We start from the raw sequence: 72089 nt of genomic DNA on the forward strand, positions 1-72089 counted from the left end.
TGAAAAACCAAGTCTGAAATAATAATATTATTATTGTATCAAGACTTATTAATACAACAATAATATAATCTATTTATTGTTATTATTCTTGGTTTTAGACATGTTATTGAGCCTCTCATATTTAAATTTCCTCCTGTGTAAACGTGGAAACTTCTCTCTCCCTACCCTCCATCCGCTCTGTACCCTCCCCTTCCTCCTTCCCTACCCCCCACCCCAACTGCCTGTTTTTATGTGGGTGTGAATTGGGGGCTTGGCACTCAATTAGAGAAGCTGGCCAGGTCAGTGCTTTGGTGTGTAGTGCGACCGTAGCCAAATCACTTGCTGACGTGTCTATCACTAATGCCTATGACTACAGGGTGAAAAAAATGTTTTCCGAATCTGGCTGATCAGTGGGGCAAGAGAAATGGTATTTTTCCATTTCCCTCATGGGACTAGACCACTGAAGGATTTTGTAAGCACTTGTTGGCAGACTGGAAAACACAGCCAGGTAACTTCCAGAAGGGACAGGCACTTCGTAGGGGACACAGTGGAAAGTAGAAGCTGAAGGGGAGGGAGTGGAAGAGGAACAGGCTGGAACATCGAGCTGGACCCGGGGAGGGGACAAGGGGCCTGGTCAGTGGGAAGATTCCACAGAGGGATGGGATGGCAGTGGGAAGGCCTGGGGCATTACTGGAAAGGGTGAAACTGCAAGGGGATACAGGACAAATAAACACCCAAGGAAGAGAAGCTTCCAAAACCTTTGTAATCCCTTGCTAACTGCCAGGCAACAGGGCGGGTAACTGTCAGAGACTTATGGCTAAAAAACTCCAAGCCACCCACCCTATTTGTGTAAGAAGAGCCTGCACTGGCCAATCACGGTGACTGGAATTTCCACAGTTAATCAAGCCATTTGATTAAGGCAAGATTTCTCAACCTGAACCCAAGGTCCAAGGACCTTGAATGCAGGGGGGTGTCCATGAACTTGCACGAAGAAAACAATTTTATCTTTATGTCCATTCTCATCGAACTGAAAGTTTAATTATGAATGTAGTCAACAAACCTTAGCACTACCTAAGACTTTGTCACTAATAGAAATCATAGATATTTTCAAGTTGCTATGAATATTTCAAAATATCATTTATACTCCCTATATTTTAAAATTAAGAAAACACCTAAGCATGCCTCTAGATCTTGTTTTCTAGTATATTAATAAAGAAGAACACATTACCATTGCACCTTTTAGAACATATTTGAGAGCAGTATTTCAATATAATTGGTTTCCTTTTTATTTTATGAATTTAAAATCATTATTCTGAAAAGGGATCCATGGAAGAAAAAAAATATAATAATGAAGGCATTGAAAGTCACAGATAAAAGCTCCCATGAATAATTGTTACCGGTTTCCTCTTAACGCTCTTCAGAAGAGCTTCATTCCCCCTCGCCACCCCACCCCCCACCCCGCCAAGAAAGGATACAACAGAAAAGGTGAATATTAATGAGGGGAAAAAGAAGAGAAATATCTGCTTCAGAGGACAGAGCTGGATGTTGGCACCACACCTGGGGAATCTTCAACACGCTGGGAGGACGTGCTTCAGAAAACAGAAAGCCAAAGGATCTGTTACAACAAACAAACAAAAAAACAACCTTCTTTGCAAAGTGATGTGGATTGAAGGATGAGTCAGCCAAAATGTGGGTGTTTGTTAAAAATACAGATTCCTATGCTCTACCCAAGGCCTGAAAATCTGTATTTTTAACAAGCACCCCAGGTGATTTGGGGATAAAACCTAAGCAGGGAGTCTTGACTATATAAGAATGTTGGGGTAGAAGAGAATCCCTTTCCAGGGAACAACTCGGCTATCCTTGACATGCTAATTTATACCTGACTTCCCAAGAAATGGAAATTGCATCCCTGTGTGTTATAATCCAGCCCCCTACCGGGGCAGGTGGACCTTCTCCCTCCAGGAATTTATTTAAATCCTGTGTCATTCATGAATGCGTGGTGCCGTATTTTTCAAAGCACCAGATCGATCGGGGCTTTGCTTGGACCAAATGGATCTTTTTAAGTAGCTCTAAATTCTAACTATGCTTCCTATCTCCGTTTTTATAAAGGGTGAAATATTTACTTATTATCAAATACTTATTATGTAAATCATAATGTCTTAAGCTTAGTTTGATTGAATGCAGCTTGGGATTTTGGGGGAAGTTCTGAGTAAATCCACAGTATGTTTCAAAGAGAGATTTAAATTGCTAATTTCCTTCCTAGAGTTGGAATGTGAGTAAGGACTGTCACAGATTTGGCATGCAAACCACGTAGTTTACATCACTATGTAGTAATGGTCTCTTAAGTTGTGTTTTGGTTTGAGAAACAGCAAGAATAAATATAGCACGAGAAGGGGAACTTTGTTGTTTATTTTAAAGGGGATAAAAATTTATGAGGAGCTTTTGCCCACCAGAAAAGAGCTTTCTCTTTAGTCTCCCACATGATTTTATTCCTCTAATCACCTTGGAAAGAACTTTTTCCCTAATACTATCTGAGTTCCACATTTTGGTGCCTAGAACAAGGAAGTGAAGAGCTATGTCACATGCACACATAATAGAAACATAGAGAACAAGCACATCACCAGACAATATATGTCATTTGGAACAAAGACATAATTATTTGCCTAAGACTCAAAAAGTTGTGCTGGGGACGCTGAGGAACCAGAACCGGGTCTCTCCCTTCCCAAGCCCAACGGTAATCTTAGGCACTTCTTCCACATTCATTCTGTTTTGAGTAGACAAGACATGGCATTTTGACCGGTAGCAAGAGCTCATTGCGACATTTCAATGGCGTAATTAGTGACAATTCAGCCGATTTGTATTGGGCCCCTTCCACATATTCCAGGGTCTGGGCTCAGTCTCGTATATACACTGGCTCATGGACTCCGCATAGTAACTCCATTAGGTAGGTTTTATCATCCACATTTTATAAGTGGCTGGCACAGAGTAAGCACTCATTGAAGACTACTTATTGTTTTAAATCATCATTATTACTTTTATGAATAACTTCCATATGAGGTAATCAGAACACTTTCAGACTCTTACTTGGGCCTTGGAAAATAGGTTCAGTTTTGCTAGCTGGAGACCAGGAGGAGGCAAAGGGTAGTCTAGTGTAAACCCAAGGCTGAAGGAAGGAAACTATAAGGAGTATGTGAAAAATGAGGAGTAAATTTGCTTGTCCTTGAAGAGTTTGGAGAGAGGCATGTTTGGAGCCATGCCTGGAAAGATAACTGTGGGTCTCCTTTTAGAACCTTGCTAGGCCTGGGAGTTTGGACATGAATTTATTTATTTATTTATTTATTTATTTATTTATTTTTTTAAAGATTTTATTTATTTATTTGAGAGAGAGAGAATGAGAGAGAGCACATGAGAGGGGGGAGGGTCAGAGGGAGAAGCAGACTCCCTGCCGAGCAGGGAGCCCGATGCAGGACTCGATCCAGGGACTCCAGGATCATGACCTGAGCCGAAGGCAGTCGCCCAACCAACTGAGCCACCCAGGCGCCCTGGACATGAATTTAAAAGCAGTGGGAACTCACCGAAGGTGTCTGACTTGGGGAGCTGTTTTGGAGTATGCAGGAAGGACTGGGGGCAAGGCAGGGGGAAGGCACAGAGAGGAATGCATTTTAGAGATACTGCAGTATTCCAGGTCTGAAGTGATAAAGTCAGAGCCTGAACCAGGGTAGTGGCTGTAAGAACAGAAGGAAGGGGTATGTATAAGAGAAATTATGCAAGAGGGCTTGTTGGGTCTTGGAGCCAGGTGAAAATTGTGGGGGGAAGATGGAGAAATCAAAGAGGATCATAATCAAGATCTTAATCTTGAAAAAATTACAGTATCATTTCCAGATAAAGGAGATGGTGTTCAGATATAAATTGGTAGGTCTGACTTTGAACACACTGATTTTGATTAGAGTGCAATATTTAGGTGAAATTGTCTGCTAAGCAGTCACAAACTCTAGTAGAATGGAAGAAATGGAGAACGGAGAGTCCATTTTTTAGAAAGACTCATTTTTTTTTTTTAAAGATTTTATTTATTTATTTGAGAGAGAGAGAGAGAGAGAGAGTGCATGCATGAGCAGGCCTGAGCAGTGGGGAGAGGCAGAGAAGCAGACTCCCCGCTGAGCAGAGACCTTGACGAGGGGCTCAATCCCAGGACCCCGAGATCATGACCTGAGCTGAAGGCAGCTGCCTAACCGACTGAGCCACCCAGGCGCCCCTAGAAAGACTCCTGTTTTGTGGGTAGTGGAGGAAGGGAGCCATTGAAGGAGAGGGAGAACACTTTTGACACGTAAGGAAGAAAAGTGATAAAGTAAACAAGTGTCAGGTAAGCCAAGAGGAGACAGATTCAAGCTGGGAGGGGGTGGCCAAAGAGGACAGTGGTGGCCACTAGACATTTGTGGGAGCCACTCACCTTCTCCTGACCTTCTTGCATCTGAAAGGCATACGAGGAGGTTATAGGGGCTTAGGAGAAAGAGGGTAGCTCTGTGGAGTAAAGATTATAGGTCTTACATTGATGTTTTTATTCCCAGCCCCTTGTGAATATGGCAAGTCTATCATTTTATTTTTCCAGTCATCGTCAACATCATCTTGAACCATCAGGACGCAGTGGCTGCAAATACAGAAACACAGACTCAAACTGGTGTTAACAATGAATTGGAAGTGCTGAGGTAGAGTAGACATTGCCTTTGGTTGATTTGAGGCTCAACAAAGTAATTAAGGACCCAAGTATTTCCCATTTCTCCTCTCTGCTGTCCCCGGTGGAAACTTCTTCCTTAGAGAAGTAGCAAGATGGCTACTGCAGTTCCAGATATCACAGAATTATAGCTATTTTGGAGGAAAGAGACCACCTTTTCCTGTACCTCTCTTGGACGAGGCAGGAAACTTCGCCGAAGCATCCCAGCAGACTTCCCCTCGTGCCTCATTGGCCAGAAATAGGTCACATGCAAATACCTGACACAATCTTGGTAGGGGTAATGGCATTACCTTCAGAGGAATCAGATCTATTCCTGACAATTTCTTCTGAAATCTTGGCTATACGGATGGGTCCCTGGACAAAACTGGGATTCTGTTAGAAAAGAAGGAGGAGTGAATGGACCCCGAGTGGGCAACTCTTATATGGAGGTTACATTATCAGTCTCTAGGAGTACAAAGAAATGTTTGCTTAGGGTCCTTATCTGAAAGGGCCTTTTAATGTAGTTGGTGGTAGACACTCCAAAAATGACAACAGATTTTTTTAGTACAGTTTTGATACTCAGTAGGCACATATGAATATTTGTTGGATGCACGAATACATACTAGTACACCCTAAATGCTAAATGAATTATACAACCATGTGCAGAGATTCACATCTATTATTGGACCAGTTCTAGTGCAAAGATTTATCAAATTCAGTGAAGTTCTATTAAAATACACCTACCCAAGGGGCACCTGGGTGGCTCAGTCGGTTAAGCATCCGACTCTTGGTTTCCAGTCAGGTCATGATCTCAGGGTCTCTGCACCCAGTATGGAGTCTCCTTGAGATTCTCTCTCTCCCTCTGCCTCTACCCCTCCCCCTGCTCACGCTCACTCTCTCTCTCTCAAAATAAATCAATAAAATCTTAAAAAATAAAATGCAGACCCCGAAGCCACAATTCCCCAGAATTCAAAGTCAGTTTTTTTCATGGCTCCAGTTGCCTGCATTTTTAACAAGAAGCCTAGGGGGTTCTAGTATAAGTCCCATGGGTGTTAGGGAGGGTAGCTGTATGGGTGTGGTTGGGGTAGGTAGGCATAATTTCTTAAAAAAGCATTTAATGAATCATCAAATTAAACAACTAGTGATTTAACTTCTGATATTTGTAAAGTGGTTGCTAGGATTTACAAAATAGTATTTTATAGTTCTTATCAAAGGACCGTATGTACAAAGGAGATTTATTGTGCAACTCTTCCCTTCTGGGCCCAAACTTATTGGCTGCTGAGGAAGAGGTGAATTAAACAGTGTTTCCAAATTCCAAATTTGAAGGTATTTGTTTTATTTTAGAATACAATCACATACAATTATCAGGCTGCTTTTTAATAATGGATTGAAAATATTCGCTCAGATTTATCCATTCCCAACACCAGTTGACCAACCCCTCCCTACCCCGAATTCTTTATAATTTATCATACCCAGAAACTTAACAGATGGAAGGAGAGACTATTCTTTCCTTCTGGATTGCAAAATTTACATTTATTGGAAGAAAACCTTAGTTTGTCACAGCTCTTATTTAACAGTCTAAAGTGAAGAAATAGAGTCTAAATCCAACCAGCAGGTTCACTCCTGCTTGCTTTCATGATGCTGATGTCATTTTCATTTATATCCGGTTAGTATTTACCTCCTTTTCTTAATTCACCCTTTTACTTCTGCATTGTACTCACTCCCTTTGCTGGCGTGTGTGTGTAAAGCCTGGTTGGAGAATGTATATAATAATCATAACTATAACGCAAATTATACAGCAAGCATGATTTCAAAGCACTCTCACTTCCATTATCTCAAACTTCAAAACTTATGAGGTGCTAATATTCATATTATTTAACAGGTTCGGAATTTGATATTTGTCCAGGATCATACAGCTAGTAAATAATGCTGTCAGGAAAAAAAAAAATTATATGCTATGGTGGATTTGGTAGTGTTATATAAGCTGGATTTAATTTTATAGGATTATTTTTTTAAACCCAGAAGATCATCTTATCTGCTTTTACACAACAATAGCCATATTTGGATGCTCCTGCCACATGGTGGGAGGGGGCAGAGCTAGACCACCTTTCCTGCTGCATCGAGTCCCTGCCTAACACCCAATCTGTCTAAGATCGTGCTTTACAGCCCCCCCTTCCCTTTATCCAGCCCATGCTCACTCTTGATAATCACAAAACTCTCATGTCCCCAGAGAATCGGTTGTGCCAAGAATACTTTGTCAGATGTTAATTTGTGTTCAACATACAGTTTCCCTCCCCTACAAACAAAGTGCTATTAACTGTACTTTTTAAAGTCCATCCTCACCCTGTTTGAGGATCGCTACTTTGGAATCCAGGTCCCACATCTAGCGTGCCTTTTCCTGCTGTGCAGTTCAGGACCACAGTCCTGTTGCTGAACTTCAGGCCAGAGGCTCATGGACCTCCCTGAATGTCTGCTGGGACTGCCTGTCACTGGGCAGCATGGGGATGACTTCCTGTGTACTCCAGCCCTCTTACTTGTCCAACTTCCCCAACGTTCCACTGTCTCTTACCTTTAATCTGTGATTCTTTTACTCCCATGGGCCTGTATAGGGTGTCCCATTCCCCTTCAACTGGTAGGCAAAGATTGATCGATAGGACCAAGCTCTGTGCAGGTACCAGCCTGAACTTTAACCTCAAATTCATTCTACACAATTGTTAAATTATTAGCTCATTTTAGGTCAGTTCAGTATCTGTTTATTGAACAGGAACTTGTTCCATGCCTTTAAGGAGTTGAGTTGGTGGAGGAAGGGAGGGGTTGTCAAAACATGTGCAGGGTGGGATTTTACCTTGCTTACAAGCTAACGAGTGAGTCCACCATGTTTTAATGGATGCTGGTATAAGGCACAAATCTCTGGGGTCAGAGAAAAAGGACTTTATATATATATTTTTTCAATTTTAATCAAATTATTGTTATTATTATTATTTATTTTTTTAAGTAAGCTCTACACCCAACATGGGGCTTGAACTCATGACCCTGAGATCAAGAGTCACATGCTCCACTGACTGAGCCAGCCAGGAGCCCCAAAAAGGACTTTATTTGAAACTCACCACATGGTAAGCAGCATAATTATAAGTATATTTATGTTTGCTACCCTTGCCTCTGAGTCCCACATGGGTGATGTGGACAGACCAGGTGGGTGTCTGGACACACAGTGGCTTGCATTATAGGAGAGGACCCTGAGCTTAAGAAACCCAAATCTTTCAGACTGGATGCCATAAAAGCTTACTTAGACAAATGTTCTATACCAATATAGGATGATAGTAGTACAAACTGAGTGGAGGGTTCATGAAAACTCTATCTTTTTTTCTTTAAAAATCTGAAGCTATTTCTATAAATCTGAAGCTATTCTATAATAATAAATTTCTATAAATTTGAAGCTTTCTATAAATCTGAAGCTACTCTAAAATAAATATTTTAAAATTGCTTACCAAGGGACTTCTGGGGAGCTCAGTCGGTTAAGCACCCAACTCTTGGTTTCAGCTCAGGTCATAATCTCAGGGTCATGAGATCGAGCCCTGTGTGAGGCTCTGTGCTCAGTATAGGGTCTGCTTGAAATTCTCTCTCTCTCTTCCTCTCCCTCCCCCTGTACCCCTCCCTCTGCTCACATGTGCTCTCTCTCTAAAATTAATAAATAAATAAAATCTTAAAAAAATGTTTACCAGAACTTTGCTCTAGAGATAATATTTCTATCTTCCAATACTGTTTGTTACACAAACATCCTTAATAAGAGAGTCCAAGCAGGACAGTGGCCATGTAGGTCAGAATCTGCTAAGAAGTGTGTAACAACTTACCTGCTGAATCAACTGGCCCTGAAAATAGAGGGGAGGGGAGGAGAGCCCAGAACAACAGCAAGAAATACAAGAAACCCATGAAGAATTATCTCCCGGCGATATCTACCCCTCCTTTCTACATCGTCTTGATTTCTTGTGAATTTTTTCATAAATATGTCTGCCATTCCCTTGGCCACTTTGATTAACCTAACTGACAGAGGCTGGGGCCAAATATGTTCAATATGTCTCATATAGCATCCTTTTAAAGCCACTGTGAACAGGAATCCCAGCAGGAGGAGGCGGCCATCCTACAGCAATGGCCTCAGCTTTGTATCCCAGGATCTTAGAATCAACCCATTGAATAGATCCCATAAACCACCAGGGTCTAACTTAAGAGAAGTCAGGGGACTCTCCCAAGTTTCTCTGCTGGTCTTTCCCCTTGGCCCAAGGCATTACTGTAGGTACAGCAGGATGTATTTACAATCGTATAGACTCTGCCTTGGCCCATGAGGAAGAAGTTTAAAGCAATTCTACCATCGATAATATCCCTGGCCAGTTAGTTGAGGCTGACCTGAATGCTTTCCAGGGCCAAGGTGGTGTCACTGGTCACTTCAGTTCAACTCAGGGACAAATTTTGTACTGTATTTTCTGATTGGATGGCTTTCATTGTAGCAGTAACTAAACACCAACTGCCCATAAAAAAAATGAGCCAGTTATCCCTTTGGGAAACTCTTCCAGGTAATCAAAGTCTTGATTTTGAACTTCATTTTGGGTTCACAGTCATTTGACGGTTATGTGATCTACTAATAGTGTTTCCTTAAACCCTTGATGGTCTCATGATCATTCCTAAGGTGCAAATCACCATGTTTCTGGAAGTAAGTCAAAATAATGCCTGGATGCCATGCAAGCAATACAGTCCTGGAGGTGTACGTGATAGCCCTGGAAAGAAAGTGTTGTTTACAATTGTTGGTGCCCCCGCCCCAAGTTAAACCCACATCATTCAATGGGCATAGCTCAATAGTACCTTTAACATGGTCGCCCACCAGCTGTTAAATCTTAGAGTTCTGAGGTCACTTTGAATAATTGAGTCTAGTTCTGTTTAAGGAGGGGCTGCCTGAGGGAAATCAGACTAAAATTGTCTGTCCATGTCACTAGGCAGGTGGCATTTATCCACCCCTTGGAATGACTGAGCAATGATTATAGGAATAGGGTTGGGGAAGACATCTAGAGCTGTTGACAGGTGTTTTGTGTGGGACATGCAGGAGCTGGGACCATTCATTGCTATTTCAGATAAACATGTTGGTAAGGTTAAGGGAAATGATGATCAAACCTCAAGCTGTTCTCAGAGCCATCTGGCAGGGGAAAGCAGTGAATTAAATTGAAAGTGCTTACAACAGTTTAGGAGAATCACAATAACATGTTCTCCTGCCTGAAGAAGGCTCCAGGGATGATCTAAAGGACAAAGATCCTCAAGGTCCTTCCTCCTCTGCACCTGCTGAGGTCTAGGGTGTTACTTGCCCAGGCGCTGGTTGTTCTTCTTCCTCCATCACAAAATCAGCATGTCCCATTCCAGTGGCTACCGCTTCACTTTCCCCAGTCATTCCTTACTCTCACCCAGACTTTCATCTGCAAGAACCATGCAAGAAGGACAAGGCATTTTTATAAACTTACAGTGATTTATTATGCCCCCACTCTAGGGAGACTTGGCGAGTGGTGTATTCAACCTAGCAGTCACTATCCTTATGATCTTTGTAACTGTTCTTTGATTGGTGGGGTGGTGACCTTCTGCTCACCCGGGACAAATATGAGTACTAGTCATTATAAAGAGAGGACCTGAGGTTGATTGCCAGAATGGTGAGGAAGTGCCTCTGCCTGGAGGAGAGTTAGCGGCATAGCAACCATGGCCCTATCTAGTCTTTGAGACTGCATGGCCTGCAGCCACCTCCACAACCACCCCTTGGAATGTTACTACAGCCTATAAAGCAGAAGGCCATTTATTGCTCAGCAGACATACAATTTAGCCTACAACTGATTCCTCGGGACCATACAGTTTGGCTTATTATCTATTTTCATGGCCATCTTGCAAATTCCATTAATCAGCCCATGAGATCCTCATCCTTCCTCTTCCAGAAAGCTGTGTCTCTGATGTATTATTTCCTGTCACAAACACTATGGAGAACCGGGAAGGGTCTGAGATTTAACCCTACAAGGTAGCCGGGCCTGTCAGAGTTTCAAGGATGCTAGCTGCAGACACAAGACCCCTGGGTGAGAGACAGAGGACTTTTACTCACAGCACAGTATGTGAGCATCAGCATATTCGTATCAGTTCCTGCACGCCAATTCCCACGGCGGGGACATGGATGGGCCCGGATGGATGTGGGGACACACAGTCTATTTCATTACAGGAAAGTAACACTGAGCTCAGGGAACCCAGATCTTTCATACTCTACAGTGAGTATGGCTGTCCCGCACTTTAGAAGGAGACGTGATCTCTATGTTCCAACGCTGGGGGCCATACAAACATCCTTGCAAAGACAGTCCGAGCAGAAGGCAGTTAGTGCCTCTACTAACAGGGCATGCAGAAATGTGAGAGATCCATCGAGAATCATTTGCCTACAGGAGTCACATAAATCAATACATTTAATAAAATAGTGAGGGCTGAGATGAAAGTATTGAGAGGGTACTTAAAGTGAGTGTTCATTATTTCTGTTGGTAATTTTTATTTATTTATTTATTATTTCTTTTAAAGATTTTATTTATTTATCTGAGATAGAGAGTGAGAGAGCAGGAGCAGGGGAGCAGAGGGAGAGGGAGAAGCAGGCTCCCCGCTGAGCAGGGAGCCGGATGCGATATGGGGCTCGATCTCACAACCCGAGCCGAAGGCAGACGCTCAACAGTCTGAGCCACCCAGGCGCCCCTCTGTTGGTAATTTTTTAAACACATTCTCCCTTCAGTAAATCAATTGTATTATTGACTGGGTTTTTTTTGGTTTTTTTTTAATTTATTTATTTGACAGAGAGAGAGCGAGAGAGGGAACACAAGCCGGGGGAGTGGGAGAGGGAGAAGCAGGCTTCCCGCGGAGCAGGGAGCCCGATGTGGGGCTCGATCCCAGGACCCCGGGATCATGACCTGAGCCGAAGGCAGACGCTTAACGACTGAGCCACCCAGGCGCCCTGTATTATTGACTGTTTTGAACGATGTATGTTTGTAAATTGAGGAATTAGATGTAACAATAAGTGGGCGACTAAAGAAAACATGTTTATAATTATTATCAGTTGTTTTTTGCATGTTTTTTCCTTTTTTTTTTTTTTTTTTTCCTTTAACTGATTGGTTCCTTATAACTACTGAATGCTAACTTCTTGTGCTAACACTTTTAGGCTATTGTTGTAAATAAGATGAAAATTGAATAGATTTAGTCTGTAGCCAGCCACTTCCTAGTACAGAACAGTAGTTGTTCAAAATCTTTCCTAATATGTTATTTAAAGCTGGAATGAGCAAATTAGAAAGTAATAATAAAGTGAACAAAATCTTGAAATACAGGTGAAAGGACAGAACTGCTTTTTAAAGAAACATATTTTATCTTCCTACTCCTATGAACATTTGCTGCTCCGTAACATTTCCAAGGAGATAATGACGAAGATATAATTTCTATTAGTTCAGGGACCAATAATGTAGGGAACAGAAGAAAGGAACTGACAGGTTTAATTACTCAGTGACCTCTTCCCTGCCCCTCTGTCATTAAGTGTTTGAAAATCCGACTTTTCCTTTAATTGTAAAATCTATTTAATCATCTATTGGATGCTTACCGTGTACAATGCACATTCAAGACTGAGTAAAAGGTGGTCTTGGTAAGATTGATAAATTGTAATGCAAGTGAAACTAGCTAAATGCCATAAGAATGCCATGAGAATTCAGAGTATAAAAGAAGTATGTCTAAGAGATAGTGCAAGAAGATTTATGCTGCAGAGGTTAAGAGCATGGACTCAGGAGCCAGACAACTTGGGTTCAGAACTCAGATCTGCCCCTTACTAATTAGTAAAATTACATTATCACTCCATGCCTCAGTTTCCTCATATGCAAAATGGGGATAATAATAATACTTGTATCAAAGGGTTGTTTTGAGGGTTAAATGAATTAATCTATTCAAAGCACACAGAACAGTGCTGGGCACAAAACTAAGGGCTTTAGAAGTCCAGCTCTAATTGGCTGTTGTTATATGTATGATTATGGGGCTCAGAAAAAAACTTTATGAATGAGGAAGCATTACAGGTAACCCTGGTTAACAGCAGGGGATGGAATGGAGACAACGTTAGACATCCCTCAGCTGACAGCCCAGCTGAGGCACCAGGAAGATGGATGTCCTAGACTCTTGCTCTGGGGAAGATCAGACACAGACGTTCCCCACCCACTGCTCTGAACCTACGGCAAAGGTTACATATGTGCATGCATCTGAATTGAAATATTCTCGAAGGATGTACCAAATTGATTTTCCCTGCCTTGTGGAATGATGGGTGATGTTCATTTTCTTCTTTTTGCTTATCTATACTTTCTAATTATGAAATAATTAATATATATTGTTATAATAGGAATAAATGAAAACCTATTTTAAAAAGCCATTATTCATTAAATAGTTGGCATTTATTGATAAAAAATTTCTGTGTCTATTCTTCTCAAGCAAGGGGTATGATATGTAGAAATTTGTGACTCTGACAAATCCAGAATTCACTATGAGGCTGGCATATGGGAACCAATTTCTTAGCTGGTGAGTGAGCCTGGTTGACAAGCCAAAGTGGCAATGTGACTATAATTTATTACATGATTCCATTTAATTCTTACAACAACAATAGAGGTAGATATTATTGTCTCAATTTTACAGATAAAAAACTGAGAGTATTATATATCATGTTGGTAGTCAAGAATTTGGGAATCTAATGGAATACCTGGCTGGCTCAGTCAGTAGAGCATATGACTCTTGATCTTGAGGTCATGACTTTGAGGCCCACATTGAGCATAGAGATTACTTAAAAAAATAAAAGTTAAACAAACTTTGGGGGCCCTTGGGTGGTGCTGTTGGTTAAGCGTCCAGCTCTTGGTTTTGGCTCAGGTTGTGATCTCAGAGTCGTGGCATTGAGCACGGTGCAGGGCTCCACACTCAGCTGGGAGTCTGCTAAAGTTTCTCTCTCCCTCTCTCTTTGCCCCTCCCCCCATGCTCTCTATCTTTTTCTCTCTAAAATCAATCAATCAATTAATCTTTAAAAAAAGACCTTTGGAATCTGAGAATATCATGGGTCTAGTACTAGAGTTCTCTTAGCACTATTGACATTTTGGATCAGATAATTCTTTGTTGTGGGGGTTTGTCCTGTGCATTGTAGGATGTTTAGCAGCATCCCTAGTTTCTACTCACTAAACACCTGTAATATCCCTCTCCTCACAGGTTGTGACAAGCAAAAACATCTCCAGGCATTGCCAAATATCCTCTGATTGAGAACCACTGGTTTAGTGTATTCTATTCATTAATTATGAGTATTAAACTCCAAACATTCAAGATATAAACTCAAACCATTTTCTTTTTTTTTTTTTTTTTTAAGATTTTATTTATTTATTTGACAAAGAGAGGCAGAGCGAGAGAGGGAACACAAGCAGGGAGAGTGGGAGAGACAGAAGCAGGCTTCCCGCCGAGCAGGGAGCCCAATGCCGGCTCGATCCCAGGACCCTGGGATCATGACCTGAGCCGAAGGCAGACACTTCATGACTGAGCCACCCAGGCGCCCCTCAAACCATTTTCAACACTTCACCTTCATAGGGGGCTTAGTTCTTTGGCTAAATCTTTAATTGATGTTGTTGTTGATAAAAACAGACTTTATGATATAATGGACATATTTTGCATAAATATTTTCCTATCTTGTGAATTATTTCCACCCTAATGTAGAGCAAATAAATGAACAATTTTAAGCCTTCACTTTCATAAGTCAAATTGGTGACGGTAAAAGTTGTACCAGTTTACATTTCCGCTAGCAGGATAAGGAAGTCTATCTTACCACATTCTCACCAGCATTGGCTGTTATGTACATATTTCTATCTTTGCTAATATAAGTTCTCACTTATATTTATATATTATTTTTATAGATATTTATATTGTCTTATTTCTATATATATATTAAAGGTTTATCTATTTATTTGAGAGAGAGAGAGAGAGAGAGTGCACATGCAGGGGAGGGGGCAGAAGGTGAGGGAGAGACAAACTCTGAGCAGATTCCACGCTGAGCGTGGAGCAGATGTAAGGCATGATCCCACCACCCGGAGATCATGACCTGAGCTGAAACCAGGAGTAGGTCGCTCAACCAACTGCACCCAGGCGCCCTTGTCTTATTTATATTTTTGAACACTAGTAAGGGTGAATATTTTCTCATATGTTTTAGCAGTGGTATTTCTTCTTCTCCTAATTGTTTGTGTCTTTTCTTCATTTGTGTGTTGGGGTCTTACTGATTGTTCTTATCCATTTGTTTGAGCTCTTTATGTAATGTAACCTGAAAGCAGAAATTTCTACAAAATAAAAGCTTGTATGAAGCATCTGAACTTAGACTTTATTAAAAACTTGGGCAGATGGCAAAAGATTTACATCACAGCAATCTCAAATGGACTTCTAAGCACTCCTGTTTTTGTAAGCTCTTTATCATGTTGCTTCCTTTCTCTTCTCTCTTCCCTTCACTTCCCTATGCTTTCCTCCCACCTCTTCACCCCAATTCTGTTTCTGTCCAATCTGGAAACTAGTTTAGTTATGCTTGGTTTGTCTCCATTTACCCAAGCTCAGTTTATCTTTGATTTTTGCTAGTTTATCAAGACATTTTCCTAAGCAAGGACAATTCCTTTTCTCGGGGGAATGCCAGTACCAACTTTCAAGATATTTTAAATATTATAGGAGGGTGAAGTGATTTTGATTTCTATTGTGCTATTAGCTTCAAATACTTCCCCCACTTTGTTTAATTAAAACATTTATCTTTTTCCCTTAAAAAATATGAGGAAAAAAAAGATATTCTCTATGCATTTTTTCAGTGCCTTTAAGCTTAAAACGTACTTCCTGGTGGGGAGTATGTAGGTATTTGGAAATGGAGGGAAAAGTGTGGCATGCCTGCTGGGCATCCTGACATATTAGCACGCTCCTACGTGTAGTATAGAAAAGTGAGCTTCCTCTCTTTTTGTAAAGCATATTCTCTTACTATTAGAAGCATTAGGAAGCAATCATGCCCTGCTTATATTAAATATGCTTGCTAGATTTTTGAATGAGATATGCTAGACCTAGTAATAGAGCTAACATTTATTGGGCACTACATTACACTGCCTCTCAAGTATAACATGGTGTTTAAAACATTGGAAAGTGTCAGGAGGACAGAAGTGGATGCACTTGAGTTTAAAATTTAAGAAACTGAGAGGAGAATTCTGCTTCAGGGCCACATACAAACAAAAAACCCCAAAAGATTTCAAATGCAGACCCTAAAATTGCACTGTCCAAACCAGTTGCTACTAACCTCCTGTGTGTATTTAAATTTTAATTAAAGTGAAATAAAATTTAAAATTCAGTTTTGGTCACACTGCCCCATTTCAAGTGCTCAGTAGCCACATAAGGCTAGTGCGTACCATATCAACAGGACAGAATAACATTTCCATCATTGAAGAAAGTTTTATTGGACGGTACAGAGCCAACAAAATACTGCTTTTAGGCCCATTTTTGTGAAGCCAGATCAAACTTTTGAAATTCCTGATAAGTTTCCAAAGCTGTGTTATAGAACTGGTTGTTGGAATTGCCTGAACTTCATTCAGAATTGGTGAAAAATATCAGGTTGGGGATAGTTTGGTTGGTTGTTACTCTCTGTCCAGTTTAATACTGAGGCTTTAAGAAATTTTGTGGTGAATTTCTACAGGGACCCAAGAGCAGAAAAGGCATGGGATAGCTCAGAAAACCTGGGTCCTGTAATGTACAGTAATCCTGGTGATCATTTGCTGGGTGTTTTCTATGTGCCAGCCACTGTGCTAAATGCATACTTCCTTCAATCCTCACAATACCTCTAAAAGGTGTGTATCATTACCACCATTTCACAGGTGAAGAAGCTGAACTTTAGAGGCCTAAGGTCACACAGATAGTAGTAGAATGAGGATTTAAAACGAGATATGTTTATGCTCTTGTGCTAAACAGCTCTGTTGACCTCTGGTTCTTCACTTTCCTCATCTGTAAATCTAAAAGGACTACATTAGAAAATCCCAAAGTTCTCTACCGTTTCTAAAACTATACTCTAAATTAGAACCCCCCTTATTTTCCCAAGCCAATGGAATATGCAGGGTTCAGAAGAGCGGCTTGCTACCTTCTTCCTCTCAAAGGATATGCTTTTTCCCGTCCATAGCTTTGTTCTGAAACCTTTCATGGTTTCTCATTATGTAATGTGGTTTCAACTATTGTGATGTTTATCACACGCCACACATACTCCTAAACTAGATAACGTCCCCTCTCATGGCAAGGAGTGATTCGCTCTGGTAGATAAACCCTGAAAAAAAATTAGCAGAATGCCTAGTGCACAGTAAATGTTCCAGGAACACTTACGGAATTAACTGGAAGTGGACTAGAAGGAAAATGTGAATCAGCCGAAGTAAACTATTAAGGATGTTACTCAGAAAACGGGGCTGTCTGAAAAAAACCCCGAGTGGAGTAGCCTGTGTAGGGGGCTGGAGACAGTCTGACCCACAGAAATCTGAAAAAGCGGGATAACGTTAGGGATGATGGTGATGACGTTCACAGGGGGCGGACCAGACGGCGCCAGGACACTGGGAGAGGCGGCAAACCCCACCCACCACGGAACGGCGGCCGCCAGCCCTCCCGGGTCTCCCGGGCGCCCCGGAGAGCCTGCCAGCCCCGCCCCTCCGCGGAGGTCGCGGCTGCGACGGCAGCTGCGGCTGCGCAGTGGCGCGCGCGTAAGCGAAGTCAGCTGACTGCTCCGGCTGGCACGTGACTTGCTCCGTAGGCGCTGGGGTCGAGAAAGCCGTGAGGCCGGAGCTTAGGTCCGGGAGGGATGGAGCGCTGAGCCGTTAACGTCTGCAAGGCTGTCCGCCTCCGTACCTGTTAGTGCAGCCACTTCGTCGTTTGACACCTTCCTGGGTCAGTGAGCGATGGTTACCCCGGATGGGGAGTCCTGGCCAGGCCGAACCTTGCGGTGCGGTCGCCGTCTGGGAGGGATGGGGGTGGGCGCAGGGGCCGAGGCTGTGGCGTTGGAGCTGGCTGGGTGGTTGTGTTTGGTTTCTCTGCGTCGGTTCGTTGAAACCTTGGGCGTGGGTTGTTTCTAAGGAAGAGGAAGAAGGGAAAAAGAAATGGCCCTAGGGGGTACTGAATAGCCGAGACAGGAAGGAGAAACACTGCGGGTCTGGGACATTTCTCCTTGCAAGGGGGGCGGGGAGCGAATCCACGCCCCTTGATTTAGAGGGATGAAATGTGATAGAGTGGCCCAGATGAGGATCTGGGGTGGTGTGTGTGAGGTCACAGCGAGCTCAGGAGCCTTCACTGGGCTTACGCGCTTGTGAGTAGGGCGGGGATGGCAGTTTAAAGGGTCTAGGAGCCCCTCACTACATGCAGGGTACTCTCACAGAGGATGCAGGGTCTTTGTAGGCAGGGGAAAGAACAAGAATCCAGAGAACTCAAACCATTTTTTATTAGAATGGGGGAAGGGTAGGCAAGAAATCCCCGAAAAGGAACTTGAGGGGAGAGTCACATACGGCAAATTGAATCACTTGAGAAAACGAGTAAAGAGAAGCTGATACTCTTTTCAGAGGAAAAATCTGGTATGTTAGGGAAAAATTAAGTATTTCAGTGAGAGCTCAGTACTTAGCACTGCTCTGGGAGTGCAGGAGTGGGGGTGTAAACAGTCCAGCCTTAGGAGTTCGCACCAGTGTTGGGGAGATAAGTCACACACACATGACACATTGAAGTACTATGAGGTTATATGTAATTATCAAAAAAATTGCTAAGTGCTTTGGAATTGTGGAGCAGGGACAGAGGTATGAACTGACACTATCGGGAAATATCCTGGAGGAAAGATAACGGGGGTTGGGTCTTTGCAAGCCAGTAGGATTTGAACAGGTGGAGAGAAAAGAGAACTTTCTCGGCAGGGAAAGGCACAGGATTTGAAGGCCTGAAGATGAAAAGAAAGAGTACTCCTAGGGGAGTCAGAAGCCCAGGTTTATGGTGTATTTGGATTCCAGAAAAGTGAAAAATAAAGTTGGGATCAGATAATGAAGACTTTGAATGATATTTACTCATTCATTCAACTGATATATATTGAGTTATATACCAAGTGCTATGCTGGTGTGAAGGTTTAGAAAACAGGATCACTCTCCTAGAGCTTCCAGTGGAGTGGAGGAGAGATGGGTCTTAATAAATAATTATGCACGTGTGAAATGTGCTTGGAAGGAATAACAGTGGTGTGAGAGAGTTTGTAAAGGACATGGTCTTTATAGAAAGTTCAAAGGAGGCTTTTGGAGCATATGACTTCCAAACTGGTATCTGAAAAGCGGCTAAAAAGGATGTGAAGGTGTGAGTAAAAACATTCCAGACAGAAGGAACAGCGTATGTCAGTGCCCTGAGATGTGAAGAGGAATAAAGCTTTTGAGACATTGTAGGAGGACTAGCAGGGTTGAATCTGCAGAGAACTATGTGAGAGAGGCAGGCAGGGGAAAGCTGGGATCAGGCCCAGCAGGGCTTTTATCCTAAAAGCAAAGGGAAGCCAGTGAAGATGATAGGCAGTAGAGTTGAGTTAGACGTGGTTTTTAAAAATAAAATTTTGTTGAGAATGTGGAGGGTGCAAAACTGAATGAGGGGAAACCACTTCAGGAGGTCATTGTTGTAATTCCTGCCAAGAGATGGCAAAGCAATTTAATAGTTTCCTCCTGTAGGAAATGGAGAGCCACTGAAGGACTTGAAGGCAGGATACCTTCTCTCTCCACTAAGGAATTAAGGAGAAGGTTTAACCGTATTCACTTTCAGAGGAGCTAAGGAGTTGGGGAAGGAGAAGAATGATTAGATTCTATTTTGACCCTTCACTGAGGGTAGTTATAACTACCCCCTAAGCAGTCCTGAGGACAGGGGAGGCTGGATCATTTGGGGGTTGACTGGAGATTCCTTTGCAAAAATCTGTTTTGGCCTTCCAGACTTATCCTTTGGTAATGTTACTCCTCCAGAATACCTTTTATTGAATAGTAGTAACAGGGTAGACTCAATTAACTTTCATGTTTATTTTGTTCTCACAGGTCTTTGAGAGAGAGTAGATGAAAATGCATTTCATTTTATAGATGGGAACCTATCTAGAACCTTGGAACTAGAAACAGGTTTGTCTCAGTCTGGCAGAACTTTCACAGTGTGCTGACTGCTGGTGTCCTGTTCCTGCTGATTACCTACATAATACTTACCCATAATCACATCTAGAGAGGATGAGTTGGCTGAAGTATGTTGTAATCTTTGATTCAGCATGTTAGCACTCTTGGTGTACTTTTTCTAGTAGGACACCTTCAAGGGATTTGGCAGTGGTGGTCAGTGCTTTAAAAACTGCTTTTCTGTAAGCTTGGGTAAAGCTAGTCAATTTACAGTTCTGGAGGAGATAATAAGCAACAAAGTGGAGGGCACAGTGCTCAGGTTGTCAATCACGGTTCTTTGGCAACAAGCAAGTCTCAAGTTGTGCTGAAGACCGAGCCTTGGGGTTGTGTCTCAGAACTCCTGGATCTTCTTCTCTTTTGGTGTATCTTGCAGGGACTAGATAAAATCTAAGGAAACAGTACTCGGGATCTGACTGAAGTAAATGCTGAGAGCTAGGTAGTTAATGTAATTCTGCTTTTAGAAGTGGGCAGGAGATACTTGTTTTTAATTTTTGGTATATCAGTATTAGGAACCTCATTTACATTGGCTTTTACAACCTAAAAAGAAAATTTAGCTTCAAAAATTTTATTCTGTGATTATTTCCATAACTCATGAAATAATTCCATTGGCCAAAGAGCAAAACTGGAATGCCAGAATAAACCTTTGCAGAAGGATCTCCTTGGAGTCCACCGGTTCCGAAGCAGTCTTCCTATTGAACTTGTTTAAGGATAGCTACAAGTATCTCCTAGTTAAATTTTGTTCTTGTACATATTTTGATATGTCTGCAGAAGTCAATCTTTTTCACCCTTTGATGTGAAATTATATGCTATTTTCATTGTAAACTAATTCATGTTAGATTCCCATTTCATTGACATTTTAAAGACATAGTAGAAGCCTGGGGCGCCTGGGTGGCTTAGTTGTTAGGCGTCTGCCTTCGGCTCTGGTCGTGATCCCGGGGTCCTGGGATCGAGCCCAGCATCGGGCTCCCTGCTCCGCGGGAAGCCTGTTTCTCCCTCTCCCACTCCCCCTGCTTGTGTTCCCTCTCTCTTTGTCAAATAAATAAATAAAATCTTAAAAAAAAAAAAAAAAAGACATAGTAGAAGCCATTACTATAGTGCCCTTGGAAAGATAGCTCAGGCAATGACCCAGGGCATTCTAAAATTTCTTATTGACACGAGTGACCCTTGGAACCAGAAATTTCAAACTATATTCTTGATAATGAAGCAAAGTTATTTTCTAGTGGTAAATCTACTTCTAATGTTATATCACTGTGTAAATCTGCTATACATTTATTGAGTTCAAAAAGGAGCCAGGTGAGCAGTAGAGGAGAGGTGCTTTGGTTACATCAGAGGATAAAAGAGCATTAGCTTTTTATCTAAAATGAGTTGTGTGTATATTTGAAAATGAAATGCCAGGTAAGTGCAAAAATGGTGTTTTATAAAAAGAAACTAGTGTATTTTTAAGCAAACTACCAGCGAATAGGAAGTTATTTATAAACTAAACTGATTAACAGTTGGATTAACTTTACCATGAAGGGTTTTCGTTATGAACCAGGTTATCGCTTAATGTTTCTGTATGGGTGTTACTGGCATTTTGGACAGGACGGTCTGTTGTTTGGTCCCCATCCACTAAATGCAGTTAGTAGCCTCCACGTTGGGACGATCTAAAATGTTCTCATACATTTCCAAACTCCTCCTGGGGGAGAGAGATACCATTTGGTTACAAAACACTTGCATGTGGTGCTACCATTTATTTGTTGGACAGATATTTGAGTGCTTGTTAAGTGACAGGCACTGTTAGTTGTTGGGGATATAGAAGTTAAGAGTAGTATTTTAATAAACTAGCATGTAAAATGTGTATAGTCACTAGCTGTGTGATCTTGGGCAGATAATTTCATTAACTGTTCTTTGATCTACAAGTGGGAGTGGTAATAACATCTTTGAAGAAGTTAAACACAAAATTGCGTAGCATACTGAAGTGCTTATCACATAGTGCATATTCAGTAAGTGGTTGTCACTATCAATAAACAGAATCTCAAGCTTACTGGAGTGATGAACTGGGAAAAACTAACTTGTTTTAAGTCTGTAACTTGATGAATTTCAGGCTACATTGTGTTAGAGATATAAGCATCTTCTGGTGGAATGTGGTATTGTGGTCCAATTACTGTTACAAAATACCAGCCCAAAGTAAAAGGGAAGTAACACTTTGGGAGCCATGAGTGCAGATTCAGGGATTCCCCTGGCATGGAAAGAATTGTTTGTTCCTTGGGTCATTGCTGAGTTGCCTGTGGCAGAGAGGAAGTCTCTGGGAGCTCAGAAGGTCCTGATGATTACTTTCAGTAATAGGTGTCCAATGCCCTCCTGTCTTCATCTAGCTTTACTAGAAATTACAAGATATTTTCCCTAACACACCCTAACACCATCCACCTCCACCCCCCCACCCCCCCACATTTCAGTTTTTATGACTGATATCTATGTAAAAGTTAAGGCTTGGCTTTTACAAATTTATTTTTAGCCAACTGTGAAATAAAAAGATAGTAGTTTAGGGGCGCCTAGGTGGCTCAGTCAGTTAAGCATCCAACTCTTGATTTCGGCTCAGGTCGTGATCTCGTAGGTTTTGGGATTGAGTCCTGCATTGGACTCTCTGCTCAGCGGGGAGTCTGCCTGAGATTCTTTCTCTCTGCCCACCCCCCACTCCCTCGCTCATGTGCGCATGTGCTCTCCTTTCTCTCAAATCTTTTTTAAAAAAAGATGGTAGTTTATAAAATATGTCTATTAAAGATAAAATTGTCTTCCATCTTTAAATGTATTTATGGCATGAAATTCAGGTAATCTGTAATGGGATTATAGAGCAATTTTAAATATGTCAGTTGAAAACAAAAAGCAAAAATCAAGGTTTATTTAAAGAAGGTGTATGTTCTGACAGTTTCAAAATTTCATTCTGTATGAATCATGAAACTACTCCTTGAAAGGTAAAATTCCCCTTTTAGTTATTGGAAACTTTTAAACAAGTTTTATTACCAGTAACCCCTTCCCACAATCTCAATTAAGATGCTTCTGTTTTGAAGGGTAGAATTTTAACATTCAAAGAGGAAATAGTTGTTCTTGCTTTTTATTTGTATGGTGTTAACAATTTCTGGGGTAGGATGTGGCAACTTTTTAAAATGAATGGATTGTGGTCAATCTTTTGCATTGATGAATTCTCTTAAAAGTTGATATATCGCAGTTGGAAGGCTGTGTGATTGATATTTCACTAACATCTGAGGTGTTTCTTGCGCTTGTTGAAATAGGCCACTTTAGTAAACTTGGTATTTTCAAGTACTGAAAAGGAGGTTGTTTTGCATGTAAACCACCTTCAGTCTTAATTTATTGTGAAAAAAATTTTTAAAGATTTTATTTGTTTATTTGATAGAGAGATAGCGAGAGCAGGAACACGAGCAGGGGGAGTGGGAGAGGGAGAAGCTGGCTTCCCACTGAGCAGGGAGCCCGATGCGGGGCTCGATCCCAGGACCCTGGGATCATGACCTGAGCCGAAGGCAGACGCTTAACGACTGAGCCACCCAGGCGCCCAAGGGCTCACACTTTCAAGAAGAGATGCCAGCAGGTCTCTCTTTGAGCTTATTATCCTAACCTTTTATGTTGTTGTGATGGTTATTGCTTTACTGTTTTTTATATTCAAGTCAGTTGTGGTAGGAAAATAATCTACAGCCTTCAAATTCCCAGTAGTGGGTTGACACAGTAAATAAACAGAGCTTTGTACCCAGGTTTTCCTTTCTCTCCTTTCCTTTCTCCCTTTTTGAAAAATAATTGTTACTGTTTGTTTTTTTTTCTCAAGCAGCATACTTATTGCAGTCAGACAAAATAATATTTTAAAAATTGGACCAGTGTTTCTCTTATGCTCCAATGTAGTCTTTTTTTTTTTTTAAGATTAGAGAAAGAGTGCATGTGCATGCACACATGCACAAGCAGGGGGGCGGGGCAGGGGGAGAGAGAGAGGGAGAGAATCGCAAGCAGGTTTTGCCCTGAGCACAGAGCCTGACTTGGGGCTTCATCTACCACCCCTGAGATCATGACCTGAGCTGAAATTGAGAGTCAGACATTTCATCGACTAAACTACCCAGGAGCCCCTCCAATGTATTCTGCCTCGATTTTTCTTTTTTGTGTTGTCATCTGCATTAAGTTTTCCTCCCACCCCTATCAGCACACAGAGACCTACTTACTTACACAGACCTGTGTGCACGTGTTTGTAAGCTCCTTCAAGATAGGGAGTGCAGGGGCGCCTGGGTGGCTCAGTCGTTAAGCGTCTGCCTTTGGCTCAGGTCATGGTCCCAGGGTCCTGGGATCGAGCCCCACATCGGGCTCCCTGCTCAGCGGGAAGCCTGCTTCTCCCTTTCCCACTCCCCCGGCTTGTGTTCCCTCTCTCACTGTCTCTGTCAAATAAATAAATAAAAAATCTTAAAAAAAAAAAAAAAGATAGGGAGTGCATTTTATTTGTTTTGCTTCTTAGATCCTACCACAGTTCTGAAAACTTAAGCACCTACAACATTTGGTGACATGAATGATATGACCGTAAATTGAAAACAGTTATAGTCAAGCAAGAGATACGTAACAAAACACCAAATAGATGTCTGCTTTAACGCAGTTAATTACATGGGTTTAAACGGGTTGAAGGAGAACATACTGATGGGAACATACTGGTTTGGGATTATAATAATGGATTTAGTGCATGGTTAGGCTTAGTTGGGAAAACCTTTTTGTTAAGGAAAGTTTGAGTTGGTTAAGACAGGAATAGAAGTTTTGTGCAAAATGGACTGTCTGAGCAGAGGCAAGTAGGAAGAGAACTAAAGGCAGGCAGGCCTGAGGTCAAGATTGATAAGAGTTCAGGAAGATTATGAAGGTAAGGCAGAAAAACTCAGACGAGGACACTAGTGGTGATGACAGTGAAGACTGGCAGATTTGAGTTTTATTTCCAAGAAAGAAGCAAACTAAGAGATACATTTTTGTGAGTTTTACAGCCTTCTCTCACCAATATTTTTAGACCTGGAAAAATTTTTCAAGGGGATATTTTGGGAATGAATCAGGACTCTACATTGTGGTCACAAAGCCACCACTATATTTATATAGGGCATTTAAAATCCTCTGTATTCTGTCCTTGATAAATTAAATAAAAATTTGCATTTCTTGAGCCCAGCAAGAGTTTACTCAGATTTTGTTTTGTTCTGTACTTGATTTCGTATTTCATATTGCTTTTCACTTTTTAAGTTTATAACCTGCCATAGAAAACATGCAAAAAGTGGGTTGATATATAGGGTTTCTAAGTGCCACAGAACAGAAATCATTTCTGTAATATAGAACTAGCAATACTGGGGATATTAATAATGGCAAGTGACATCTTCTTAATGCTTTAAAATGAATTTATATTTTATCAATCATGTTACCATGTCATACATTTCCAAATTAATTATACGTGTATGAATGTATGGGACGTTTATTCAGGCGCTGTTTTTTTTTTTTAATTTTAATTTTTTTTTTTTTAAAGATTTTATTTATTTATTTGACAGAGGGAGACACAGCAAGAGAGAACACAAGCTGGGGGAGTGGGAGAGGGAGAAGCAGGCTTCCTGCTGAGCAGGGAGCCCGACTCGATTCCAGGACCCCAGGATCATGACCTGAGCCGAAGGCAGACGCCCAACGACTGAGCCACCCAGGCGCCCCTGTTTTTGTTTTTTTTTTTTTAAACAAAAGTGAACATTTCTCCCCTTATTACCAAAGCAATACATTTTCATTGTTGTGCTCACAGCATAACTACAGTCAAGCTTTGCTTTGAAGCCTACTTTTAAAAAAATGGAACTTAAAAAGCTGAAAAATACATCTAAGGTGAAAAATTCACTTTATGAGATGAATAGCAGAATACTCTAAAGAAAAATTCAGCAATCTAAAATATAGAGCAAGAGTGTACCCAAACTGAAGCGTAGAAAAACAACTGAAAAAAATGGATAGAAGCTTTTTGACCTGTGGGACAATGTTGGGTGGTTCAACATGTGATTTTTGTCTCAAAAGAAGGGAAAGGGGAGCAGAAAAAAAATTGAAAAAGATAATGGATGAAATTTTTTCAGATTTGATGAAAACTAAACAGAGATTGAAGAAGCTCAGTGAAGTCCAAGCTGTGGAGTAGGCAAATTTTTCTTATGCCACAGCATATTAGTTATAAAAGAAAAAATTGGTAAATTAGCAGAATTGAACACTTCACAGCACTAAGTGTTGGTGAGCAGTATAACAACTGGAACTTGCATACCTAGTTAATGTATCTACTTTGGAAAACAGTTTGGCAGCTTCTTATGAAGTTAAGTATATGCTAATTATTCGACTCAGAAATTCCACTTCCCAAGAGAAATGAAAATATATTTTCACAGAAAGCTGTGTAGTGGAATGTTCATAGCACCTTTGTTGTCCATGGCCCCAAACCAGAAACAGTCTAAATGTCCATCAACAGACAAATAAATAAGCCAACTGTAGTACATTCTTGTAATGAATAGTAAGCATAAAACAGTGTACTTCTGATACCCACAACATGGATAAATATCAAAGATCTGCTGAGCAAAAGGAGCCCAATACAAAGAATATATAATGTATTTTCCATTTACAGTGGACTTCTAGATCAGGCAAAACTAATTTATAGTGTGACAGCAGATCAGCATCTGTCCAGGGCTGGCAGTGCAGTAGGAATTGACTGGGATTGGGTGTGAGGGAAGGCTTTGGGATGACAGAAATGTTTTTAATCTTGGTTGTGGTGGTGGTTCCCCAGGTGTATACGTTTGTCAACTCATTAAACAGTACTTTTATAATGAGTGCATTTTATTGTCTATATTTCAATAAAGTTGATTTTAAAAAATACAGGGGAAGTGAAGGGAGGTAACCAGTTATAAACCAGGTACTTTGTATTATCTCATTTAATCCTCACAGTTATTTATTCATTCAAGAGTATTCAGTTATTTAAGCATCTGACTTTGGCTCAGGTCATGGTCTCAGGGTCCTGAGATTGAGCCCTTTGTAGGGCTCCCTGCTCAGCGGGGAGTCTGCTTCTCCCTCTCCCTCTGCCCCTCCCCCCACTCATGAACGCATGTGCTCTCTCAAATAAATAAAATCTTAAAAAAAAATATTCATCAGATACTTTTTGAGGTTCTACATACTGGCCTCTGTGCCAGGTACTGAGGATACTGAGTTGTGAGCAAAAACTGTCATGGTTTCCATCTACTCCAAGGGGAAGTTTATTTGGAAAAAAGACATTAATAAAAAGTGTCCCTCAGGGAAATACTGAAAAGAAGGTGCTATGAAAGCATATAATACATTTCATTCTTAGCATATAATGATATATGGTATCATCTTAGCAAATCATGATATATGATACATGTTATATATCTCCTAATAGATGAGGCACTTTCTGTGCCTTGTTTCTTCATTTGTAACTACTACCTATTTGATAAGGTTGTTTTAAACATACTAACTGAGTTAATATGTATGGAGTGTTTTGACTGGTGCTAGTAAATAGGAAGTGCCTAATAAGTATTGGCCGTTATCTCGATGACATTTGACATTCTGATTGTCTAATGTTGCAGGGGTACACCTGTACTAACTCAGGGAACACTGGAGTAGGACAAGGTTTTGGGGAAGAGATTATGAGTTTGACTAGAAATGTTGGGTTTTAGGTGCTTTTGAGACATCCAAGTGGAGACATCTTCTAGTTAGTTGAGGAGGCTTGTTGGGTACAGCTCTAGATGCAGCGGAGGGGCCTGGGCTGGAGATAAAAATTTGGGAGAGTGTTTAGCATCTAGCCTGGAATTTCCTTGAGTATAGATAACATCTTCAAGAGAAAAACTATACACACATTTTTTAAAAAAAAATTTTTAAAGATTAAAAAAAAACTATTTTAGAGAGTGCTCAAGTGGGAGTTGGGGCAGAGAAAGAGAAGCAGATTCCTGGCTGAGCATGGAGCTGGTTGCAGGGCTTGATCCCACGACCCTGAGATCATGACCTGAGCTGAAATGAAGAGTCAGACGCTTAACTGACTGAGCCACCCAGGTGCCCCGTATACACACATTTATACCCACATATAGCAGAGGGACTTAGACCTAGATCTGAGTCTTGAGGAACTCCAACATTTGATTGGAGTGCCTTTTAATTTTCTCTTTTGTTTAACAGATGATTTGTCTGTATTTATGCCTGAATTCCAATATTTAAGATGAAATAAAGGGAAATGATTAGGAATAAAAACAGAAGTCATTTGAAGCATTCAGAGGAGGTGGAAGTGTCTAGGTTCTTAATGAGAAGATAACCAGTGGACACCCAATTTTGACTCTGTTTCCATGCAGCTGAGATAAAAGGAGAAATGTTTTTAGCAATATGGATTTCATTTTCTGATCCCAAAAAGTACATATGTGTATTCATCTGCAAAGATAAATTTTATCGGGAACTGGTTTCTTAAATTTCAGGGAGAATTTTCTTTAATTAAGTAAGCTCTACACTCAGTGTGGGGCTTGAACTCAGTGACCCCAAGATCAAGTGTCACATCTCTACTAACTGAACCAGCCAGGTGCCCCTCAAGGAGAAATATCTTTTATGTGACTTGTGTCCACCGGATAACAGTGGACATTGTTCAGAAACAGAGAAAAAGGGATTTTGCAAAAGATTTACTGATGGCTGTTCTCATGGGCATTTCTTACATTCATCGTTTTGTTGACTCCTTCCAACAGCTCTGTGAAGAGATTTGTAGTATTCCACAGATGAGGAAACTAGTGAAAGGATAGAGTTAGTTAGGATTTTAACTATTATGGACTCCAAAGTTTGTGCTTTTTTTCTTTCTGAAATCAAGGTCTCTTTTTAAATTTAATTTAAATTCTGTCTCCAGGTCTTTTGAATCTCTTATTTATTTTGCTTTTCTGTTTGGAGATATCATTGTTCCTTCTAGGAGCTAGGATAGTTTGCGATGTTGGGTGTTGCTGTTTTAGAAATTGTGATGATCCTGGATGAAACAAAAAGGGAAGGGAAGCTCAGATCAGGTCCCTTTATCTAGCAGAGAATTCCTTGGGCCTACGGGTTCCTCGGAGCCTGGAAGGAAACCGGACAAAAGGGTTTAAGGTTACAAGTGGATCTCTCCAAATAGGAGAGCTCAGGTGGGTCTGAGTGCAGAACATTTTCTTCTAGCATGACACAGTAGAAAGAACATAGCTTTACAGTCAAACCCAGTGAGATTTGAACCCCATTTGCCACTTATGTAACCTTGGTAAATTAGTAACCTCTTCAAGTATTACTGCTTAATTCATAGGGCTGTCTTGAGAATTAAATGAGATAGCATAGGAGACGTGTCTAACACAGTACCAAACATAGAGGACACCTCTTCCTCCCCATCACCAAACAGGCCCTAGGGAAGTCTCCAGTTGAAAGATGGAATTAGAGTACTTTCTGTAAGTTTCCTAGACCTTTTTTTAAGTTTATTTTTTTTTTTTAGTAATCTCTGCACCCAACGTGGGGCTCAAACTCAGGACCCTGTGATAAAGAGTCACATGTTCCCCTGACTGAGCCAGCCTGGCACCCCTTTCCTAGACGTTACTAGACTCTACGTTTGCTTAGAATTATTATGACATTATTTCATTTGATCCTAATAAAAGCTCAGTGAAATAGGGTAGGGCAGGTATTTATAGATAAGAAATGGGGTCCTTTTTCTTATTTCTTGAAATACTTTGGAAACCTGTTGGATGAAAAAGATTTTCTAGAACTCTAAATGGCATGATAGTGACATCTACTGTAGTAGCTCATACTATTACAGTCTCTGAAGAAGGTACATTTTGAATAATTTTAAAATCTCAGGAAGAACTTAATCGATTTAATCACCTGCTCTTTTGAGGGGAGAGGAGGTATAAAATGTCGTCAGATATACTTTAACAGAACCATTTGTATAAATAATAATAATAAAACCTCAAATTTCCAAAAACTACCATCACGTAGAAGATCTGGGTTATTAAAAAAGAGGTTGAAAGATATTATTGGATTCTCTAATTAATCAAGAATTTTAAAGTTCAAGGTAGTCCTGTAATTGGTGTTTGGGTTAAAAAAAAAAGCTAGATTTGGTAAATGTAAGAATATTAGATGGAGGAGACCAGAGATAGGGAAAAGCCAAAGCTGAAGTGGCCAAAGGCAAGTGAAAAGATAGCAGGGTTGGAGCAGCTTAGGTGAGGTGACCCAGGTACAGGAGAGAACAGGATTAGGCAATGACAGGAAAGCAGGAGATAGAACCACATTTCATCAGCAGTTTAATTTAAAAAGCAACTTACTGAGATGGATCCTGTAGTTAATATAGGTGTAGTCCAAGCTCTTACCTTTACAACCTTATGTGATTAGAGTTGCTGAATATGTCGACCCTAAAATATTTTTTAAAAATTCCAAAACATCAGAAAGGTTTCCTGTTCAATATATTATTATACTTGGTCATAACATAAACAGATTTGAAAGCATCTTTACTAGTATTAAAACAGAAAAGTTGTGTTCGGAGGATTAACGTAGTAACAAGGCTACTTTATTCTCTGGATATTCCATTTGAAAGTTCATTAAAATTATAATTTTTATAAATTTGCTAAGTATTCTGTTTTATTTTATCATAAAGTAATTATATTCTTGTAACAGTTAAAATAATTTTAAAATAATTCAAGTATACAGAAAAGCTCAAATATTTCAGATTGACAGATATCCATGTATCCACTACCCAGATTTAACAGGTATTAACATTTTGCCATATTTGCCCCAGATATTTTTTTTTTTTTAAGATTTTATTTATTTATTTGACACAGAGAGAGACAGTGAGAGAGGGAACACAAGCAGGGGGAGTGGGAGAGGGAGAAGCAGGGGGAGTGGGAGAGGGAGAAGCAGGCTCCCCGCTGAGCAGGGAGCCCGATGCGGGGCTCGATCCCAGCACCCTGGGATCATGACCTGAGCCGAAGGCAGACGCTTAACGACTGAGCCACCCAGGTGCCCCTGCCCCAGATATTTTTTAAAATAAATCTTAAATACATAGCTGAAGCACCTTGCTCCTTTCTGTATTTTCTGTAAATACATATTTATGAACAATCTATACCATTGTGTGGGAACTTCAGTTGGTAACTGCTTTGGAGAACAGTTTGTCAGTACCCAGCAAAGTTGATGATGGTTTTTGTCAGTTATCTCATGATATATAACAAACCACCCCAAACTTTAGGGGCTTAAAACAGTGATTTCTTATTTCTCCTGATTCTGTGGGTTGTCTCAGTGCTGCTTCTGCTTGTTTCACTTGGGCTCATTGATGGGGCTGTATTCAGCTGGAACATTCACTATGCTGGAAGTTTCAAGAAACTCAGCTATTCCGTAGTTTCTGCTGGTTATCAGCCCTAGTGTTGCTCAGCCCTAGTGTTGCTGTTTCTCTGCCATGTGGCCTATTATTTTCCACTAGACTAGACTACATGCTTCCTTCCATGGTGGTTTGAGGACCATAAGAAACAGAAGTGGAAGTTGCAAGGCCTCTTGAAGCCTGGGCCCTGAACTCATATAGTGTGGCTTCCTTGAGTTTTGTTGGTCAGAGCAAGTCACAAGACCAGCCCAGATTCAAGATGAGGGGAAATAGAATCCACCTTTTGATGGGAGGAGTGGCAGTCACATTGCATTGGAGCATGGAAAGACTTGTCGCCTCCATATTTGAAGACAGTCTACCACGTGATCATACTCAATTCAGCGGTTTTACTTCTATCCTGCAGAAATTCTTTCACAAAAACAGACATGCACAAGCGTTCACTGCAAAATTGTTTATAATAGCAAAAAAGTAAAATGTAACTATCCTTCCAGAGGAAAATGGATAATAAATTTTAGGTTATTCATAAAATACCTTATAGCAATTAAAATGAATGAACTACATATATGGATCACCATGAATAATTCGAAAAACAGGTTGAATGAAAAAATTAAGTTGGAAAAGAATATGGGTAGAATGATATTTATATAATAGCTTTAAAATTTAACATTTGAAGTTCCTCAGGTAGTCAGTCTAGTAATGGTTTTGTTTTCAAGTCAAAGCTTATCTCTGGATGGCTTCTTTAGAACTTGGTGCTCTGGCTTCCTTCCATGGATGGCCAGTTAAGCTGTACTATTTTCTGGCCAGACTGAATGCTTTGTCTGGGCTTGCCATCACTAACAAGCCTGTGCTTAGTTTGTTGATCATTTGAGAGAGTGTAGCTCTTAAATGCATCTTTATCATTAATGCTGGAAAAATCATTTTATTTTATTTTTTTTAAATTTATTTATTAGAGAGCACGAGAAGGGGGAGAGTCAGAGGGAGAAGCAGACTCCCGGCTGAGCAGGGAGCCCAGTGTGGGACTTGATCCCAGGGCTCTAGGATCATGACCTGAACCAAAGGCAGTCTCTTAACCAACTGAGCCACCCAGGCGCCCTGGAAAAATCATTTTAGAGTAGAATTTTTGAGATAGTCATTTAATACCACCATCTGTGTTTATACCAGTTTAACCTGTCTGAATTTCTTATCTGTAAATGGGGAGGATGATGTGTATCTGATAGAGGTATTGGGAAGATCGAGATAATGTATAAAACATTTACAACAGTACCTGGTATATAGTAGATGCTCTACAAGCAGAAATTGGAAAAAGATAAATATATAGAATGGCGTCTGTGTTCACTGCACTTTCAGTTGTATAATAATTGCATGGGATTACTTCAAGTATAATTCTAAAAATAGGCTGAATGAAATCGTGAAATTAATAAAAGTCCATTATGATTAGCTATAATACTTTACATCTTAAAGGAAATTTAAATTTACAAAGTCTTTTCACATTCATTATATGATTTTGTTATCAGGACAACTTTGTAAGGTAGTTATTTTCTATTCAGGGGAGCGTCAACAGTCACAGGTAGTAGGAAAGTTTATGGTGGTTCTAATGAAGACATATTAAAGTGGAAATAATGGTATGGTAATATTTTCATTTTTGAGTTTGTATACTTTACCTACTTAGATTCTGAATACATTTGGCTCTAGACTTTTGTTTTTCCGTGTGAGAGGGAGGGAGGAAAAAGGGAGGTTGTAGAAGAGGGTTAGTTGTGTCTTTTGTTTTTTTTTAAGATTTTATTTATTTATTTATTTGACAGAGAGAGAGAGAGGAAGAGAGGAGAGTGGCAGGCAAAGGGAGAGGGAGAAGCAGGCTCTCTGCTGAGTAGGAGGACCCTGAGATCATGACCTGAGCCGAAGGCAAATGCTTAACCAACTGAGCCACCCAGGCGTCTGAGGGTTGGTTGTGTCTTAATGGAACTCTTTGGAAAGGGGATCCACACACAGCCTCTCACTCAGATCCAGTGGGATTGTATCACTACCCCCCCCAATCATATTTTTACATATAAGGCCAATTGGCGAGATTTCTTTTGCAAATTTATAAATGTTTGATGGCAACTAAGTATACGCCAGGGATTTGAGGAGATTCCTTTAGGTTGAATGTGGATTAAAGTTAATGACCAATTTGGCTAACTTTGTTGGAGTTGCTAAGCCAGATATGACAAATTTATTTAGTGGCTACTGTTCAAATGCATTCGTTCAATTCCTTCTCAAAGGTAAAAGTTGTGCATGTTTTTAAATTTCCTATTTTGGTTTTATGTTTTAAAAGTTTAAGATAAACCTATAAATTTGTGACTCTTCTACTTCTTTTGTGAAATGAAACCGTTGGTAGCTAGTATTTTGAGTAGTCTCACTTCTTGGAGTAATTCCCATTTTAGATGTTTTGTAATTTAAAAAAAATTAGATACTTCCTGTGTTAGGTCTTTGTCATTTTTTTTTTTTTTTAAGATTTTATTTATTTATTTGAGAGAGAATGAGATAGAGAGAGAGAGCATGAGAGGGGGGCGGGTCAGAGGGAGAAGCAGACTCCCTGCTGAGCAGGGAGCCCGATGCGGGACTTGATCCCGGGACTCCGGGATCATGACCTGAGCCGAAGGCAGTCGCTTAACCAACTGAGCCACCCAGGCGCCCCTCATTTTTTTTTTCTAGTATAAATAAATCCCCTTTTACCATTTATGTGGATTTACTTCCAGGTAAGTAAATTTTACTTTGCTTGAGATCATCTGCCAGTGTTGGATTAGTTTTGAAACAGGTTAATAATTATCTTATCCTGTGACTCTGAAATACTTTAGGAACAAATGGTATTAAAGGTATTTTTTGTTTGTTTTGTTTTACCTTTCAGAGTCACTCTTGATTTTGGAAAAAATACTTGGTAACAAATATGACTGAGTTCTGGCTTATATCTGCTCCAGGGGAGAAAACATGTCAGCAAACTTGGGAGAAATTGCACGCAGCAACTACGAAGAACAATAATCTTGCTATTGCTTCAAAGTTTAACATTCCTGACTTAAAGGTAAAACTGCGTGGTGTAAAATAGTGTGTGAGTTCATCATGAAGAGGACAGTTGTCTGTGCTTACCTTTTAGAAGAAATGAGATATCTGGGTTCCTTCAAAAAAAAAAAAAAAAAGCTCATTTCCAGTCATTGGCATAACTGAAAACTTACCTTGTTCTCTCTGATCTTCAGATTTTAAATAATGAGGAAATTGAGATTTTAGAAGTAAACTACCAAAGTGAGATAACGTTTTTAAAAACTTTTGTGCTTTTTCTATAAATTGTAATGAGAAATCTTATGAAAATATTTGATATATTACATTCACAAATATGATCTTCAGAAGTGAAAAATCTTAGTAATATATATTAAATTTCACAGTGAACCCGATTTTTTGTTAAATTCATATAGTGTTCAGTAATGTTGTAAATGTTTTACCTTTGTACCTCTTTAATCATACTTGGCAAATCTCACCTAGTTATTTAATGTGGTTAATTTATTTAACAGTTATTGAAGATCTGTAACCTGGCAGCCTCAAAGGGAAGCAGGCTGTCAGTAATTTTACAGAATAGAAAAAATCATGATACTTTTATTTTGCTGGTTAACTTAGCAGGCACTTATACATCGCATTCATTTAAGAAATACTTAAAATTGTATTTGGGGAGTTATGAATTGCTTTGAGACACTGACAGTCATGGACCCCTATTTAAGAGGTGCTGCTGTAAACCATGACTTCAGATGATCCACCTGTCGCTGAGCAGCACGGGTAGGGGCAGAGGCCTGCCATTAGGGAATCTGCACATCTTAAATAGTGGTTGTACCCATGAATTAGAGGATTATCTTCCACATAAAAATAGCTTCGAAATGTCTGACAAACATTTTTTAACCACACTTGTGCATTATGAAATAAAATACGGAAAACTTAAGATTTGTGGGCCCTTCAAATCAAGATGTTGTATCACCTTGTAAAAAAAAAAAGGGGGGGGGGATGAAACCTAGGTAGTAAAATGGTCTATTTCCCTCCTAGGTTGGCACACTGGATGTCTTGGTTGGTTTGTCGGATGAACTGGCTAAACTGGATGCATTTGTAGAAGGGTAATGTACTTATATGCATAGACTAGAGCAAAATGAGAGTCACTGTTATCAGGCTAACTGGACATTGGGCTTATTATCACATGGATACTCTGCTTATTGGAATGGTTTTAGAAAATAATGACTTCTTTTTTCTTTGTAAATCATCTTTATGAAGGTACAGTTTATATACAATAAAATATACCTGTTTGAAGTATGAAAATCGTGACTGTCTTTTTCATATTTTTATTGAGATATAATTTACATCCCATGCAATTCAGCTATTTAAAGTGTACTGCAATTTTTAATATAGTCACAGAGTTGTGCAGCCATCGCCACAGTCCGTTACAGTACATTTTCATCACTCTCCCACTTCCACCATCACAAACCTTCTGTTACTTGTCCCCCCTTACTCCCTGCCTGTTAATCTATTTTCTGACATATGTATAAGATTTGCTTATTTTGGACATTTCATATAAATGGAATCATACAATATATGGTCTCTTGTGACTAGTTTCTTTTCCTTGGCATGTTTCAAGGTTTATCCATGTCATAGCATGTATTGATATTTCAATTTTTATTTATTTATTTATTTATTTATTTATATTTTTATTTTTATTTTATTTATTTATTTTTTTAAGATTTTATTTATTTGACAGAGAGAGACACAGCGAGAGAGGGAACACAAGCAGGGGGAGTGGGAGAGGGAGAAGCAGGCTTCCCACTGAGCAGGGAGCCCGATGTGGGGCTCGATCCCAGGACCCTGGGATCATGACCTGAGCCGAAGGCAGACGCTTAACGACTGAGCCACCCAGGCGCCCCATTTCAATTTTTTTTTTTACTACCAAAGAATATTCCATTGTACATATACACCGTATTTTATTAATCCATTTATCAGTTGGTGGACACTTAGGTTATTTATTTCCATTTTTTGGCTAATAAGAATACTGGTATGAATATTTGTATACAAGTGTTTGTATATTCCTATGTTTTCATTTCTCTTGGGTATGTACCTAGGAGAGTGGGGTTACTGATCATATGGTAGCTCTATTTTTAACATTTTGAGGAATTGCCAGACTGTTTTCCAAAGAGGCTGCACCATTTTATAGTCCCGCTAGCAGTGTATAGAGGTTCTAATTTCTCCACATTCTTGACGAACTTGTTACTGTTCATCTTTTTTATTATAGCCGTTCTAGCGGATAGGAAGTAGTATTTCATTGCATTTTCTGTTTGCATTTCCCTAAAGATTAGTGATGTGTTGAGCATTTTTTCATGCATTTACACTGGCCATTTGTGTTTCTTCTTTTGAGAAATGTCTGTTGGATCCTTTGCCCATTTTTTAATCGTCTTACTTGTCTTTTTATTATTGAATTGTAAGAGTTCTTTATAATTCTAGAGACAAGTCACTTATCAGATGTGAGTTGTACATATTTTCTTTCATTCTGGGTTGTGGGTTGTCTTCACTTTTTTTTTAAAGATTTTATTTATTTGACAGACAGCGAGAGAGGGAATACAAGCAGGGGGAGTGGGAGAGGGAGAAGCAGGCTTCCCACTGAGCAGGGAGCCCGATGCGGGGCTCGATCCCAGGACCCTGGGATCATGACCTGAGCCGAAGGCAGACGCTTAACGACTGAGCCACCCAGACACCCTGTCTTCACTTTCTTAATAGTGTCCTTTGAGGCACAATTTTTTTTTAAAGATTTATTTACTTATTTTAGAGGGAGAGAGAGTGTGCATACATGCAAACAGTGGGGAGAGGCAAAGGGAGAGGGAGAAGGACAGAATCTCAAGCAGACTCCCTGCTGAGCACAGAGCCTGCTGCAGGGATCCATCTCAGACCCTGAGATCACGACCTGAGCCGAAATCAAGAGTTGGACGCTTAAGATTGAGCCACCCAAGGTGCCCCCCCCCAATTTTTTTTTAAAAGTATTTTATTTTTAAGTAATCTGTACATCTAGTGTGGAGCGCAAACTCACAACCCCGAGATCAAGAGTTGCTGCTGCACTGACTGAGCCAGCCAGGTGCCTCTGAATCATAAAATTTTAAATTTTGATGTCCAATGTATCTATTTTTTGTTGCTTTTGTTTTTGATATCATGTCTAAGAAACTATTGCCTAATTCAAGGTGACACAGTTTTATAGCTATATTTTCTTCCATGAGTTTTATAGTTTTAGCTTTTACATTAGGTCTTACATCCTTTTTTAAAGATTTTATTTATTTAGAGAGTGAGTGAGTATGAGCAGGGGGAGAGAGAGAATGTCAAGCAGACTGGGCCAAGTGTGGAGCCTGACGTAGGGCTCGATCCCACAAACCTGAGATCATGATCTGAGTCAAAATCAACAGTTGGACACTTACTTAACTGACTGAGCCACCCAGGCGCCCCAGGTCTTACATCCTTTTTGAGTTAATTTTTGTATATGATGTGAGGTAGGAGTCCCAAATTCACTTTTTTGCATGTGGGTATCCAGTTGTCCTAGCACCATTTGTTGAAAAGACTATTTTTTCTCCATTGAATTGCCCTGGCACCCTTGCTGAAAACCAACTGAGTGTAAATGTGAGGGTTTATTTCTGGACTCTCAGTTTTATATTTCTTTCTAATCCTTATTTCTGTCTTTATGCCAGCACCACATTGTCTTTATTATTGTTGCTTTGTAGTAAGTTTTGAAATCAGAAAGTGTGAATTCTCTCTTGTTTTTCTTTTTCAAGGTTTTCTTGGCCATTCTTATACCTTTCATTTTCATATGAATTTTAGGATCATCATGTCAAAATTCTGGAAAGAAGTCAGCTGAAATTTTGATGGGGATTGTGTTGAATCTGTAGGTCAGTTTGGGGAATATTGCCATCCTAATAATTTTAAGTCTTTGTTCTGTGAACATAAGATGTTATGCCATTTATTTGAAGATAATGATGCTCTTGTTTTTAAAATTCAGTTACAGTAAAAGTTTTTCTAAACCACAGTTTTAGTCACTCCTGATACTTACTTGCTCTGTATTTCAGCTGAAGATGGATATGGGATCCTTGATCACTTTTTGCATTTTGATTAATTGGCAGAACCAGTCTACGATTCCTTTGATTCTTGGAATACAGAGCATTTAAATACTTAGGGTTTGGGTAAAGAGGTACAATTTTGTAAGATAACAGAATTTTGGAGAATCTTAGAAATGTATATTTGATTGAAGCTCTAAGGGAACTTATTCTTGAAGTCTGTTTGGAAGGGTTTCCCATGTATGCTATTAGGCTTTTCTTTATTGATGGAACAGCCGTAATGCAGCGTCTCTGGGTAATAGAGGCTGATGTTGCAGAGAGACCTTTTAACATAGCAGCGTGTAGTAAGTAAATAGACAGATGTACTGATGGTCTTTAATATTGGAGGCAAAAAAGTCAGCAGACACATTTACAGTAGATTAAGCAAGAGATATTAAAAGTTTTAAGACGAGGCACTTGGCAATAAGAATGAGTCAAAGGGGGGGCGCCTGGGTGGCTCAGTTGTTAAGCGTCTGCTTTTGGCTCAGGTCATGATTCTGGGGTCCTGGAATCGAGCCCTGCATCGGGCTCCCTGCTCAGCGGGAAGCCTGCTTCTCCCTCCCACTCCCCCTGCTTGTGTTCCCTCTCACTGTGTCTCTGTCAAATAAATAAATAAAATCTTTAAAAAAAAAAAAAAAGAATGAAAGGATGAAAGAAAAAGTAACTTTAAAAAGTTAAAAGTACTTTACGGTGAGTAATTCCATGCATTAATTATAGGGCAAATGTGAAAATAAGTATTGATGATATTCTCAGAGCACTAATTTGATGGTATGAACATCTCTTTGTTTCTTGATTATGAAAAAGTTTGAGGAATCTCTTTGTAGTTGCCATCCCTGAGGTGATTATATTCCCTACAGTTCTATCCCCTCATTACAGTTTCAGGTCATAACCACCAGAGACGTGAAGAAGGGAGGTCCCTGACAATGTAATTATTTGGATTCTTACTAATCATCTCGTTGGCGCTATAGGTCTTTCCTTAAATTGTCATTGGGATATCCTGAATGTAGTGTAAGGTTTGTTCACATTTTTTAGGGGAGGAATCTGGAAAGTATTTAGGTTAAATGTAGTACATTTGGTTGTGGAATCAAAAGTTACCTGTGCAGTTTGTCTGCTGTTCTTTTCTGCACTGTTATGCAATCTTGTCTTTGTCAGTTTTTTTGAAACAATGAGGAATTTAAAAATCCTGTAGTTGTTAGACCTTGGTAGAATTGACAGATGGGAGCTTAATGACTTAAATGTTCCAGTTTTTAAAGGCTGAACACTGTGATATATGGAGTAGATTACAGTTTTTACTTATCAAGTAATCTAATCAGAGCAGTTTTTAAGGTGACCATGTGTACTTTGACATAGATACTCTTGTAGAGATGCACAGGGAGATTGGGAAGTTCTGAATTACACACTCGGTTTATAAATTTGACACTAGGCAATTCTACACTCTGAGCTATTTCTGCGGTAAACATATGGCCATTTTTGCGTGTTCATAGCAAATGGTTCTGTTTATAAGATGCTTGTGAAATTACACAGGAATAATGCCTTGTCTCCTTTGAAGGGATAAGTGAATTTTGGAGACATAGCCAAGTGTGTGTACAAATCCCCAAGCTAAATGTGTTGAAGACTTAGCAGTTTACATCATTTTTTCTACAGTTGTTCTACTTTATTAGGTTTGAAGTCATTTAGCATAGCGTTTTTTCTGGCCCTTATTGGTTCATGTTGCAGGAATTTCTTTTTCTTTTTCTCCTAAATATTTATTTATATGAGAGAGAGAGGGGGCGCATGCATGCAAGTTAGGGGAGGGGCAGAGGGAGAGAATCTCAGGCCAACTCCCCACTGAGCATGGAGCCAGACACGGGGCTCATCCCCAGGACCCATGAGATCATGACCTCAACCGAAACCAAGAGTTGGATGCTCAACTGACTGAGGCACCGAGGTGCCCCTTGCAGGAGTTTCTTAATTTGTCTACCCGTTTATCCTCCCTGCCGTTGAGCATATGGTCCTCAGATTGTCCAAAGCCTTGTTTTGACCATGTTACACTTCTCTCTAAAGTCTGACATCAGAGGCTATCTATCTGCAATCTGGCTCTAGGCTACCTTCCTAGCCTAACCTCCCCTTCTCAGCACAGCATTCTGGGCAGTGTGGATCCCTTGTCATCCTCTGCAAGGATGCAAGGATGCCCTTGCTTTTCTGCCGCTCCTGATCTTGACTCAAAGGATGCCCTGCAGCAAGAATGTACTTTCTTCCCATCTAATCATCCTTTCAAAACCATTCCTGTCCTTCATTGCCCTGCTCATGAGTCATTATGCTTTTTTGATTATAGTAGCTGGAAGTGATCCCTTTTTCCTTTGTGCTTCTCTCTCTGTAACCTGGTATTCTCAGCTGGCACTTAACCATAGATTACTTTGTATTTAGTCATTTGTGTCTTTTGGTGTCTCTCCATTTCCATGTGAAACTAGTGTTGTTTGTTTGTTTTTGTCTTGTATACTTTTGTATCCCACCCAGGGCCCAGAGGCAGACATGGAACTGGAGAAAGAACACCAAAGTCCAGACACTATGTTTCTAGTCCCAGCTCTGCCATTAGCTGGTTTTGTGACTTTGTGACTTTTTGTGATTAAGTCACTTATTCTCTTTATACCTTAACGTCTTTACTTATATAAAATGAAGGGATTGACAAAGTGATATCTAGGTGCCTCAGTAGTTATGGCACTATGGTTTCTCTTTAGCACTGTTCCTTGCATGTAGTAGATGCTTAATAAATAGTTAATGAATAAATAATACAGGACCTCATTCTTCATCATTAGTGTTGCTTGTATTCTGTTGCCTGTCGGATCTCTTTTGTCCTAAGTGAAAGCATGTAAGTGGTGAATGCTAGCTCCCAGCCTCCATCCTTTGTTGTTGGTCCTTGCAGTCAGATTCATTGATCCATTTTTGTCATATAATGTATGTTTCTCATTAGTTTCCCATTACTTTCTTTCCAGACTTAATAATATTGCATGTAGTCTTTTTAAATCTCTACAGTTACTCAGTTGAGCTTCACATATAACAAAATCTTGGTCCCTTTTATCCTTAAAACCTTATTTGTAGAAGTTATGACCCATGTTCTATATTATACAGATAGATGTAATGGGAACAGATATGGTCAGATTCATGTGCTTATGTAGTGTGTTCATTGTATAGCATGGAATATAGGTCTTTTTCCTGAAAATGATTGTTGATTTTTTTTTTTTTTTTTGTGCCTCCCAAGGGTGGTTAAGAAAGTGGCTCAATACATGGCTGATGTATTGGAGGATAGTAAAGATAAAGTTCAGGAGAATCTGTTGGCCAATGGAGGTAAGCTAATACTTCAGGATTTGGTACTGACTTACATAAGGTGAATGATTTAGCTACGAAAACGGAATAGTAGTTGAGTGTCTCTTTGACTCTACATTTTTTATTCTTTTCATTTGAATGTGAAAGGGTCTGTGTTTTGAAGATTGTTGAAGTATAGACTCCTAGAAACAATTATCACCTGGTTTTAATAGATTTATTTTCAGTTTAAGTTGGCGAAGAAAGAACATACTTTTGTCACATTCTACTTATTGAGGAGACAGTTTGAAGTTTCTTAATCTTTGTGTCTCTTTCTCTGACATTTGAGGCATATCACAGGTATGCACATATTCCATTTTTTAAGTCATCAAATTAGAAGGAGCATTTTAATATATAGCTATATATACACACATACACACATAAAAATGTGTATATATGATAATATAAAATTTTGAGTAAGGAGAAGAGAGCCAGTCAGATTACAAGGTAAAAAATGTTGATTAATCCATGTTATTTAATATAGTTCCACATTTTTAAAATCAGGACTCTCCAGCAATGATGACATCTTTACTGATTCCATTAAAAGTTATTACTGTGTAGGAAACCTATAAATATTCTGTTGCTTCTCAGTAATTAATTTATTTCCTTATTTCAGTTGACTTGGTTACTTATATAACAAGGTTTCAGTGGGACATGGCTAAGTATCCAATCAAGCAGTCCCTGAAAAATATTTCTGAAATAATCGCCAAGGTAAGATAAAAAATGACACAGGTAGGACACAGTGATTTATAGTGGCTTTATTTATTTTATAAGTATTTAGCTGGGCAATACTCTTTAGGTTTTGACAAAGCAACTAAATGATATGTGACTGATACAAACAGGAGGTACTCTTAGTACAACTTTACCAAAAAAGAAAGATGTTAAAATATAACACTTTGCTGTGTACATTATCCAAGTTGTGCTGTTTACTTACTTAAGTGGTTAACTTAGATATTTTATCAATGGTGTTTAAGAAAGTAAACTTAAAAATTCTGTATTTATGATTTACACAAATTTAAGGGTAACAGATTATGTAGAACAGGAAACTGGAATCTATTAAAGATTTAGTAGTCATTTAGGTAGATGAAAATGATTATTTATTTTTTTAAAGATTTTATTTATTTATTTGACAGAGACACAGCGAAAGAGGGAACACAAGCAGGGAGAGCAACAGGGAGAGGGAGAAGCAGGCTTCCTGCAGAGCAGGGAGCCCGATGCGGGGCTCAATCCCAGGACCCTGGGATCATGACCTGAGCCAAAGGCAGACGCTTAGCGACTGAGCCACCCAGGCGCCCCAAAAATGATTACTTTAGCATGGTTATGTATAGTACTGATTTAGACATTAAACTTTATGGGTTCTCTGACACCTTCTGACATTCAGTATCGATCCTCTACCCAAAAAAATGCCTGTATTCACGTACACATGATTTTATGTACAGTTTCAGGGAGTACACAGATCCTGTGAAGCTCATCCATGAACTCGCCTTTTATATTGTAGTCCTTGAACTTGAGAGAAAATGTAAAAGTCTTACCTGAAGCTATAAACAGGGCAAATAGACGAGGCCCTTTTAATTGTCAACATTGTTATGATCTGGCTAGGATGAAAATTAAGGTTTAAATTATTTGGACAGACTTTTTCCTGGCTCCCAATGACTTTATTTGACAATGTGCTCTATATAAATGAGTAGATTATTAAGGGTTTTAAAACTGAGGTCATCATTATAATTTTATGAAAGTGAGTAGTTTGCTTATATAAAATGATGCTCTTACTATGAGCCCTATTTTCTTTTGATCCTTATCAAGGATCTAATCATTATCTTCTGATACTAGTATAGATGAGGAAACAGGCTCATAGAGGAATGGTAATAATGGTAGAGCTGAATTGGAACTAGTTCTTCAGATGTTAAGTCTGCTGATTTGTACTTTCTTCCTAAATTGTTAGTAGTTTTTTTTTTTTTAAATCAGCTTTTATAACATTTATAAATAATATTCATCCACAATTGTAATTTAATTGCAAAAATATTTTGTGTAAGAATAGTGGTGTTGTGAACAGCAAAACCGTGTAGTTTATTACTTTTGGAAATTAATCCTTCAGCCTTCTGAAGTTAAAGCCTTTTAATCAATAATCTCTGTACCCAGTAGCCTAGATTGCATTTATGTGGTTTAAGAAATAGTATCATAACAGTAATTAAAATATATGTGGACTAAAACGTTATCTTTAGTAGAAAAGATTCATATGGAAATTACCAGGGTTATTAAAAATGAAGTAGGTTATTTTTTTAAATGACCTTTTTTAAAGTTGTGCTTTTAAAATAATGGTTTACATCAGCAACCAGTGATGGTGTTTTTTAAAGTAAATGTTCAGGTACAGCTACTTTGTGTTAGTAGAGGCAGATTTAGGGAAATTTTGCCTATTTTTCTTTTTCATTTTTAAAGGGAGTGACTCAAATTGACAATGACCTGAAATCTAGAGCATCCGCATATAATAACTTGAAGGGAAATCTTCAGAATTTGGAACGGAAGAATGCGTAAGCGTATCAAGTATATGTGAATATTAAGAATTGGGGAAGCACTCTAGCATGCACTGAACGAGCTGTTGTTGGGGTTTAGTGAATTCCAGTTTATGCTGTTTTTGTAATCAAAACGGTGTTTGTTTACTTCATGGAGAAAAGTTTATTAATTCAGCCTAGTCAAAACAGATGCGAGACTGATTTATTGTACTTGTTTGTTTATCCCTTTATGCATTTAAGTTTTTACTGAAAAATTGTCTAAAATTGTTTTAAATCAAATCATAGTTTAATTGCATAGCAATTACTTGCTTAAAAGAATTCAATCGAAGAATCCTTTTACAATGTAATTTATCTGCTTTTCTGTTTTCCAAGTTTAGCTTTTTTACGTTAGGTTTTTAAAAGATAGAACACATTTGTTTTCTTGATCTCATCGTACTATGACTACTGCAAGTGTAGCTTTAAGCATTTAACTATTCAAGTTATGCGTTCATATTCCAGAGGGAAAATTGGTTGGATACCATCAGTGGTACAAACAGGGCAAGTCATTTTCATTATGAAATGTACTGGGAGACCAAATGAAGACTGATTTGAAAGAGTTGATTATTGGGTTAACTAACCAAAATTGCTTAGTATCAGATGATACCCAGGGAGAGGGAAGAAAATCAAAGGTTGTCCTTAGATGATATCATTTTGTAATTATGATGAAATAGACTTTAATTGAGATATAATGAATAACACTTGCCCAGTCAAGGTATTATGTATGTAATCAAGAGAAGAGCTGAGTTATAATAATTAAAGCAAACACAAAGGAAGATACTAGAGGCAAATTTTGATAAATGTTGACATTTCTTTAATAGTGAGGGCGGGAAATAGCTAAATTTTGACTTCTTGCAAAGTAAAAACGTTAACTAATAAAATTAATCCATTTCTCGAGATGTATATATAGTACATATATGCGAATATAATTAGCCTGCTATTTCTTTACTTGTGTTATGGAGGCATTATCAGCCTGATTATTTTTTTCTTACTCCTCAGAGGAAGTTTGCTAACTAGAAGTTTAGCAGAAATTGTGAAGAAGGATGACTTTGTTCTTGATTCAGAGTATCTCGTCACATTACTGGTCGTAGTTCCCAAGTATGTCTTGTAATTACAAAAGTTTTTTACTTGTTAAAATATAAGAAAAATGTTAGTATCTGATATTGTAATTTGAAGTGTTCCATAGAACCCAATTGTAAAGGGACTCTTACATTGTCCTTCATTCTGTGAACCAACATGTATTCATATGGCACACATAGTAGAATTGAGTTCATAATCTGGTAATGGAGACATCAGTTATAAATTGCAATTCCAAATCAAATTTAGCAGCTTAGTAGAGTGGGCTTATTTAAAAATTAAATAATGCTAAATTTTTAGATTTTTAAAAAAATACAGATTTTAGATTTTTCAAAGTAGGAAGCTCTTTGTATTAGTTTTTCTGAAAAATCTTTGGTTAGGATGAATTAAACCCTTTAAGAAGCAAAGGATGGATTAGGTCAGGGGTTAGCAAATTTTTTCTTTCAAGGGCCATATAGTCAATATTTTACATTTTGCAAGCCCAAGGGTCTCTTACAACTACTCAACTCTGCCATGTCAACTTTGTGGTTGTAGCTGAAAGCAGCTGTACATAGTACATACAAAATGGATGTGGCTGTGTTTCAGTAAAACTTTATTTACGAAAACAGGCATAGGCTCTGGGCATAGTTTTCCTGGATTAGAGAATCCTTTGAAATCTTCTTGAGATCAGCTCTCCTGTGATCATAGTTTGTCTTGGTAAAATGAAACCTTTGGACACTCATAGGAAGGATTAGAACTCTGTGCACATGCCTGCGTGTGTATAAGAGAGAAACACTTAATGGTTTCACTTCTGACTTGGACTGAAGTCTTGCTATCAAGGAATCTTTGGAGGATCCAAACTGAGGTGGGAGATTTGGGGATTCTTCACAGAATTCTTGCACGAATTCTTCCTTTGCTGTGTTCTCCATTTCTATCTGGTTAGGGAACTGGGAATATTGGAAAATGGTAGGAAAGCACCCGCATTGAATTTACTGTGGCTACAATATTATCTGGCTTCTGCTTTTCTCCCCTTACTGCAGAATACCAGAGCACTGATTATTTATAATAAACTTCTTTGTATCTGTGTCTTTATACTATGTAGGAAAATAACCTTTGCCCAGATAAAAGATTTGCCACAATCTTTATTGAAAATTTGTGTTTAAGATCAGAAATTTTTATAGTTTTCTGTACATAGTAATTGAAACATAGGACCTAGGGTACCTTACATGTTGAATTATTCACTATGTGGCCTACAAATACTGCAGTTCATTAAATTGCAAACATAACTGTCTTTCTGCACACGCCCAAATCCGTTGGCCTCTACAGAGGGTTGTTGCACAATGTTCTGTGCAGCATGGTTTGCTGTCACTTAATTTACTCAGTGCTTCCTGGTACACTGTGCTTTTAGTAAATACGGTTTGATCCAGCCTTTCGTAACGGCCAGTGAATAGACATGATAGAGATTTCAGTATGGCCTTTAAATTAATTAATTTATTTTTAATAAGGTAATGCATTTACCTCTGAAGTTTGAAAGTCATTTAAAATCTGTACTTTGCTTTACTTGCTTTCGAAACTTAGTTCTAGGATGTGCCTCTTTTGCAATAGTTACTGGATATAAGAGTGGTGAACTGTATTTCCTGCTTCATACTTACTGTTTCTCAGGAGGAAACTTGAATTTTTTTTTTGGTTACATAGATTTGAGGTATACTTTAGTTGAATTTCCTGTTTGTCCCATATTTTTTTCTCTTTCTGGTTATGGCAGGAGGTAAGACTTCTTTTTTCTTTTCCACTACTTACTGTACCTTTTCTGCAGGTTAAACCACAACGACTGGATTAAGCAGTATGAAACACTAGCTGAAATGGTAGTTCCAAGGTCTAGCAAGTAAGTAGTAGTCTTTGTAAAACCTGTTTCTTTCTTTCCTAGAATTCCTTTTTAGAGTTGGGATGTTGGGTTAGGAAATAGCTTTATCTTTTCTTTGTGGTAAATTTACGGTTTCAGGACCATCTTTTTCACCTTATAAATAAGTAACTCTAGTTATCGCAGTTAAAGACCTGGAAGGGACTTTGTACAGTCTGATCGACTGTCTCATGTTTATAGGTGGAGAAGTTTGAGGCCACAGGGGTGAAGTGGTTTCCCCAGAGTCACACATCTCATTGATGGCAGGGCTAGAATTAGAACCCAGGTCACTGGTGTGGTACTTTTTCTGCCATGCTTTGCCACCTTCTGAAAATTCTTCATTCAGTATTTATTGTATACCTACTATATGTCTATAATTCTTCATTTCTCTTGCAAAGGAAGTATACCAAAATGGCTGCTAGAGTACCATGTTGATCTCAATTTTCAGTGAGCATAGATTCTACTTAATCTATATCTTCCATTAAAAAAAACTTGTATTAAGTGTTTTTAAATATACGGATTGATAATACATTATCTCATTTGATATTTACAACGATTCTGTGAAGTAGTTGGAGCAGTTATTCTTGTGGAGAAAGAAGTAAAAATACAGAAGAATTAAATAGTTGCCTAAGGCATTTGGCTGTATTGGCTGTATTAGTGTCCAGGGAGAAAGTTAGGACTAAAAGTCAGGTTTTTTAATGTTAGGTCTTATACTGTTGACACTACCGTGTCATTTTTTCCTGTATTCTGTCATTCTGCACGAGATGTTCTTTGAGAAAATATTAAGTACGGTGTATATGCACCCCCCAAGGATTCTTTCATATGGCTGTGCCTCAAGAGGTGGCAACATGCGCTGAGAGAAAGTTACAGCAGAGAGTAAAGAAGTGGTATTAGTAAGGGTAGGCCCATGCAGTATTTTCTTTTCCAGTTTCACTGTGTCATATGGGAGGTAGCTTAGTATAATGGAAAGAGTGCTGGGCCCAGGGATTTGAGTTCTGTTGCTGGTTCTGCTACCAACTTGCTGTGTGACCTGGGATAAGTCTTTTACCTTCTCTGGGCCTCATTTTTCGTTGTCTGAAAAATGAGCATAGCCCCTTCCCAGTACACATTATGAGGCTATTTTAAGGCTTGATAAGATATACAAAATATAAGGTAATATGATTATCATAGTTTCACAAATGTTGATTTTTTTGAGAACTAAACCACAAACCTCTGCTCATCACGAATTTTTTTTTTCCCATTTTGGGGAATATCTTCCATTCTCACCAGCCCTTCACATGGTAGACTAAAGACTAAGGGACAGCCTTAGTCTTCATATTACTTTCCCACTGAAGCTGTTTATCCTGACGAATAACAACTTCTTATACCTTTATGCTCTGTAGGACATTAAAGCCATAGAGGTTGACTTTATGTCTGAGAGGAGGGGAAGGAGGAGACCAAGGACCCAGTGTATACAGAATGTCCTCCCAGGTTGTACATATGCCAGACCCAAGGTCCCGGGGAGTGGTGTGTACCTGTGTTCGGGTTTGCTCTGAAAGAAGGACATTAAAAATATTACTTCAGAGATTTACATCTCTTGAACATTACTCTAGTAGCTTGAAGGAAAAAATGCCAAGCGGTAAGAGTTCAGTGTAGACAACGCGTGTCTTCTGGATGACGAATAAGTGCTCCCTGACCACCAGTCAGTGCAAACCTCTTTTCTGCCTGTGTCTCTGTTCTGAAGGCCTTTGGAACCGCTGACATGAAAGCTTCGCTGGTTAAATTTAGTCCACGAGAACAGCAGCAGCTCAGCCAGCGCCGTGTCAGGATGGCTCATCATGTGGGGCAGACAGGCTGTGCTGGGTTAGTTTGGCATTTTGTCCAATGTTCAGGAAAGATCTCTCTGACTTGATGCTGGATTTTTAGCTTATCATAATAACATTTTTGAGTAGCTGCTGTGTGCTCGTGATTGTTCTAAGTGCTTCATTTTTAAGTCATTTGTAAGTAGTAATACTCTGACTTGTTGCTTTTTGGCACTTGAGTCCTTACTCTTGGGAGCAGTGAAGATGAAAGTAGAATTGTGAGGTAGAAGAGCGGATTGAAAAATACGGTCTTCAAATCTGAAGGAAATAATTTCACTTAAAAAATGCTTAGAATCCAGCTATTTGTAAAATATTCTACTTGAGTCTTAAAATCACTGGATAGTTTGAACTCCCACCATTGTTGTGTGGATAAGTGCAGGGCTGTGCGTCAGTGCTGCACAGTTACGGCCAGAGAAGTGGAGGCTGGGCTGCTGGCTGCCGCTCGTTGGAAAAACTGTTCAGAGACCGGTGTTTTTCACTTGTACTCAGGATTACCACTTTCCTTTTTGTCTACTTTTCCTTGTGAAGGTAGTCTGACCAGGTCCGATCACTAGTTGACTTTTGCCTGTTCTCTATTTTTGGAAACAGTACCACAAACGCATTGGTGCTTCCCAGAGGTTTTTGGTTGGGGAGCTAGAAGTACCCAGCTACGAAAGCCTAGGAAAAACTGTACTAGCCATTGTGCAGAGAAAAGTTTCCCTTGTGTTTTGGAGCAGGGGTTGCAAAGATAACTTTTACGAAGAAAAGCAGGAGAGATGCCTTGGCAGTGACATAGGAAGATTAGTTAGGGAACGGAGAAGATGGCAGGTCTGAGTTTTAGGACCAAGCTAAGAAATCCGAAGCAGCAGACAGAGCTAGTGAGCTCTAGAAGCAAGGCTACTCACACAGGTGACTGCAAATGCCGTGCAGTGTCTGGAAAACGTTGCCGTCTCCTTCAGGCCCGCTTATACCTGTGTGAAGGTCGTGCTGCTACTTCTACGTAATGGTAGAACTAAAGGAAGGTGTGCGTTTGGGTCATTTATTTGAACCTGGTAGAACTTGTGCAGCCTGGCTTAAGCTAAACTAAGCTTCCTTTCAGGCACAGTCCAAGTCCATGTTTCATCACGAAAAGATGGCACTTTCTTAACTCTTTCCTCTCCTTCTGGCTTTCATTTTGTTTCTCTGCCTTGGTCTCCTATGTCACTTAAGGTCACTGCTGGTTTTGGCTTGGTTTGAAATCCCTCCAGCTTCTGGCTTCTCATTTCCCCGATCCCTGCAGCTCACAAACCATCACCTCCACTTGAGTTTTTTTGGTTGTTGTTTATTTATTTATTATTTTTAGAAAGATGTTATTTATTTGTCAGAGAGAGAGAGCGAGCGAGCGCACAAGCGGGGGAGCGGCAGGCAGAGGGAGAAGTAGGCTCCCCACTGAGCAAGGAGCCTGATGTGTGGGACTCAATCCCAGGACCCTGGGATCGTGACCTGAGCTGAAGGCAGACGCTTCACCGACTGAGCCACGCACGTGCCCCTCCACTTGAGTTTTGTAGGCTCTTGCCTTGCCTCACTCTTGACCTCTAAAAAGGCTTTACTTCTGGGCTCTTAAATCTGTAATCCAGTTCTTGAAGCGGAGCCTTCTTTCCATCTTTTCCACTGTCCCAGAACCTGCTCTTTGACCTTGTCCACATCTCTAGTCCCCACCCCTTTGCTCTGACACTGTTGATTTCCTCCAGTCATGCTTCCTCTTCTGCTGAGCCTGGACTCTCGAGTCATTACTTTAGCTGTTGTCTTGCCTGCACCCTCATCTCTGGCCCCGTGACCTCCTGCAAACTCTGTCTCCGAATTAATCTGTAATGCAGCCTGCTGGCTTCTGCGCCTGAGAGCCGGAGAGAATCTCTTAGCCCTGAGTATTGGCGAGTCTAGACATGGGCTCTTCTGTCTTAGTCGGACAGCCTATTCTTCTGTCAGCGCCTTTTCAGCCACACCCAGGGCTCTGACTTCTGCCTGCAGCTTTGGGACTCCGAAATCTCCGTCTGTGGCCTGGCTATCCCCATAGTTTCAGACTCCCACACCTGGGTTCCTCTTGGGCACTGCACATGTCTATGCCACAGGTAACTACCAATAGGACATTATCCCCTCCAACCTCAGCCTGAGTCGTCCATCTCCCTTGTAGTGTGTGGCAGCAACGTGTGCCTAGTTACCAAACCAGACCATGGTAGTCGTTTTGGACTCTTACCTGTCCCTCACTGCCTGCCCTTCCACCACCCAGTCTAATAGCTGTGTTATTTCTACCTTCAGTAGCATTTGGTTGACTCCTACGAAATTGCTATTTTGTAGGTCAAAAATGGTCAGATACCAACAACTTCATATGGTTCAGCTGACTTGAACCCCCCCCCCCCGCCCGCCCCGTAGCTATAGCCACTGCTTCAGTTTAGATTCCCGTCTCTTGCCTGGACTGTTGGAATTGCCATTAGCTGGTCTCCTTTATCGCCACTCTTTTTTTCCTCTCATCAGTCTCCTGCATTGATGCCATTTTCATTTTTGTGGTGTACCGATCTATTACTGGCACAGGCGCGTGCACACACACCCACCCCGTGTGCTCTGTTCCAGCTCTGCTTGTATCTGACAGAGCCCCAGATGCACCATGCTATTCCACACCTGTGTGCATTTGTGTGGGGCTCGCCTGGCATGTTCTCTCCTTCGCCTGTCTTTCAGACTTGCACTTGGCATCACTGCATTTGTGAAACTCTTTAATGTCCCCTGAGATAAAGTTATCAGTTCCCTTTTTGCCCCAGTATGTCACATATATCTTCTGTTATAACATTTGCAATTTTGTATTGTATTATTTGTTTCTGTCTGTTTCCTTGATTAGACCCATGCTTTGAGGTCAGCGAACCACGATGTCTTAGTTTTATTCCTAATATGTAGCAAGAGCTGGGCACATTTATAGAGGCTCAGTACATGTTAAATGATTGAAAGTCCATTATGCCAAGGACTCGTGGTTTCTTTTTTATAATGTTTTAAGAAATACCTTTCCTGGGGTAGGAAGGAAAAGCAGGTGGTTTCTATTTATTTTTTCTCAATAAGATAGCACAGCAGGATTTAGTCATAAAATAAGACTAAATTTTTATCTTGGCTTCCTTCACCATAGGATTTTGAATAAAGTCAAACAACTTTGCTGTGACCCAGGTCTTTACATGCTAGAGGAGCCTGCGTAATAGACACCCTGCTCATTGTCACAGAGCCGTGTCAAACATCGAATGCTTTTGAAATGGTCTTTAAAATGGCAAAGTACTGTGTGAATTTAAAAGATAACTATGACAATGGAGGAATATTGTTAGGGGTCTGCACTAGCCTGTCAGGCTGGATTTGGATTTGTTAGATTGCAGTGTGCATTTTACAGAGATAAGCCTGGGAGACCTGAAGATCATAAAAGGTTTTTTATTGAGTTCTGTCCACTTGGTACTTGCCATGCCTTGGATTTGATAGGCACCGAGAGCAAGAACTAAGGGTAATAGTTTTGAGAGAGTACCTCTTATTTATTTATTTTTTTAATTTTTAAGGTTTTTTTTTTTTAAGATTTTATTTATTTGAGAGAGAGTGAGCGAGAGAGAGAGCACAAGCAGGGGGAGTGGCAGGCAGAGGAAGAGGGAGAAACAGACTCCCCACTGAGCAGGGAGCCCAACTCAGGACTCGATTCCAGGACCCGGGGATCATGACCTGAGCCGAAGCCAGATGCTTAACCAACTGAGCTACCCAGGCACCCTAATTCTTAAGTTTTTAAAAGATTTTATTTTATTTTATTTTTTTTTTAATTTTTATTTATTTATTTGACAGAGAGAAAGACAGCGAGGGAGGGAACACAAGCAGGGGGAGTGGGAGAGGGAGAAGCAGGCTCCCGGCCGAGCAGGGAGCCTGATGTGGGGCCCGATCCTAGGACCCTAGGACCATGACCTGAGCCGAAGGCAGACATTTAATGACTGAGCCACCCAGGCGCCCCTAAAAGATTTTATTTTTAAGTAATCTGTAGACCCAGTGTGCGGCTCGAACTCACAAGATCGAGATACATGCTCTAGCTCTATTGACTGAGCCAGCCAGAGAGGGCAACTTTTTTTTTTTTTTTAAATTTAAGAGGGAGGGGGAGAGGGCAGAGGGAGAGAGAGAATCTTAAGCAGGCTCCACTCCCAGCGCAGAGCCCGATAGGGAGCTCGATCTCAACAACCTGAGATCGTGACTTGAGCCGAAATCAAGAGTTGGCTGCTTAACTGACTGAGCCACGCAGGCGCCCCGAGAGGACACCTTTGAAAAGGAAGTTTAAATGTTCCAAATCCAGAGTAGCTGAGTTTCTCTCTGTGTTGGTGATGACAGTGGTCAGTCCTCCCAGAGATGTCTGCTGGTCCTGCTGCTGGAGAGGTGTAGACCAAGAGCCAGGCTAGTGTCAGTTCTTATAGCCATTCTGCTATTAAGTATTGTTGTTGCCTCCTGAATTTACCTGAATTAACCTAATCAAGCAATTCTCAGACTTCTTGGAAAAACTAAACTTGCTTTTTTTTTTTTCTCCCCCCATATTTAGTAAAGTATCTTTGAATTCCACAAGCACTCCCTCAGGTTTGTAAAACATTATTTTTTTGGATTTCAGAAGTACCACATTGTAAATAAAAACTAAACAAACAAAAAAACCTAATACTTGGAAAATAGAAAGGAAAAGCGACCCTTCCACACACCATTAAGTGATGCTCCTGCCCCAGCATCATCACTGTTGAACAATTCACTGTAAAGCTTCGTAGACCCCGCGTCTGGGATGCTCTACATAAATAGCTATAGGTAACTTTTGAAAGTCAAATGAGAGTCATAGTATACATGAACTGTACAGTTTGCCTTTCCAAACAGCTTTTCCCCAGGGCATTAGAAATTTATATGACAGTTAAAATTTCCCTACATAGTTGTGTCTGGAAAGGTTTTTCCAGTGATGTCCATGAGACCCATGATTGGATAGAAGTTCTGACCTCGCTGGGATCTTCTAGAGCCTAGGAGGAAGCCCTGAGATGCATAAAAGTGTGTTTTGTCAGAGGATATTTAGACCACTGCATTTGTCTGGTTTTGAATTAGGGTGTTGGGGGCAGTGGGGAAGGAAAGATCTGAGGTAGGAGCTATTGGCAGTGCATAGATGGTGAGCCAGGCCTCAGTGGGCTGGGCTGGACTGGAGAGAGGTAGAGAGAATTTGGTTTCCAGAAGAGAAGAAGGTGCTTATTATTAGCAGGGAAGCAGGGAGACTCTGGAATAAACTAGCTACTGGTTTTGTCTCAGCCAGCCTGGCAGTGATAGATGGAAAAGCATAGTTCTTAGAGCTTGGACATTTTACTTGAGTAAATGTTGGATTTTGTTGGGTTAGGAAGAGGTAAATGGCATAGGGCTGTTAAGGCATTGTAAATAAACACATCGTAAGCACTGAGTGTCCTCGGTGTTGGAGGCAATACAGGTGCTTAGCCTTGAGGTGGTTTGGGAAGGGCTCCATACCCTGTTGTTTGTCCTCCTTCTGTTCGTGAATTCTGCCCTCAGTGTGAAAGAGAGCAATCCATATAAAGCTTTAAATGGACTTTTTTGTGTGTGTTTTTTCCCCCCATAGTGTTCTCTCAGAGGACCAAGACAGTTACCTTTGTAATGTCACCTTGTTTAGGAAGGCAGTTGATGACTTCAGGCACAAAGCCAGGGAAAACAAGTAAGATAATTATTTTTTGTTTTTTAATTTGTTAGATCACCTATATACACAGTGTGGACAATTTTGTTTTTCCCCCCACCCCAAATTTAGATTCATCGTTCGGGACTTCCAGTATAACGAAGAGGAGATGAAAGCAGATAAAGAAGAAATGAACAGGCTTTCTACTGACAAGAAAAAGCAGTTTGTATGTGTTCTTAATATTTAGTATTATCAGCATTAAGCAGAAGAAAAAGCAGTACTGCTTTTTATTTTACTTTTTTTATTTAAAATTTTTTTAAAAGAAGAAAACTGATTTTATTTTTAAGACATTTGATTTTAGTTATTTTTTCTATTAATCAAAATGAATTTAAGCAAACATAGATCTTGAAGTCCATACCTTAAAGTTATTTACTCCATCTAAATCCATATCAGGAATTAATTTTAAATGCAGTATAGTGAGGTATTATTTTAATTAAGTAATAGTTTTTTCAGGAAGAATTTTTCATTTTCTTGAGGCAAATTTTTTTAATGCTGCAATATTATACTGAAGCAGTTTCTACTTAAAACCCCTGGAGAGTTAGTATGTTTTAGGCAAAATGGAGAAAGGGGATGGAATTGTGACAAGGGAAGATGGTGTCAACTTCCTTGTCATCTTTAAGTGCCGGATTACTGTGAAGACTAGAAGCTAGTATGGAAGGGGTGATGAGTGAAAATTTATTTCTCTTGTAATGAAAGAGAAAATAAAAGCAAATCCCATTTAAAATTATTCCTAAGTACTTTATAAACCATATCCTCTAAGTTGGGAGAAAACTAATCCTAACCAAATAATGCCCAGTAAAACCAACTTGTTAAGAAGGTCCAGAGCATTTTTAAAGAACAGATACTTTAACCAAAGATTTTCACTTTGTCATGTCCTTTTTGCTTAAATTAATTGGTTAGTACATCAAATGAACCTAATGATGTTCTGTAAATAATTTAGCTGAACTGATCACGTATGTCTTTTACATATTGAAAGGCAGTATTAAGTTATTTAAAATCTGTTTAAAGGTGTATTTTTATTTAGTACTGGAAATCATATTGAATATTTTAAGTTCAAAGAGAAGTTATCCTGTGTAATAGAATCATTAAGAATTTAGAATATGAAGAGGTTTAAGGGATCTAGATCAACACCCCTGATTTTACAGATGAAAAAATTTAGACCTAGGGATATGTATTAAATGATTTACTACATAACTGTTTGTCCTGTTCCTGAGAAGTTGTTTGTAAGTTGAATTCTATTTTAAATGTTTGAAATGTATTGCATAATAAGTTCAGGTTTTTATATTTCGGTTTTCAAACCTAGGGCACATATATATTATGTATCAGTTTAAACTGCTTTCATGAAAATACATAGCGAGTAGGATCCATCAGTTTTGGTGTCTACTGAGGTTTCAGTGTAGTGGCTGACCTTTTAATCTTATTTAAGATGAAGTGTCCAAGATAATGAGAAAAATGAAACATTTTTAAAGTGAATATAATGTGATTTAATTCTCCTGTAGATTCTTACTGGATAGTCAACTCCTTTAAAAATATTTGGTTTATTTATTTCTAATTGCCATTTTCAAGACCAAATTTGTAGTGATTTTTTTTTTTTCCTTTTTATAGGGACCACTTGTACGGTGGCTGAAAGTAAATTTCAGTGAGGCGTTTATTGCGTGGATTCATGTGAAAGCGTTGAGGGTTTTTGTTGAGTCTGTTTTAAGGTAAAGAAAGTTGTCGAGAAACTTGGAACTGAAGGGTTTATAGATCCCTTTACATTAGACCTCTTTGTTATAAAATATGGTCCAGTAATAGGAAGTTGATGTAGAGAAACCAAAGGGACAACCATGAGAGAGAGATTGTCAGTATCATACATTCATATTAATCTTGTCCTTGATACCAGGTTTGGAAAAAGCGATCCATACTGCTGTATTCCCTGGTTCTTTGCTGGTGTAGTTAAGTTAAAAGTAGATTATAAAATATTTAGCTAATGTTTGTTTAAAAGGAGATCTTTCACATACTTTACATGTAGTTTGGTACACAGTATACTGATGATGTATTTGAAATCACTGTTTCATATTAACCTTAAATATTTTATTATTTTGAGATACTTAAAATCTCAATCATCTTGTGATCTTCTATACAGTTTGCTCTTATTAGATGTAGTTCAAAATACTTATTTGTAGCCATGCTCGCTATTTGTAAATTTCATTGACTTTTCAAGATGTAATTATGTTGTTCCTTATCATGAAGGTGTCTCCTCTAAGTATACATATTATTGCTGAGGGTATTCACAGATTAAAAATTAAAGAGTAATTAAAAGTAATTCCTAGTAGACAGTGGGTTCTCATTTTAAGGAAGTTTTCTAGTGGACAGTGAGGACCAGAGGAGATTTGAGTTTCTTTGTATATTAGTTGAACTTGTAGAGGTGGTCATTAAAATGAGATACCCTCTCTCTGTTAACTGATTAAAGAAGACTATGAGAATATTTGCTTTGAAAAGAAAATCTCTTTTTATGTTTACTTGTGTTACGTACTGTACATTTGCTTCCTGCTAAGGTATGGCTTGCCAGTGAACTTCCAAGCAATGCTACTTCAGCCCAATAAGAAAACAATGAAGAAACTAAGAGAAGTATTATATGAATTGTATAAACATCTAGACAGCAGTGCAGCAGCTATTATTGATGTAAGTACTTACTAGGCACCTTGGAAGAGTAGCAACTGGAATGAATTTCAGAAAAAATCATTGGAAGGAGATAAATGGAAAAGGGATAGTAAATATTGTATTATTTAATCTATGTCTTTATTACTTTGAGGGTCTCAATTAATTTGTTAGATAAACATAGCAAGTAGTTTACATTGTTTACTCTGTTTTATACTAGTTAGATCAGTGCTTTTGCTTCTGAGCCAGTCATCGTCTTGCTATAGATCAGATGTTTATAGCCGCAGAAATACAGAAGCAGCCGGTCATACTACAGTACTTACTTACCGAAGGTAATGAATTGCAGAGAAGACGAAATGAAGTAGTTAATTCAGTTGTAGTCGGTACAAGTAGCGATGTCAGTAGAGGAGCAATTTAAAAGGACCTACCATTTTTCTAAACTGGTGTGTTTCTGTCTTCTTTCAAACAGGGTATTTAAGCACACTACTGCTGTTTAAAATTGTAGTGGGTTTTATTTCATATTTTTTTATTTCAAATATCTTGTTGGTTTTTTTTTTCTTTTTAGGATGGTAGTATCTCACATTTGCATTAGTTAGAACCCACGAAATGTCAGATTTTCTTGATAGAAGAAAATGCAGGAAATTACATTCTACATTTTCATGTAATTGTCAATAAAATATGAGGTTCAACTATTTGATACATAATTTCCTACCAGTATATTCTTTCTTTTTTTTTTTTTTAAGATTTTATTTATTTGAGGGAGAGAGAGCATGAGTGGAGGGGAGGGGCAGAGGTAGAGGGAGAAGCAGACTCCCCACTGAGCAGGGAGCCAACTCGGGGCTCGATCCCAGGACCCCGAGATCATGACCTGAGCCAGAGGCAGATGCCCAACCGGAGCCACCCAGGCACCCCTCCTACCAGTATATTCTTAAAACATGCGTAAATGATAAGTGACACCATTAAAATCATACTTGGTTTACTTCTATTCAACATTTTAATAAGCCAAGTGCCCCATAAACTGAATACCCCAAGCCTGAGATTTAAAAAGTAATTTTATACATTATGCATAAAAATGGATCACAGGGTCATAGTTAAACACATACAGGCTTTGGAGTCAGTGAGTGCTTAAATCTGGCTTTACTACCCACTGTGTTTCCTCATTGGCAAAATTGGAGTAATAATGCCTAACTCAGATTAAATTAGCATAAACATATACACTTAGCCCAGAGTAGATGTTCAATAAGAAGGTAAATGGTAATGTTTAATTTCTTTTTTTCTTTTTTTTCTGATTTCTGTAAGTACTCATTTGGATAATTGTCTGATTTTCCTATAGGCTCCTATGGATATTCCAGGCTTAAACCTGAGTCAACAGGAATACTACCCCTATGTGTACTACAAGATTGATTGCAACTTGCTGGAATTCAAGTAAAAATGAGCTCCTTCCCAGACAATCCTGTCCTTGTGTTGGTGTATTCTAACAGAAATAGGTTGCAGTATGACAGTACTTTTAACTCCCTCTTGTCCTTTGCTTGCTTCTGACCACTTTTCCTAGTGAGTTCTTCCATAGTGGTCCATCTCTCAATATTTTCTTCTTAAAGGAAAATAGATGTCTTATTTCTTTTTATTGATCAGGTCTGTAAATGTGTACTAAAAAAAATCAGAGTTTATTTATAAACAGAATAGTTTATTTAAAGAGAAGGCCTTCATTGATACTGTGGTATGCATTAATTCCATTTGTTACTGTTGTGCACAAAAGCCTTGTTTACAAGGGAATGGTAAATGTTTATACCATTTGTTCATTGTATTTAGTAGACATAACTGTTTAATAGTTACTGAATCATGATGTAACGAAATGTGATGATATTCAGGTATGTGCTTTCTGAATGTTTCAAATTCCAATCTGTGAGCACTGTTGACACCCACAGGAGAGAATAAAATTACCTGTGCAAAGGTATATTGTGGTGTGTGTAACTTCGGAAGGTAACAGTTCAGGTTGAGAATTTAATAAAGGAGAGCATAGCTACCTTGCTGTGCCACTTCCAGGCTTTTGTTCTGTATCGAGGGTCAACTGTTTGTGTCTGGCTCACGTATGATTAAAGTGTGCCAAATTTGGGTCACAGCACAAATGTAAAGATTATTTTTCAATATATGATGGATATTTACATTTGGACACTAGATTTTGAGTTCCCGCAAATAATTAGGAAGTGGGGCCAACTTTGAATAAAGTGTAGCGAAACCATGCAGCTTCAGTCGTTTGTTCTGTGTAAGTCCTTACTTCACGTGTTTCCTTTCTAGGATTTTTTGATTATACAAGCCTTTGTTTTGACATATATGTCATTTATGACATCGTCTGAAAAAAGGCATTGTTTGTTGTAAAAATCTCTGGACGACTTCATTGAGCATCCTGGAGGAGCTTCTAAAGAGGGTTCTGTGGCAGTGTTCCCCTTCCTGTGCACTCCCAGGGCATTTCTCAGCTATTCTATTCCTTCTAGAAATTCACCTTCCAAATCCTTTTTACTTCACAAATTTATATTGTTATTTCAAAAGAAATTTACCTCAAACATTCAGACTTCTAGAAAGTAAAAAATGAGAGATGACCCTTCCTCCCCCCCAGATTTCTTCTCAAGGGAGTTGATGTATATTCTTCCAGGCCTTTTTCTAGGTTTCCACAGCATATATATCACACACATGCAAACATAGTTTATTTTTAAATAAATGTAGGATCAGACTGCATATATTCTGTCACTTGCTTTTTTGCTTACTAGTGTATCCAAAATAGGTAGATGTCAGTCTATCTAGAGCTACCTCATTTTTTTCCACTGGCTGCATGGTTTTCCATCATGTATTTCTGCCATAATATAGCTGACTGGTTGGATATTCGGGTTATTTTTTGTTTTTGCTCTTAACAAACACTGCTGCAGTAAACCTCTTTCTACAGGTATCTTTGTTTACTTGTGTTAGTATTTCTGTAAGAAAGACCCTGCAAGTGGGGTTCGTAGATCATAGGGTATATTTAAAGTTCTGACACGTACTGCCAAGTTCCCTGTCAGAATTCTAAATTTAAGACATGTTTAAGACATGTTGTAGATTTTATTTTCAGTTTTCCTTTGGATAAAAGGAGGCTGAAAATTTTTGGTTTTGGTGTCAGGAAATTCTGGTTTTCTGTCGTCTTTTGCAAGTGATTTTTGAGTCTTAGTATCTGTACAGTGGGCGTAGTCTGTGCTAGAGGATGTGTTTTGACAAAGTGAAAGATTGATAGGCCTACGTGATGACTTTAAGGTTTTACCTGGACAGTACCATTGTTCTGACATGGGTAGGTAGGGTTGTTTCAAGTTTAAAATCCCAGTGTGTGTTTGGAACTTCAGGACTTTCACTGTAATTTCCATCAGGGATGCAGAGTGACCAAGATGTAGCTCTCAAGCTCTTGTGGAGCCCAAGCCCAGTTCTGCTGCTGCTGAGCCCTGTGATCTCCACGCCCCATCCCTCCTTCGTAGAATGGGGATAACTGGAGTGCCCACCTCATAGGGCTGTTGTTCTGAGTGCAAGAGTTCCCACCTGCACGTGTAGGGCTTTGAAATGGTGCCCGGTGAGAGCTGGAGGCATGTACTCAGAATCCTAGATGAGTGCCTAGAGCTTCTTTTCACCTGTGTTTAGTCATGACATTGTGGAGTTTGAAGGTTAGAAGGAAGTAATTGTGTGTGTGTGTGTGTGTGTGTGGTGGGGTGAGTAGACTGTGTGTGTGTAGCATAATGTTAAAGCAGTTTGAGTATCTCTGAGCTTCAGTCTGTGTTGGATTTTTTATACTTTTGATGGTAGCTACCATTCCTGGGAAGGGACTCTTCTATTCCTCTTGCCTTGTTTGCTTCAGAGTCTATTGGTTCTCCTCTAGGATAGAGCTCAGATTACTTTGAGATTCATTAGACATTTATTGGGTGTCTGTTCGAGACCATTCTGCCAGTGCTCTCAGTACCCGTTGCCTCATCCCTTCCCCATGTTGTTTGTGTTGGGAGGACTGGTTGTCCCCATTCTACTTGTGGAGGCTTAGGGGCAAAGGACTTTGGTGATTTCTTTGTTAGATCTCACAGATTTTGAGTTAGATTCAGAATTTGAATCTAAGCTTTCTGACTGCTGGGCTCTTTTGTCCGTATGATGCCTCTTGCCCTCTACAGGGTCCTGTATGAGTGAGACAGACACTTTCCTTCAACTTAGTCCATGTGATATAGAGAAGGAAAAGGCATTACATGTGCTTCATGAAATATTAAATTGTGCTGGTATTTGGCAGGAACATAGGAACCCAGACCTTTTTTTCAGTGATGTGTCTAGCTGTTGCATGCTAATTTCAGTAGCCCAAGTTATTCAGACTGGAACGTTTTCCTGCCTGCTAAAGTTGCTCTTAGGCAGACACTGTGTGGTCTGGGTGGAACAGACTCCAATGTAGCTTCTTGAACAAGCATATGCCAAGTAATACCTTTCAAGTAATACTTCATGCATCACAAATACTCAGCAAACATGAACTTCAAATTTAAATAGTCCCAGATGTTGGAAATAAAATATAAGAAATTGATCTAGATATGAAGTTATTCACCTTTATTCACAGCTGCATTTTTCTTTTTTTCCCTTAAATCAGAGTAATAGGGTGCCTGAGTGGTGTAGTCAGTTGAATCTCTGACTCTTGGTTTCAGTTCAGGTCATGATTTTGGGGTCGTGAGATTAAGCCCTGTGTCGGGCTTCATGCTCAGCATGAAGTCTGCTTAAGACACACTGTATCCCTCTCCCTCTGCGCCTTCCCTGCCACACACCCCTGCTCTTTCTCTCTCTCTCTCAAATAATAAATCTTAAAAAAAATCAGAGTAACAAATGCACTAGGTTAAAAACCATATATACAAATATTCTAGAATAGCTAATAATTAAAACCTTGCTATTCTATAGAGAAAAATGGTTCTTTTTTTCTGTTAACATCAGTAAAAGATGGTTTATCTTAGAAGGTCTGTAACAGTGTTATGTTCTAAAGGAAGTGCATTGAAAACTGCCCTAATTTAGTTGTCTGTAAACCGAAGTTTACTCATTTTAGTAATGTAATCTTATTTAGGGTCTTTATTTTTCTAGCCTAGATAGCTTTAGATTAATATACGAATGTAATTCTGGCCTTTTTTTTTTTTTTAAAGAAATATTACCCACCAGAACTATTTTACCAGCACATTCACCTTTAGAATAGTTTTGGATCTGGGCCCCATGACTTGTGGGAGAAAAAGGGAACAAGGTAAAACCATGGAAGTGATCAGCAGTAGGGAATAGCACCTGGGAAGGTTTAGCTGGAGAAGAAAGTGAAACAGGAGAAACAGGACATCCTTCACACCAAGAATGGTCAAGATAATACAAGAAGAAAAAAGTTTGAAACAAAGCAGAAGTTAGAAGTTTGTGAGCAGACACAAACAGGAGATTTTCTGACAACTGCTTAATATTGAAATTGATTAGATCTACAGCAGTTCTTACTTGGGGAGTTTAATAAAAATGCAGATTCATTGCCCAACTCCACCAAGATGTGGTTTGTAAGTCTTGTGTAGATCCAAGGAATAATCTGCATTTTTAACAAACACCCAGGAGACTCAGACGCTGGTGATCAGCCAGTTAAATGAGACTGCCTTTGAAAGAGTCTTTCTCTGAACCCCCAGTTAGTGTCGTTGACTTAGGATTTGGGAGCATCTTGGGGTCTCCTTCAAATAGTGATTTTTCTCTGTTTCACACAGACTACATTCAGTAAGATAATTATGAATAAATCAGTTTCTCCTCTGCCACCTGAAGAAGCATTCTACGTTATTAATCAACAGAACCAGAAAGTTCTGCCTCAGCAGAAACTGATCAATGTGGGTGTCCTCTACCCTTGCAAGGCCATAGAATATCAAATTGGAATTTGCAAAAACCATCTAAAGTAACCAAAATCACATTTCTATCCTTTTTTGAAAACCCAGGTTGGGCGTGATTTATCCTGCTTATAAAAGTGTAAAAGAACAACCAGAACAGATTTTCAAAGAATGGTTTGCATGAAGAAACAAAAAATTAAGACAAAAGTGAAAAAAGTAGGATGCAGCAAAGATTACTGTTAATGTTAGACCAAAAAAGGAAAAACTGTATAGATTTGAACTTGAAAATAATCTTTTTTTTTAACCCGAGGATGAACAAAACTATACAGAATATCAAATCCAAAGAGCAGCTTTGATGTATTTTGCAGTTTCCTAGGTATGTGGATGATCTCTTTGACAGGACATTCTTAATTACCTTTTTCACCAACACAACTTGCCAGATTTTATATTTAACTATCTTGGGTACCTATTTGGGCTGAGTAGTTACAGGTCAGTACAGGTTTTAATGTGTTGTTGGAAGCATAAAGTCACTTGTTTCTTTAAAAAAGAATTGTGACTATACACGGGTAGTACATTTCACCACAAGAGGGTGCTCTGGTGCCATTTAGAAGCAAACAGGTAGCTTAATCCCCCAATCCCCCTCATGGTTGGTTATGAAACATATAGTCAATTTAGAGAAGCCCACAACCACTAGGTAGTGCTCTGATTTGCGATATTTTGTTACAAGTTAATGTTAATATAATATAAAGTTCTCAGAAAATTTTAGATGACTTATATTCATTTTGTGAATTAATCCAGCCTGTGTGAGTGTCTATGTGTATAGAAGCAGTGTTTTAGAGCCCAAACACTGGTGCCAGCCAGTGATAGTTTTCCCCAAAGACAAGATGAAAAAACTAAGGCTCTATAGATACGTCTGTCCATCTGTGTGCGCATATGTTCGTTTATTCAGTAAATTGAGCACATACTACGAATCAGGCATAGGTTTTGGTCCCAGGGGTGTGATGCTGAGCAGTAAAAAGGCACAGTGAGAAGTGAGAAAAAGCACTGTAATGACTGATCTGTGAAATCAAAAGTCTGAAAACATCCCTGAGGATGTCTGTCCAGAAAAGTCAACCTGTACTATCAGTGAGTGAGTGAAGAATAGATCTTTTCCCGCCCCCGAATACGACCATACAGTTGACCTGGTTCAGCACTGTCCAAAACAATTTTCCGCGATGACGGACATTCTGTATTTATGCCACTCATTGTGGTAGCCTCTGCCACATGGGCCATAGTCCACTTGAAATATGGCTGATGTGTTCGAGGAAGTACATTTTCAATCTTTAATTAATGTAAGTAGCTGCCTGTGGCCAGTGGCTACTGCACTGGCCAGCACAGGCCTAGTTGGTTATGCTTGAGTTGTGAGCTGTTTTGCCTTTGAGTTCCCAGTATGCCCTGTGTCCTTTGGCTTCTTGTGTTCCTCTAACTGGAAGAGCCAGCCTAGCTTCTGTTCACTCTGATTGCCAGATTTCACTTCCCTGCCAGCCTGAGAAAGAAGGCTTTCTGAGTCATTGTTGATGTGCCTCAGATTGCTACACAGACAGCTTTCACTTGGATCACAAACGACAACTACATATACTTTGTGCCTTTATGTGCATGAGGGTAAACTGGTTGCAATATTGAAAGACCAAAAGCTGTTTCTGATGGGAAATATTGAATCCGCAGAATTGGAAACACAGCTGTGTGGTTCTGAAGGGGATATAATTTCTTCTGTCAGTCAGTGCTCACTTAGTACTCATTGTGTGCAGGGCACTCGCATCTGTAGGGAGACATCAGGGAGATGCTCAACACATGTTCTTGAACGACGTTTTTTTGGTCTCTGTTGACTCTTAGGAATTTAAGAAGTTCATAGAAGAGTGAAGCAGTCCAGGTCTCTAGCAAGAAGAGTGACAATTTACAGGGAACCAACCCTTGGAAAGAGGAGAGTTGTGTATGAAAGGATAGCACCCGTCTGCGGGTTGTTTTCATCAGTGGTATGTTGGCCTGGATCTTGCCCCATTCTTGAGCCCAGTGGCACCAGCCTGCAGGACAGCTGGCCGAGGGAGGAAGGAGCGCAGTCAGAAAGCCAGCTCCTCCCCCCGTCCTCCACCCGAGCCCCAGGCTCCCCCTCTGCTGTGTGCTCATTGTCTCTCTCCCCCTTGGCGGCCAGGCATTCAGGCATTCTGGAGCTTCTCTCCCCTCTCCCCTTCCCAGTCCTTCCTTGCCCCAGTTTGTTTTGAGAGCCTCCTAACTGGCCTTGTCCTCTCTGCTCACCTTCGTAGCACCCTTGCTCGGCTGCCAGGGGACTGTCAGGTCACTGCCCACAAATCCTAAAGAGCTCTTCCTCATTTACCCACAGAAGAAAGTCCCTTTGTTCAAGTTGGATTGTTTCCTTCTTTTTAAGTTAGCTTCTCTTATGTGTTTTCTGAAAGCGGGATGTTGTTTAATGTTTTTAATTTCATCTGCAGTTTCTTTGATCGGGGAATTTAGACTATGGGTATTTGTTACGAGTGCTCTAAGGGTCTGCTTTTCTCTTCTGGCACCTTGGAGCTGGCCCTATGTGCTAGATCCAGATCCTACTGTGATCTTAGGCAGCCTGCTACCCTGGGTCTGACTCCATTTCTTCATTTACAGAAGAGGGATGGTGATAACACTGCAGGATTATTGTGAGAATTAAACCTCATGGTGTGTTCAGATTTTTTGACAAGGTATATGCATCGAAGAGGGGGTTCAACATGCTAACGGCCACTTTTGTTAGTAGTAGTAGTATTTTTTAAGATTTTATTTATTTGACAGAGACACAGCGAGAGAGGGAACACAAGCAGGGGGAGTGGGAGAGGGAGAAGCAGGCTTCCTGCTGAGCAGGGAGCCCGATGCGGGGCTCTATCCCAGGACCCTGGGATCATGACCCGAGTCGCAGGCAGACGCTTAACGACTGAGCCACCCAGGCACCCAGTATTATTTTTTATGCTACTTGATTTTTGTTTCTTGGCTTCTCTAGCTTATGTGAATTGAAATTAGTTTCCCTTTAACTATATCTATTTAGAAGGCAAATTCCTTCATTAAAAATCCACCAGGATCATAGGATAGGCAATTCCAAGGGGTGTGTGTGTGTGTGTGTGTGTCCCCAAAAGAATTGAAAACATAGATTCAGGGGCTCCTGGGTGGCTCAGTCGTTAAGCATCTGCCTTCGGCTCAGGTCATGATCCAGGGTCCTGGGATCGAGCCCCGCATTGGGCTCCTTGCTCAGCGGGAAGCCTGCTTCTCCCTCTCCCACTCTCCCTGCTTGTGTTCCCTCTCTCGCTGTGTCTCTCTCTGTCAAGTAAATAAAATCTTAAAAAAAAAAAAAAAACATAGATTCACACAAAAGCTTGTACATGGAAGTTTGTAGCAGAATTATTTATAATAACTGAAAAGCGGAGACCCAAGTGGCCATCCACTTAAGATGAATGAATGGATAAACAAAATATGGTACGTCCATACAAGAGAATATTACTCAGCCACAAAAAGGAATGAAGTCCTGATCCATGCTACAACATGGCTGAACCTTGAGGACGTTGTGCTGAGTGAAAGAAGCCAGACACAGAAGGTCACAAAATGTCTGATTCCTGTTACATGAGATGATAGGAGTAGGCAAATCCAAAGATAGAGAAACCAGATGAGTGGTTGGTGGGGACCAGGGAGAAGCTGGGGATTTAGAGTGGCTGCTAATGGATACGGGGTTTCTTTTTGGGGGAATAACCATGTTCTGGGGTTATATAATGGTGATGACTGGACAACCCTGTGGATATACCAAAAATCACTGAATTGTATAATTGAAGAGAATAAATTACACTCTATGTATTATTTCTCAAAAATGAAATCAAATTTTTGACAAATTCTCTCAATTCTTGGCTCATGTGTTTATGTCAGTGTAGTTGTAAAAATTAATTTGAATTCCCTTTGGTGAAAGAGTTTTGTGTTTTAGGGTTTTACTCTTTTCCGTGGTCTTGCTATTCATTGTGAGGTTTTCTCCTTTTCTGTTAGTCTCTGTTGATCTTTTGTGTTTTCCTTCGTTCCACTCATCATCCCAGTGAGACTTGGCTGCAGCAGCCGCCAAACCCCTCCTCTGCTTCCAGGACGGGGACACATCGGTTTCAGGAAACTCTGATGCCGCTGGTCATCAGCGTCCGCGCTCAGCCCGCCTTCCCAGCAGTCTCTGAGGAAAAGGTCCATTCTCTGAGACTTGACTGGCCTGATGGTTTAGTGTACATGACCCCAACGACTTGTCTAGATAAAAGAATCCTTCATTCATTCCTTCCTTCAACAGCCAGTTCCTGACTGAGGACATACGTTATGAGTTCCTGAGGGTAGAATCCTCATTGACTCAGCACATACTTAGCTGTGGCTCAGTACCAGTTGCTGGAACAGGAGTGAACAGTGAGGAGAGGGCTCCTGCCCGTATGGAGCTCACCTGCTGGGGGTTGGTGGCAATGGACACGTAATAAACAAGACCCTTCACTTCTGAATGTGTGAGGTGATAGTGACCTGGGCTGGGAAGGGGTAAGGGGGGCCGTGGCAGACGGCGGGGGAAGATGCCAGCCAGAGCCAGGGGGAGAATATCCCTGGCTGAAGAAACAGCAGATGCAAAGGGCCCCAAGAGAGAACTGGCCCAGAGAGTCGGAGTGGCCGGTCAGCGAGGCGGAAGCTTCATGAGCGAGGGGGTGTAGAAAGTGCAACACATGAAGGTGGGGCGGGGCTTACAAGCATGGTGGAGAACTGAGATTTTGTTCTACAAAGGGAACCCATTGTATGGTCTAATTTACATTTTTCAAGGATCATGCCAGCAGCAGTCTTACTCATGTGTTTGTAACCGCGGTTTCTCACTTCGTGTTGGGCACGTTCGTAGTAGGTGCTGGTCCGTCCAGTGGGGGGGCATGTGGGGTGTACGCCACGCCGGGGAGTGTGCCTGGTGCTGACCCAGAAGCTCTTCACCTTGTCACTCTTTTAAGAGTGTTTCGTAAACATACTTAATATTCTCCTGCAAATGTACATGAAGATGCAGGCAGAATCTAACAATTTATAAACTTATTACTGATTTTTTTTTGCAACTGCCCTGATTTCAAAGTCACGGTCATCGCATGTTTATAAAATGAGCTGGCATTTTAAATCATACTTGGTACATACCTGGCTAAGTGCACCTAGTAACTAGTAACAGAGTCGTTCTCTGCTAAGAGCCAGCACAACAGCAGGGCTTTGGGGGGATGGAAGGGGCGCTCTGGGTTCTAACTCATTTTTCCAGTGTGTCTGAATTTCTTGCTTCCGTGCTCTTTAGAGGGAAAAACTGTCTTTTTTTTTTTTTTTTTAAAGATTTTATTCATTTATTTTAGAGCACGAGTGGGGGGGAGGGAGAGGGAGAGGATCTTAGGGAGACTCCACACTGAGCACGGAGCCCCATGTGGGGCTCTCTCTCAGGACCCTGAGATCTCAACCCAAGCGGAAACCAAGAGTCGGATGCCCAACGGACTGAGCCACCCCGGCGCCCCAGGAAAATTGTCTTTTTGTTTGCTTCAAACTGCTCCGGCCTTTTGCTGGGAGACCAGAGGCTATATGATCTTCATCCACTAACTTAATGCAGGAAGTGAAAATCTATCACGTGAATTGCTGCCGCTCTAACTTCCGTCTTGCCTCTGCCTCTTCAGTCATTTAAGGCGTTCGTCCGGCTCAGCTACGGCGGATCCCTCACATTCTTCCAGGGGAACTGATGCAGCTTTGGAGAGACGGGAACGCTGGGGTCTGTGAGTCGACTGCTTGAGAAGTGTTCATGTAGGCTCTGGAATGGGGCCTGTATCATAGGTACTAATGCTGAAAGGAAGTGTCAAATTTTCCATAGTCCGAGCTTTCCAGAACTTAGTTGGCTGCTTGCCCCTGAGTGGGAATTTCTTTTCTAAAATAAATGATTTGGAACGTTCTTGCCACCCAGACACACAGTTGCAGTTCCTCCTGCCTGGGAAAGTTAACTCCCCAGCTGTGATATGGTGCACAGCGTCGTCCTGGTTTAATCAGCTTCCAAAACCTCATTAAACCGCACATTAAAATTGTAAAGTGACAGCAAAGTTGATTCTTCCCCCGCCTCCCCCCCCTTTGATGCCATTGTTGTTTTTTCTGGCTTTCCTTTTTGGTTCCTGGTTTTACCCCCTATTCTTTCTTCTTAATTTTGTTTGGTCAAAATCTTTCTTTTAACATTTGGGTTCCGTTAGGCCTGTTCCACCTTGGTAATTCCTCTGCTTATTCTTTCTATTGTTTTCTCTCTTGAATTCAGAACGCCCCTTTCCCATGAACCTGCCTTTTTTCCTCCTGCAAGGATTGCCGTTGAAGAGAAAGCTGAGTTGCCTGGAACTTCATGTTGCTATGCAGCCGTTTCACATCCTTTCTTAAGCTGAGGGAATGAATGATAAGATCTTGCAGTTAGGCAGTGTATTCATCAGGGTCTCCAGAGAAACGGAACCAATGTGATATACATGTGATCCTCGAACAGTGTGGGGGTTAGAGGCCCCCACCCCCCGCCCTGCACAGTCAGAAATCTGTGTATAACTTTTTCTTTTAAGAAAGATTACTTATTGGGTGCCTGGGTGGCTCAGTTGGTTAAGCGACTGCCTTCGGCTCAGGTCATGATCCTGGAGTCCTGGGATCGAGTCCCACATCGGGCTCCCTGCTCAGCAGGGAGTCTGCTTCTCCCTCTGACCCTCTTCCCTCTCGTGCTCTCTATCTCTCATTCTCTCTCTCTCAAATAAATAAAATCTTAAAAAAAAGAAAGATTATTTATTTGAGAGTGAGAGAGGGTGGCGGGGCGGGGCGGGGAGGAGCAGAGGGGGAGGGACAAGCAGACTCCACGCAGAGCATGGAGCCAGATGCAGGGCTCGATCCCACGACTCTGAGATCATGACCTAAGCCAAAACTATGAGTGAGAGGCTTAACTGACTCAGCCACCCAGGTGTTCCCTCTGTGTAACTTTATGTTGACTGTATGTTGACTCTCCAAAAACTTAATAGTCTACTGTTGACCAGAAGCCTTGCCAATAACATAAACATGATTAACACATTCTTTTATGTTACATGTATTATATACTATATTCCTTACAATAAAGTAAGCTAGGGAACATGTTACTAAGAAAATTGTAAGGAAAATACATTTATAATACTGTACTATTAAAAAATCTGTGTAAGTAGACCAATACAATTCAAATCTGTGTTGTTCAAGGGTCAACCGTGTGTGTGTGTGTGTGTGTACAAAAGGGATTTATTATAATGCATTGGCCCACAGGATTATGGAAGCTGGAAAGTACAGAATCTCCAGAGTCCATGTCCCAGTTTGAGTCCAGAGGCCAGAACTGCTGTAGAACCAGGAAGAGCTGATGTCCTAGCTGGATGGCCCTGAGGCAGGAGAATTCTGTCTTACTTGGGGCAGGTCAGCCTTTTGTTCCATTCAGGCCTTCAACTGATTGGGTAAGACCCACCCACACCAGGAAGAGCAGTCTGCTTAAGGCAGTGCACCAATTGAAGTGCTAATCTCATACAGAAACACCCAGCATAGTGTTTGCCCAACTCCCTGGGCACCCTGTGGCCCTGTCAGATTAACATCAAGGCAGCTCCTGGGCTGGGAGCTGTATGTTGTTTGACACGTACAGAAGCTGACCTCAGGTCAGAGCTGGGACATCATTTTGTAGTTTGACACCTCTCTGCTCTTACGCTTCTGGTCATGCACCCTCTCACCATGTTTTGTACATGCTCTTTTTACTGGTCGCTGGTCAGTGGCCTCTCATGCATCACAGGAATTGCTCCAAATTTCCTTATTTTTCAAGTTCTTTTCCTAACTCCTACCCCTTTGCTTCCCATGGGAGATCTGGCCTCTTCTTTCGTGGGCGGGAGAAACAGACTTGGACAGGTCTGTTAATTCACCCAAAGTCACGCAGCTATTGAGTGGGCAAACTGGGATGGAATTTGAAGCAATGGGCCTTGTCAGTCCTGGGAGCCCCCCCGGGTGCCAGACACCATGCCAAGCGTTAAATGCCCTCGTTTCCCCAACGTCTCTAACCTTGATGCCTCTGTCCTTCCCATTTCTGGAAGGGTGTGTCCTGTTCCAAGCACCCAGCACTGCTCAGATCTTACTGACTAGTGCCTGCTTCTTAGTGCCACAGGCCTCTGGCACTCTGCTCCTGTAATTTTCTTTCCTGTTTATTTTCCCCCTTTATATTTGGTATAAAACATCCTTCTGCTCTTTCATCCTTAAAAACTCTCCCTTGACCCTGTGTCCCTATCAAGTTATTACTGATCCCTTCTCTTCCTTTTACTCCCCATTCTTTATTTTTAACTCCCAGTAAGTCCTCGGCCTGCTGAGACCCAAGCTGCTGCTGCTGTCTGTCCATCCACTATTCTTGGCAGAGACCTGGAGAGCATCCTGTTCAGTCCCGTGTCGTGACTGCTCTGCTTGACTCCACAGCATCTGTCACTGCTGACCATTTCTTCCCCCAGGAACTCTCGTTCCTTCTCTGCTCTTGCTCAGCTTCCCCACCTTCCGTCCGGCCCCTCCGCTGAGGTTCTCATGCTTGACTGTGCATGAGCATCACCCCGATGTGTGGCACCCCAGGTGGCGGCCCCACCCCAGGGCTGCCGATCCAGCAGGTCTAGGTGGGCCCCAGGGTTTTGCATCTAACTGGACTCCAGGTGATGCTGCGGCTGCTCCAGAGACGACACTTTGACACTGACGTTGCAGGTTTTCCAGAATGTTCTCTCA

The 72089-nt window shown here is 40.2% G+C and overlaps 1 protein-coding gene across 1 annotated transcript; it reads left to right on the plus strand.

Annotated features, from left to right (window-relative positions):
• The first annotated feature begins 17462 nt into the window (after positions 1–17462).
• On the plus strand, positions 17463–59391 carry ATP6V1C1 (ATPase H+ transporting V1 subunit C1). The gene is made up of 13 exons (XM_032415661.1): positions 17463–17662; positions 34164–34334; positions 35339–35406; positions 41645–41730; positions 42362–42456; positions 44182–44273; positions 45291–45389; positions 47161–47229; positions 54688–54780; positions 54871–54964; positions 56404–56501; positions 57336–57462; positions 58772–59391. Exons 2-13 carry the CDS (start codon positions 34203–34205, stop codon positions 58865–58867), a joined length of 1149 nt encoding a protein of 382 aa, XP_032271552.1. The 5' UTR covers positions 17463–17662; positions 34164–34202; the 3' UTR covers positions 58868–59391.
• The last annotated feature ends 12698 nt before the right edge of the window (positions 59392–72089 follow it).

Source organism: Phoca vitulina, unplaced genomic scaffold (assembly GCF_004348235.1).
Source record: "Phoca vitulina isolate PV1807 unplaced genomic scaffold, GSC_HSeal_1.0 scaffold18, whole genome shotgun sequence".
Taxonomy (NCBI): Eukaryota; Metazoa; Chordata; class Mammalia; order Carnivora; family Phocidae; genus Phoca; species Phoca vitulina.

What these genes read in the sequence shown, in the direction of transcription:
- ATP6V1C1 (XM_032415661.1), top strand. Translation starts at nt 34,203, where the DNA reads ATGACTGAGTTCTGGCTTATATCTGCTCCAGGGGAGAAAACATGTCAG. An exon ending in TTTCTGAAATAATCGCCAAG is followed by an intron (nt 42,457 to 44,181) that starts GTAAGATAAAAA and finishes TCATTTTTAAAG; the next exon opens with GGAGTGACTCAAATTGACAA. An exon ending in CTGACAAGAAAAAGCAGTTT is followed by an intron (nt 54,965 to 56,403) that starts GTATGTGTTCTT and finishes TCCTTTTTATAG; the next exon opens with GGACCACTTGTACGGTGGCT.